The sequence below is a fragment of the Andrographis paniculata genome, unplaced genomic scaffold, assembly GCF_009805555.1.
Source record: "Andrographis paniculata isolate CXL003 unplaced genomic scaffold, ASM980555v1 Contig66END, whole genome shotgun sequence".
In the NCBI taxonomy this organism is placed as follows: domain Eukaryota; kingdom Viridiplantae; phylum Streptophyta; class Magnoliopsida; order Lamiales; family Acanthaceae; genus Andrographis; species Andrographis paniculata.
Genome location: NW_026137602.1, coordinates 1,120,426 through 1,192,514, shown reverse-complemented (window position 1 = coordinate 1,192,514; position 72,089 = coordinate 1,120,426). Strand labels below are relative to the sequence as shown.

Below are 72,089 nucleotides of genomic sequence, written 5' to 3'. Positions count from 1 at the left end.
ACATACTAAGGTATTTTATCTCAAATATATGCAATAGTATAATATAGTGTTCAACGCTTATATATTTGAAGTTAAAATTCTCAACATGAATACATGTCATTTGATGACTTATTTCAAAAGTCAAGATTCACAAGGATCGATTGTCGTCGAAAATATTGTCCTCGCCGTATGAAAAAGCACATGACTTCTCTGAATCTTTAAAGATTGATTCGGAGGAGGAAGGTGTTGTCAAGTGGGTCCTTTTTGGCAATGTTCTTAAACGAGATCTTGGCCCCGTTGTCTACAACGAAAACAACTAGATGTTGTTCAAATTTTTTGTGCAGACCTTAAAGTTTAGGAGCGACATCTCCAAAACTATAATAGACATGTGAGCTTCTTATATCAATTAGAAAGAATTCTAGGCCTATAAAAAAGAGAAGCGTCCAATATTGAATTACTGTTTTACCGCGACTATGACTGTGAGTTTCTCTTTTTTCATTATGCTAGGTACACCTCATTAGTTGATAGTTTGTGTATCTTAAAGAATGAGTAACTATAGTATTTGGTTTCCAAAGAGCTTTAGCACCAAATAACCGAAAAATATTAGGATGATCTTGTTGTGGACCGGAAATTTATACTCTGTCAATCTTATTTTGGGGATGACTAGATGGACGCCCTGAAGGCTGATTATGTTAGTGAATGCTAAAAATTATGATAGCAGGGACCATTTCCTTTGGAACAAATATTTTTGGTCATCACCCCCACTCCAATGAATGACATCAATTACGTATATTGTTTACATAATATCTCAATTCTACGAACCTCCTTCATCAATCTTGTTACATCACCTTGATGTTGTTTTATGATTGTTTGATTTATTCTTCCCTGATACCCTAACCGAATACTTTGTATATAATTGCAATATTTCTTCCCGTACTGCCATGCAAATTATTGGTAGTGATTGCAGTATCGGTGGTTAGGAAAAATATTTTCTATTCTAATAGCTTGAATTCAAGAGACACATGAGAGAGTGATTTGGTCTTGTTTTAAAGTTTGTTTCATACTTCAAATGCGCAGGAGATTCGATATATCCAGACTGGCAATGGACTGGTAAGTGTAGCATTGAACTTCCTCCTCACATACCGCGACCGGATGTCAATAGTTGTGGTGTCTTTACTATATTCTATATGGAGCAATGGCCATGCGACATCTCCCTGGCGGTTTATGAGCAAATATGCAGGGTCGATGTATTGGACATGAAGAGGAAACAAATGCTAGTATGCTTTTTACAGCCAGAGAACCTACTTGTCCAGTATGTTCGGGAGAAAAGAAAAACATTTACATCAAAAGAGCGTGTGCTGGCCAAGCAACAAAAGGTATTGTCGTGCGTGGTAGGGTAGGGGGAGAGGCAGGGTGGTTGATCTTGAACACATTTGGTTGCCATTTTGTTATTATTGCATTTTTTTTTTTTTATGGTGTTCACGCATAAATGTGCATTCTTGTTTAAATTTTTATGAAGAAATTATTTGCGTTGAATTTATGGTAGATGGAACTACTGTTTCTATGTATAACTCGAGTTTATATAGATATGCTTGTATGTTTTTATCTTATATTAGTATGATATATCAATATAGTCTATACGGTGTCCATAAAAAATATGTATGCTATATGGATGGTATGTTAACGAGAAATAAAGAATATGACACTAAAGGAAATAAATTGATACAATACTCACATCATAAAGAGAAAATTCGAGACATACCTTGTATAGCCTCTAAGACCGAATTATCTACTTCATCGTCACCATCCTCGTTATTTTGACTCCTCATTTCAATAATGGTATCTATAAACCTTTTTAGGACATTTGGACTAGGTCCAAAGAATAAATCCGCAGCCAAGGCAAATCACAACCTCTTAAATTCTAGAGATGAATCAGGCTCAAATCGGAAAGGGAGAAGTGGAATAGTAGTCATATCAGCAATAACATTCGCCAAAGCCGTGAAGGACCTTAGAACCCATTAGAAAATAAGCTTAGTTGAGGGGTTCATATTGAGGAATGACTTGAAGAAACCTAAACTTCCATGCATTAAATTGGGAAAAAAAAATTTCGACACTAGCCTTCAGAGACCTAGAAATTGGTTTGAGCCAAAGGCCAAATGCTCGGATGTCAGGACCCGATTCCAAAATGGGGCTAGCTATTTGGCCTCTAGCCACTTAATCATCGACATCTAAACTTTATCCAAATATATAAAACTATTATTAAGAAAATCTATCCAAAATGATTAGAAATGAGAAAAATACTTTATTAAAAACATTAAAAATATATATAATTATTGGAATCCACACCATCCTCCTAAAATATATCAAGATTATTAAGAAAATCTATCCAAAATAATTAAAAGTGAAAAAAATATTTTTATTAAAAACTTCAAAAAATTAAGAAAAAATATATAAGTATTGGGACCCACACCATCCTCCTGTATTACATATATGAATATAGATAATTTAATATATTATTGTAGGTTTGATTTTGGATTTAAACTCTGTATTTTTAATAAATATTGATGTGACATGTAATACTAGCGTATAACCGGTGCTATGCACGGGTGATTATAAAATGTGATATTTAATTTAATTTTATATTTTAAACAATAAATTTTTTGTTGACAAGAAAACTTAAATGTGAAAATAGCCAAAATTAATTCATAAAAGAAAAAAAATTATAGGCATAATTAATATTAAAATAAAAATAAGTTATATTGGATTAAAAATAAATAAATTTTTACAATCCATATTAAATAAAAAATTAAAATAAATTTAATAAAAAAAAGTTCATACTTATCGGTGAGAAAAAAGTAATGATCTTCATGTCATAGCTTTTATCCTGTTAACGTTGTTGGCAGATTATTAAGTAAGCGAATCAAAGTTTCATAAAAATATATATTTCAATTTAAACTCAAATATAATAGAGATGAAAATTAATTATCCATAATCACTATTAAATTTAAAATCAAAATACATTTGAAAAAAGTTTGTATCTATCAGTGAGAAAAAAGGGAAATTATATTATGTCGTTAGGGTGCAGGTGAATTTTTTTTTTCAAACAATATATATATATTAACAAAAAATAAAGTAAACAAATAATATTAAGTAAGCAAATCATAAATCAAACAAAACTTATATAACAATTTAAATTCAAACTTAAGTTAGATTAAAAATATTTAATTACAATCTTATTAAATAAAATATTAAAATAAATTTATATTTATTGATGAAAATAATCTTGATCTTTTTTCTCTTTTTTTTTTATCACATTTTCTCTTTTATTGTCTTCGGTAAGATAAAATTCAAATAATATAAAAGTATATACAAAAATACATAGTAACTAAATTTGAAAGGAATGGAAATTTATGATAAATGATTGACTATTTATTATTTTTTTCTCTCGTATCATTTGTTTGCAGTATGAAAATAAATTTCAAACAACAAGAAAAAATGCACTAAGCAAAATAAAAAAAAATATAACATATTATGATTTTCAAGATCGAATTTAATGCAGAAGTGGTCGGTCAAGCATATTGCAGCCTATATTGAAAATAATTGGTTATCGGTCCTGGTGAATGGTGAGCTTTGTGAATTGGGAGATACTGTTTCTCCTTCGTTTTTATGATTGCAGCTGAATATGTATTGAGGGGAATCAATCATGTTTTCTCTTCGGACCATCTTCTTTTCTATCATTGTCGGGGTAGAGTTGAGATCTCACCCCTTGCCTATGCCGATGATCTCATTATATTCACTAACACTTTTGGAAATGGCTTGGATAAGCTCTTGGATTTCTTCTCTCATTATGAATTGGTTTCCGTTCAAAAAATTAATCGCCACAAAAAGTTTACTGGTGGAAGCAAAAAAGTATGATTTCAAATATGCTGACTAAGACTGGCTTCACTCACAGTCATCTGCCAAGTTCATACCTTGGAGCCCAATTGTGGGTGGGCAACAAGAGATCACTTCTTTAGGAAAAATCTCTTGCTGATATCATCCTTGGCGATCATCCCTTCATCGAGGTGAATCCGTTATGGTCTAATGGAGAATAGGATAGCTGTGATTCCGAGGAATTTTGTAGAAAAGCTCGTTCGGATTCCAATTGAGCACGCACAAAAGGATACGCCTATATGGAAACTTACTCCTTTAAACAGATCTTCACTCAAATTTGTATGGCAGAATATTCTTATACCTTTTACTAGTTCTTTATTATTTCCTAGTATATGGTCTTCGTGGCTTTGACGTCTTCTCGTAGATAGGCTTTCTCTAGACTCTAAGTTACAAAAATGGGCATCTCTTTAGCTTCAAAATGTTTTTGTCGTCGTGGGGTGGCAAACCTATTCTTGACCAACGAGCAATCTCATAAGGTTTGACATTTCTTTTCACAAAATTTTCAGATTAAGATTCCTTTTTTATTACATCCACAAAATGTCATCACTCATTGGAGACTTAGACAACCTAAAGCTGATTTTTCACACATCCGCACTAGTATCCTTTAGTTCATTTGGACTGAAAGAAATGATGCAAGCATAGGAAACTAACTTTTTTTTTTGTAACAGAGTTATTATCTCTCACCTACAGGTGGTCTCGTACTGGGAGCTTCAAGTATACACATTAGAAAGGAGAGGTCATCCTGGCGAGTAAGTTTGGGATTAACTTCAAGAGGCACTAAAAACGTTATTTGGGAAAAATCTTTGAAGGGTTGGGTAAAACTTAACATGGATGGTGCCTCAAAAAGGGAATCCAGGTGAAGCGGCAATTGGGGGAGTTTTCAGAGATCATCAAGGATGGCGTTCCAAGAATTTTTAGGATTTACTTCTGTAAAGCTATTGAATTGGCCATCAAAAAAGGAATCACATACCTTTGGATTGAGGTGGATTCTTTGGTTTTCATTCGTATGATTAAAACATGAGCAACGCCTTGATGCTCCAAGATACTCTCACAAAGATCAAGCAAAATCTTCGATTGATTTGTTTGAAGATATCGCATATTTTTCTGTAAGGAAATAGAGTGGCTAAGTTTCTTGCATTTGGGAGCCTTCAAATTTATAAGGTAAAATAGTTTGTATAATTCACATGAAAAAAAGTGGTTTTTTCCGAATTTCCGTTTCCTTGGGAATGGAGGATTTCATTTTAACAGGGGATAGCTTGGGGACGGTAGTGGTCGCTACTGCATACCTCTTAAAGGTATGTGATTGAGATCTGATAATTTTTTTAATATATTATGGTGAGATTTAATTTAATATGTTGTGGATTTATTTGGGTTTTGTATGGGTCGAATAGGTGGGAAATGAGATAGTTTATAAGATGAATTGGATAGGTTTGCATATTGGTTAATAAATGGGTTTTGTTGATTAGGTGATTTGGGTTTTTGGAGAATGGGTTTAGGATAGGATTTGAGTTGGACGAAGGTGGGTAGACTATTGAGTTGGGTATTTTAGACTAAAAAAGGCCCATGGGTTTGGGCTAGATAATGTTTGGGCCGAATGACGGCTCAACTTGGGCCTTTACACCTATATATATTAATTTTTAGTGCTAAGTATTTATATATTTGTGTTTATGTATTGATTATTAGTTATTTCATAATTTAGTTTAATCTCTGGCTTGTAAAGAATGGTCCGTGTAATTCTCTGTTATGATAAGATGAATATATCAAATATATATATACATATAACATATTATTAAGTAATGAAAATAATAAATCACATAATTTATATCTTTATTTAAATTCAAACCTTAGTTAATATTTCTATTACCGTCGGTTTGAAAAGAAAGTTTAAACAATATATACCAATAAAAAAAAAAATACAGTAACAAAAGTAAAAACAAATATTACATAATATTAAGTTATGAAAATAATAAATTACAAAATTAAACTGAAATTCAAATCTAAATTATATTTAAAATATTTATTAACAATTCATATTAGATTGTAAAACAAATGACTCAAAATTTAACTACTATAATTTACAAATTTGAAAAATATCTATATTAAATAGTAATACTCAAACTAATCAATTAGAAAAAATACATATACAATAAGAATAAATAAAAATTGATTAGTAGAAAATAAAAATAACATAATAGACAACTAAAAAATTACATACATAATAAAAATGAAAATACTAAAATAAAAATTAAAGAAAATTATATAATACTAAAGTTTACCACAATTTTATGTATGAATTTTTCTAATATTTTTTCAAATAAAATGACTCAAAATTTAAATATAATCTATAAAATTAGAAACGATATTATAATATAATATTTAAAACCAAAACAATTAGAAAAAAAAATATATATTAGAAAGAACAAAAATTGATTAGTATAAAATAGAAGTAACACAATATATAATTTAAAAAAGATATACTAATGAAATTAATAAAATTAAATTAAATTTTACATATATTGAAACTTACTATAATTTATCTATGGATTTTTCAAATATTATTTTCAAATAAAAATATTTAAAATTTAGATATAATCTACAAAAAAAAAATTATAATATAATACTTGAAATCAAATCAATTAAAAAAAATATATACTCAGTAAGAATAAAAAATAATTGATTTGTAGAAAATAAAAATACAATAGATAATTTCAAAAAATACATATATAATAATAATGAAAGTACTAAATTTAAATTTTATATATTATAATTTATCGTAATTTCTGTATGGATTACCTAAATATTTATCTAAATCAAAAGGTACAAATTTAAAAATAATCTACAAAATTGAAAAAAATATTAGAATATTATACTTAAAAAAAAACATAATAAGAATGAAAAAGAATTAATTTATGGAAAATTAAATCAAATAAAATAGTGTTATTATTATACATAATATAATTAATGCATAATATTACTTATAAATAAATAAACAAACAAAAATTTTCATACTTGTTGGGCAAAAGAATATGAATTGTAGAAAAAATCTATGGAGACGAAAAGGTTTTGACAGAGGCTCAAAGAAAAGTTGAGCCCAAAAGTGGAGGAACAACCCACACATGAAAGTAACTCATTGAGAGAAAATGAAGTCCAGGTTGATCGAGCCTAACGAAAGTACGGCCTAGAGTGGATTTCAAGACCCATTTTGCAGTAGAGAAATCCACAACAAGCATATACCATAATGAAAGAAGGTGGCGTCGGCGGTTACGTGATTACGAAGAAGGGGAGATTGCATTCAAGAGTCTTAAAAGTTTATGGTTGTTACTTGGACATTAATGATGATTAAAAGTCAATAATTAAAGAGTTGAAAGTGATGGAAGCCTTCTTTAAGCAAGATTATTCAAGAGTTACGAGGGTTACAATTGTTAACAGAGCTAATTATTGGAAGAAGTTTGGTAGTTATGCGAGCAAGAAAATTAGAGTTACTAAATAGTGGTCAATTAAGAGATGGGACTTTCAGCGGTTATGCAATTAATCGAAGGTCTTCAATGATGGTAGAAGTAATGGGCAATCAAGACGAGTGAAGTTATCACATCTCATGAAGTTATATAAGCCAAAGTATAGAGACAAAAAAAAAAGGTCTCCGACCAACACAATATTTCCAGCATTTTATCTTTACTATTTCCAGCATTTTACAGTTTAGTATTTTACATTTTTCTTCATATTTGTCTTTTTTTTATTGTTTTCCTTTCGATTCCGCTTGTACTTTCTTTTCTAGTCTTAATGAGATTTCATTTTTAAGTTTTTTTTTCTCGTTCCTTCCTATCGGAAGATTTTTTGCCAAGTCCTATTTATGCAAATACAAAATGTCACCTTGGGGCTTTCTGAAGTGTCCTGAGGAACCCTTGGCCATTCTTCGACCGATTTCATCAAGTTGTCGTGAGATTTAGAATATATGAATTTCCGTATACAATAAATTGACACGCCTAGTGGGACCACAATTATTTTATGTCTCATTTTTCGTAAATGAAACTATGGAATCAAAAATTTCCATCCATCATGCCACCAAAAGTCAATGCTGCGAAAGTTGGAGGACAGGATTTGATACCTTATGACACCGATCCCATCACCGGAAACGCATCAGCTCCCGATGAAAATGAGGGTCAGACGCCAGCCTTATCTATGTCTGCCAACATTATCCAAAAGCAGATCAGGGAGGAAGTACGATCATCTCTGCATGATTCTACCTGGTCACTTTCAAAGTATTTAGCGGAGGTGATTCGGCCTACTATCCAAAATAAATGGCCTGGTTGAGAGATTAAGAGGCTAGAAAAGGTAAAGCACCAATGAATAACCACCAATGTAGTCTCGCCTTATCAGCCACCTCATGTAACAAATTCATATTCTCCTCAGTTTCAATATGAACATGTTTCTATCCTCCAGTGGGATGGAGCTTCATTAGGCACTTTGGCAAGTGTGACGCCCTCAGAAGGTGTTGGATTTTCCGCTGGCCTCACTCATTAGTCTAACCAATCCACTTGGGGGACAGCATGGTCTGTTGAGCCAACATCAAAGTTTTACGGGTTTGGAGGAAACACGGCCTCACCGTTTCTGCCAGGACCATAGAGGAGTTAGAATCCTTTGAATTAACCGTCTTACGTTCTCTCTTCATATTATGGAACTCCTTAGTATCCCTAGATCCCGACGATCTACCTGTCGGAAAGGGTAAGTAAATATGGATAAAATGACATCTATAGCAACTAGCTATGCACCACCACCAAATGCATCCAAGGATGTCCGTCCGAATCCACCCATGCGAGTCCCGATGAGTTAGAAAATTCCAGCTAATCGGCTAGTCAGAGTACCAGCAAAAGAATTGCCCAAAGGCCCACGACCACAACTATCAATAAAGAAATTAGTAAATCAAGTTCCGCCATTTTCAGTGAATAATCCACCGCATTGATCATGTGGCGGATATCATCTTTCAGGTGTTCTTTTTGCACGGGAGGATTGCTCCATTACAAAAGTGGTTCAACGAGTTCCATCACTGGTCATTCCTGATGGGCCACGACTGTGGTTGTCTTTTAAGGTGCCTTTGCATCAAATTATGTCATCTCCAGTGGAAAATCCGCCACATTCAATAGGTAAAGAATATGTTTTCAGGGTTTTCCACCCACGCATGAGGACCATCTGGTTGTGGATTTACCCCTAGTAGATTCCACCAAATCAAGTGCAACAGGGTAACATACAAAGAAATCCACCAGTAAATCCGGATGTTTTGGAGGAAGCGGTTCGGAAGGTATATGGTTATGATCCTCTTAGTATGCTTGCAAGACCATAGTATCAACAACCTTTTTCAGACCGGATTGCATAGGAACATCTAATTTCTCGTAATGTAAAGATATCGGAATTCACTCTATTTTTAGAGAGGATTACAAAATAAGCGTCAAGCACATAAGCCAATTTATAGCTTAATGTGGTGGAGAGTTTAGCACCAATGAGTGGTATAAACTGCAAATCTTTTCTCTATCACTAACTAGACCGACTGTTAGTTGGTAAACCTCATTGTATCTTAATTCATTGCAAAGTTGGAACGAGTTTAAGAGTGCATTTCATGAGTGTTTCCACAGTCCGCTGCCCAAGAAGACTATCAAAAACCTTTTTAGCTTACGGAAAAGGTGGATGAGCCTGTGGAAGATATTTTTGAGCGATTTAGGAGGATAGAGGGCTGATGCAAGTTTAAACTAGTCTTCCAAGGGTATGTTGATCTCCAGATGTTGGCTTCTAAGGCTATTAGAGTAGAATAAAACCTTCCGGTAGCTCAAGAAGCGGGGGGCAAAGTCATCCTACGGTTCCAAAAGAATTTTAAGATAAAGAGGATAACTCGAATCTAGAAGATGGCCAAGAGTAGAGCTGTTAATAAGGCGAGCCGAGCCGAATATTAAGTGTTTGTGTTCATTCGTTAAGCTTTCAAGCACGTTCGTAGTGTTCGAGCTCGGCTCGTTAAGGATTTTTATTGTTTGAGTTCCTGTTTATATTCGGCTAATTTAGGCTCGATTAAGCTCGTTTGAATTTGTTCGAGCTTGTTTGTCTCACTTTTTTATTAATTTATATATAAATTAAAAAGAAAATTTTAAATTATTATATTTATTTATTTTAAATTGATATTTTATTTATTTATAAATTATAATTTTCTATGTACATATAATATTTATAATAAATATATTATATCAACGAACGTTTGCGAACGTTCGCGAAAAAAGCCCGGGCTCGTTTGTTAACCAAACGAGTCTGTTTATGTTGTTCAACTCGCTTCATTAATATTCACAAATGAGCTTTAATCGAGCCGAATCGAATCAAACTGAGCCGAGTTCACGAACGGCTTGGTTCGTTTAACAACTCTATCCAAGAGGTCCACCTTCAACCGATATTTACTAATTTTTTCGGAATACATCTGAACCAAACTAAGACACCAGCCTTATCCTTAATAAAGGAAGTTTGGAAGCCACTTTGAAGGCTACATATACGTGGATCGGGTGGGCTATTAGGCCATCAAAGCGGGTTTCAGTTTGGGTAGTTGAGAAGCATAATGTGCAACATCAATTTCAGACATGGATCCGTCGGATCCAATTTGAACTCTCATATGGAATTCTCTTTTACTAAGGTATTAAAATGTGGGTCTAAAGTTGGGGCCTTGAATAATTATGAGGGATCCGAAGCTTGTTTGACTATTTGTGGCGGATGAGGACATGGAAAAAGTATTGGAGTACCACAATAGTTTTCCGATTAATATTATTGGATCCATACTGCAAGAATGCAGTGTAACATCAACTCAACCTCAATTCCGCCAAGGGGATGTGATGATCAAGCATCCTAGTCTAGTATTATGGGCTAAGGAGTTGGCTGATCAGCTGTAGAACATGTGGAGGACATGATCACTAAAAAATTCCCAGTGAGTCCACATGCGGCATATGAAACTAATTTGTCTTACAGTTTCTTTGGATGGCCGGGTTGTAGATAACTTTTTGATAGATGGAGGAGCTAGTGATATTTCGAAAGATTATGAATAATGATAAATTGAAGACTATTGAGGTGGAGGATTACAAAAATTGGGATAAATACCATTTTTTTTTTATCATTCAGAGATTTGATATTCACAAAAGACAATTTACGACTAGAGGATTGATGACATTCAGTTTGTCCAGAAATGGGAGATGACTAAAAGAGTTGTTCTATTAGGAGGAAGAAAAATTGTTAAATCCACTGAGTAGCAAGCAATTTTTAAATATTTTCTGCTTCCGACAGATGGTCCAGAGGAGAAAATATGGACGCGTAAATCCGTTGAAGGGCTAATGATAATTGTGGATTTTTCGCTCTTGAAAGGTGACCCTAAAGGTGGAAAATAAATATCACCCATCTATGGGAATATCATTTACCAAGCCTTCGACCACGACATCGGTAGCTTTTAAGGTCTTTCACTACAACTTGCTCTTAAGGAGGAAAAAACTTGGCCTCGTAAGAAGAGTGATCATCTTGTGGAAGCAATGACTTTAAAGCGGATTTAAAGAACCCTTTGAGCAAAAAAACAAGAAAGTGATGGGTTTAATCATTGGAAAAAGAAAATGATGGAAAATACAATTAAAAGTTAAAGCAGCAAACAGAATCAAGTGTAGGACACACAAAGCTACTTTCTAAGGCTAAAAAACGACGTAAACAATGCTAACATTAGTCTGAAATGATAAAGAAGAAATTTTGCCCTAAAAAAGGTTTATTGATCTTCCAATCTGCCGCTAAAAGTGATTTGACGAGAAACTCCTAGGAGAAAAAATTGCAAAAAATTTTGGATATTCTTGGATATCCAACCAATACAAATATTTTTTGTGGGGGGCAAAGTCTAAGAAGAAGAAGTGACTTGTTTTGGCAAAGGCCTAAATGAGGAGTTGAGCCCAAAAGTAGAGGAAGAGCCCACATCATAATAAGGAAATAAAGCCTAGGTTGATCAAGCCCAACGAAAGTACGGCCCAAAGTGAATTTCAAGGCCTATTTTTATAGTAAAAAAATCCCCCACCAGCGAAACCATGATAGAAGAAGGTGATAACAGCAGCTGCGGTGGTTATTAAGAAATAATGGAAGCTTTATATATATATTTTAAGAATTTCACTATATATTGATGAAAAAAATGCAATCCTCTTACAAGAATATGAGAAACGATAAAGTATTATGTCGTAAATAAAATATGAAAAAGATATGATATTTTTTTATGTGGAAATCCTTCACCCTCCTTACAAGAATATGAAGAACAATAACGAACTATATGAGCAAATAAAATATAAAAGAAATAAGACAATTTTTCATATGAAAGCTCTTTGAAGATAAAGGAAAAAAAAACTACCAGTTTCGAGACCAAAGAAGAAAATTCACTATAATCAAATTAGATATAATAGTTATTCAAAATGCATATAAATACACTTAATTGCCACATAATCAACCAACGGAAATTACAAATTTAAGAAAAATCATTATCAAGAAAACAATCCTAAAAATTCTATCACGTTCTTTAAAATTCTGATCGAATTATAGATATATCAAAAATCTCACCGTTGGATTGAAAAAACAACGAATTACGAACATCTTTTGAAAACTTCAGCTTAATCCGATCGTTAAGAAAACACGAATTTCCGTTTTTCAAACTTTCACAATGTTGGGCATAAATCTCATTTTTATTTTTGTTGTGGAAGGTTTTGACTTGATTATTTGGTTTAATCTCTCGTATTGTAGTTTATTCATGAAAGCCCAATCTAACTTAATCTTATTCTAACAAATTTTAATTCTATCATATTAAAAGGAAGATGGTTGTATAAATATATAAGTAACTCTATCAAAACTTAAATATTATCACACACTACGGATTTATCATTTTTCTGTCACTACATATAATATATCTATTACAATATTAAAACAGGTAAACATGAATATATATATATATACTTCTCCCTTCCACCAATTTTATGCCGACTTCTTTTGTAAAATTGAGCAGACGAAAAAAGTACATACTTTTGTAAAAATTTCAAATAAAATGGAATATGAAGAAAGATAAAATAAGATTGTTTATGTAATGATTTTAAGTTCATATTTTAGTACTATCTTTTATCGTCAAATTACATCATATCAATGCTAAAAGTTGTATAGGATATATAATTATGATGAAAACTAAAATATTGAGATACATATAATTTATTACCTTAAAATTATTTTGATTAAATCATTGCAATACATGCATATTATATTTGTGAAGTCTGGCGTGATACAACATTTTACAATTATTTATAATTTTTTTTTAGTTGTCCATCCAATGCATAATTTTATCTTTTTATTATATATTTTACTATATGATTATAAAAATACAAACATGCAAATACTTATTATAATTAGTTGGGTTTTGTTTATATATATATATATTTTTGTATTTTTTAAAAATATAATAGTTATTAATATGATATTTTGTATGCAAAATATATAGTTCTATATAAATGTATAGTAAAAAGAAAAAAATTCAGAGTGGCCTATCATTTTTTTTTCCACTCACCATTTGATTTACAGGGGTTTGACAAAGGGCATGATGCTTATATGCAATATAGACATTGCATTCTTAAGTGAGGGGGGTGGGGAATGTGATACTCCTAGAGTTTGGCAAGAGCTAGGTCAACTCTCATGTATGGATAAATCAGTGTTAAGCCATTCGAGATTGAATATACTACTTATGTCAATAATATGCACATTTCTTTTCAGCAGCCATACTAAAAGAACTTTAGAGTTAACTGTATTTGTCCTAGAGTTGCGCGTGAATAATGACAAAGTGCATTAGAAGAATTCGTGTTGATATACAATGCTAATAACATACAATGTAAATACAAACATCATACGATAGAAAAATAGACAACACATGAATTATGTTAATATAATAAAAATACAACATTGTTGATATGCTTTGAATTTAGTTTGTCACTTCGCTGAGTTTTTATGGAGGTCTCGCTGAGCCCGTTTGATGTATTCTCTTAGTTTATTTGAATAGACTTAGAGATATAAAATCTGTAATTTGTAACATATTTGTCTTCAACAAATTTGTTCTTTGTTCTCCATTTCTGCATGTGGATGTAGCTAACACGTTATTGGTAAACCACGTAAATCTGTATCTTCTTTAAATTTCTATTGTTATTCGACCATTAATCCTAACAACAAATATAATAATAATATTATTATTCAAAAAGTTGTGTTTTTTGGTATAATCATACTATATATATTTAATTTATTTATGTAAGCGAAATTACAATATTTTATGAAAATTGCATTAGTTAAATTTAATTTATTGGTGTTTTTTATACAAATAGTCACTGAAATATTTTTAAAATAATCATATTTAAGATGTTTAACTATATAAACATAGTTAACCAATTAAAGTAAATTATTCGTGAATTAATACATACTTTTAGTCTATCTACTTATAGTTTCTAACTCAAAAAATTTAATTTTTTATTAATATAATTTCCATGATAAATTTATATTTATCCGTGACATTAAATATATGAATTTGAAGTCGTGCAATGGCAAACACAAGTAGGGGCAAGGGTGGTTGCAACCCCCTCTCCCCTACCGTACCCCACCCCTTTATTTTTTTATATGTTAAGTTTAACATATATATATATATATATATATAAGATTTCATATGTTGTATAAAAAAATAAAATAACTAAAAATATATTAATTTTATATAAAGTATCTTCATTTGGATTTTGAACTTAGCTTTTGATTAATAAAAAGAATCTTAATTTGAATATTTTTTTATGTGATATAAATAAATGTTATTTGATTTTTTAATGTAAAATAAATTATTTAATAAAAGTAAAAAATATTAGAAAAAAACTCTAATCAAACACATAGGAGGAAGAAACAATCTTCGATATTTTTTTAAATAAATTTTTTTTAATAAAAAATACTTGTGGATTTTAGCCCATATCAAAGAAAATATTACAATATGTAGTTGATATTGTTGTAGTTCATTATTTTGCAGTTTTTAAATATGACATTCTCAAAGAATAAAATCATCTAATAATAAATAAATTGTGTGATTTTGAAATTTAAAAAAATGAGCCTCCTCTTTCATCAATTTCTGGTTCCGCGTTGGTACATATTTGAATGTCATATTTTTAATGTTATTCATATTCTTTTAGAAACGACATTGATAAAAATTTTACTATCTATCAATTGAGAAGTACAAATTTTTATATCACTTAATTTTTTTTTGTCATAAAATAAAAGTATGATTGAATATATATAAATGAAATAACCTATATGTATATACGGAAAGGCTAGGCCAATAATTAGAAGAGAACAATTTTTTACCTATATTTCACCGGTAAAGAGCAAATATAATAAAAAGATATATATATGTATTAATTTTTTGTTATATAATAATATTATAACATAATATTAGTAAGTATATTTATATATATATCAAGTATTTATAAGGCAATATGTATATATATAATAATAATATATGCAAATGTTTAAAGCAAGGATGAGAGAATTGAATGGAAATTATCAATTCATTAAATATTTCATCGTCGTATTTATAGGCAGGAAACTTCAATAGGAAGGAAAAGCAGACATATATGCTACGGTAGCGCCTTCGTAAATAAGTCTGTAAAATTTTCAGAAGATCGAATTTGTTGCACATCAATTTCACCATTTTTCTGAAGATCGTGAGTGAAAAAGAACTTCGGAGATATGTGTTTTGTCCGATCGCCTTTAATATATCCTCCCTTTAATTGAGCTATACAAGTTGTATTATCTTCAAATAATATTGTAGAAGGTAATACATCATCAGAAATCAAGCCACAATTTTTCTGAATATGGTGAGTCATAGACCTCAACCAAACACATTCACGACTGGCTTCGTGAATTGCTAAAACCTCAGCATGGTTTGAAGAAGTTGTTGTTATTGTCTGTTTAGCAGATCTTCAAGATATTGCAGTTCCACCACAGGTAAATAAATAGCCAGTTTGAAATTTTGTTTTGTGTGGATCAGACAAATAACCAGCATCAGCATAACCAATTAATTCATTTTGAGATTTACTCGAATAAAATAAACGGAGGTCATGAGTTCCCTGAAGATAACGAAAAATGTGCTTGATACCATTCCAATGGCGCTTTGTGGGGGATGCGCTAAACCTGGCCAGTAGATTTACTAAAAAATATATATCTGGTTTGGTACAATTTGTAAGGTACATTAATGTGCCAATAACGCTAAGATATAGTACCTCGGGGCCAAGTATTTCTTTATTTTCTTCTTTTGGCCTAAATGGATCTTTATTGGGATCAAGGGATCTGACCACCATTGGTGTACTCAAAGAGTGAGATTTATCCATATAAAATTGTTTTAATACCTTCTGGATATATGTAGATTAATGGATAAATATTCCATTGTTCACATGATCCACTTGTAATCCCAGACAATATTTTTTCTTTCCAAAATCTTTGATCTCAAATTCTTTCTTTAGATATTCAACTGCAGTTTGGATCTCTTCAGGAGTTCCAATTAAATTGAGATCATCAACATATATAGCAATAATGACAAAATTTGATCCATTTTTCTTTATAAAGACGTATGGGCATATTGGATCATTAGTATAACCTTCTTTTATTAAACATTGGCTCAGACGGTTATACCACATTCGCCCTGATTGTTTAAGTCCATACAATGACTTTTTCAATTTGATGGAATATGATTCCCTTGGGTTTAATTTGTATGCTTCAGGCATATTGAATCCTTCAAGAACCTTCTTTTAGACGTAGTTACTGCATATCTTTATAGAAAAAATTTGAGATATGCAGTAACTACATCTAAAAGACGCATATCGAGCTTTTCTCGCACTTCTAGGCTTACAAGGTATCTAAATGTTATTACATCGACAATTTGAGAGTATGTTTAATCAAAATCTACTCTAGGTCTTTGTGAGAATCCCTGAGCTACAAGACGGGCTTTATATCTCACAATTTCATTATGCTCATTTCTTTTTCGTACAAACACCCATTTGTATCCAACTGGTTTTATACCATCTGGTGTTTGAACAATTGGTCCGAAGACTTCTCTTTTGTTTAATGAGTCAACCTCTGATTGAATCGCATCTTCCCATTTTGGCCAACCATTTCTTTGCCGACATTCATGAACCGATTTTGGCTCTGCATCCTCATTTTCTTCCATTATATCATGTGCTAAACTGTATGCGAAGGCATTATCGATAATTGTCTCTTTACAGTTCCAACATTTTCTTGAAGTAACATAGTTGATTGAGTTTTCAATAATCTCATCATATTCTTCAAGATCGTGCTTTTCTGGAGCAATTATTTCAGGGTTGACTTCCTCATTAGATTGAGATTTATCAATGTCATTCCTGATATTTTTATGATTATCATCATTCATTCCTCTTTCCTTTCGAGGATGTTTGTCTTTAGAACCGAGTGGTCTACCACGCTTTAAGCGTGTCGCTGATTCATTAGCAACTGCAATTTGTCCATCAGGGACAATTATTTTAGCCGGAGCATTAGCAGCTTGGATATATGATCGAGTGACTTTGCTCTAGTCATTGAATGCATCCGGTAAGTGATTTGCAATATTTTGCAAATGTATAACGCGTTGAACTTCTTGTTCACACTGCTTTGTACGAGGATCATTAAAATTCAATGGGATTTTCCAATTAATATCCCTTTTGGTTCACTTTTGTCTCCCCCTAATGTCGGAAAATATGATTCATCAAAATGACAATCTGCAAATCTTGTAGTGAATAAATCACCCGTCATAGGCTCAAGATATTTTATAATTGACGGCGATTCATATCCGACATAAATGCCCAATCTACGTTGAGGACCAATTTTTGTACGTTTGGGGGGTGGAATAGGAATATAAACAATACACCCAAAAATACGTAGATGAGATATATTTGGTTCGTGACCAAATACTAACTGCATCGGGGAGTAGCTATAATAGCTTGTCGGCCTCATTCTTATGCGTGTTCCTGCGTGTAAGATTGCATGCCTCCAAGTTGAAACGGGCAACATAGACCTCATCAACAATGGTCTAGAAATCAATTGCAATTTTTTAATAAGTGATTTTGCCAGACCATTTTGTATATGAACATGAGCAACTGATTGCTCTACATTAATTCCAATCGACATGCAATAATCATCAAATGCATTCGATGTATATTCACCAGCATTATCCAGACGTATAGTCTTAATTGGATTATCGGGGAATTGTGCCCGTAATTTAATAATTTGGGCAAGAAATCTCACAAATGCCACATTGCGAGTAGATAATAAACATACATAAGACCATCTCATAGATGCGTCAATAAGCACCATTAAATATTTAAATGGCCCACACGGTGGGTCTATTGGTCCACATATATCCCCGTGTATTCTTTCCAAAAATGTAGGTGATTCAATACCTACTTTAGCTGGCGATGGCCTGGTTATCAATTTTCCCTGAGTGCAGGCAACACAGGTTAACTCATTTGAGTTTAACACTTTTTGACCTTTTAATGAATGGTCATGTGAATTCTCAATTATTCGCCTCATCATTATACTGCCAGGATGCCCAAGACGATCATGCTATATTTGAAAATCGGTAGTCTTTTGATCTACCGTGAGGTATGTTTCAACAACACCTAATCTGGCATAATATAAGCCAGTAGAGAGTGAGGGTAATATCTCAATGATGCATTTCTTTTTATCAATAATATTATTGATCAATAGATATTCACCATCGGTATCACTCATAACCATTTTTCTGAATGTCCTGAAAGCTTAGTAAATTTCTTCGAGCTTTAGTGGCCAATAGTGCATACTGTATCACAATTTTCATCCCCACGGGGAGAAATATAATGGCTTCTCCAGAGCTTTCAATTAATTTTGCACTGCCACTAATTGTATTGACATTCATCTTTTCCCTTTTCAAATGGGAGAAATATTTTTCGTGTTTCAATATAGTATGTGTCGTTGCACTATCAATGAAACACATATTTGCATCATTTTGTTTGGCATCCATTTAACCTTCAAATATAAATAAACGCATTATTAATAAAGACAGATATAAGTATTACAAAATGCATTACAAAAAGATAATATGTGATAATTTAAATATTACAAAATATAAAATGACATAATATGTCTATCACTGGGGGTTTGCTGGATCTACGACAAAATCCGCTATATCAAGATGCGTTGTGTCGTAATCCAAAAGAACATTATCGGGGTCGTCATTATTATCAACGTGATTAGTCTTGACCCTCTTCCCCTTTTTCTGCAGTGAGGCTTGATAAAGATCGGCTAGGTGTTTGGCTGTTTTGCAGGTATTGGCCCAATGGCCTTCAATGCCACACCGATTACAAATGCCGATTTGCCTCTTTCCCTGTTTAGCCTTTTCGGCTATATCCCCATATTGGGGTTTACTCTGCTTCATGTTAATGTCAATACTGCGGTGATTGTAAGGGGTATATCGACTGCATTGACTCTCACGACCGCGACCACGTCCACGGCCTCTACCACATCCTCAGCCTCGTTCATAAAATGTCACGTTCGCTTCAGGGAACGGACTGGAACCAGTGGGCCGGGACTGATGATTTTTCATTAATAACTCATTATTTTGCTCAGCTAATAAAAGACATGCAATGAGCTGTGAGTACTTTTGAAAAATTTTCTCGCGATACTTTTGTTGCAGCACAACATTAGAAGCATGAAAGGTAGAGAGAGTCTTCTCCAATTTATCATTCTCAGTAACAATTTCTCCGTAGAGTTTCAACTGAGATTTAATTTGATGGATAGCAGAGTTGTACTCTGTAACAGTTTTAAAATCCTGCAATCGCAGGTTAAGCCAATCATGTCGGGCTTTGGGGAGAGTGATATATTTCAAGTGCCCAAATCTCTCCCTTAATTCATTCAACAAATTTAGTGGATCTTTCACCGTAAAAAATTCAGACTGTAAGGAATGTCCAAATGATGACGAATGAAAATAATAGCCTTAGCCCAATCATGGCTTGTAGCCGTACTTTCACTGGCAATTGTATGAACAAGGTCCATAGAAACCAGATGCATTTCTACATACAGGGACCAAGTCAGAAAATTATTGCCAGTTTAAAAGAAAATTTTGTAAGGTTTTCCATAGTTTAGAAAATAGATAATATAGATAATATGAAAATAAAACTTATCAAAAATAAAATGGGTAAGAGCCTTCGTATTGATAACGTGTTATATAATAATAATATAATATAATATTAGTAAGTATATTTATATATAAATCAAGTATTAATATGGAAATATGTATATATATAATAATATATGCAAATGTTTAAAGCGAGGATGAGAGAATTGAATGCAAATTATCAATTCATTAAACATTTCATCATTGTATTTATAGGCAGGAAACTTCAATAAAAACTTCAATAGGAAAAAAAAGCAGACATATATGCTACGTAGTTATTTCGTGTAACTACGTATGTATTTCGTAACATTTTGATATATTTAGAGAAGTTATTTTTGTATTGCAAAATATAAAATAGTAAAACAAATTAGATCTTATTTAGTTTCGATGGCGTAGATCAAAATAATTTTATATTACTTTCTAAAATTATCTTATTTGATTTTATCCATACATATAAAGCTATTATGAATAAACTTTATCCAAATTAATTAAGAGAAAATTATTTTTATTAAAGAATTTAAAAATATAAGGAAAAAAATATAAGTATTGGTACCCATACCACCCTCATATATATATATTATATATAATATATACTTCCTCAATCTATTTTTTTTTCCTAAATCATATATGCACGGTATTTTAAATAATTAATTTTTTTAGTATGAATTGACAAGTTTGCATTTTTGTAGTAAGATAAAGATAATGCATGCTCAAATAAAAATAGTAAATAAATAAAGGATAAAAAAATAAAATTTGTGTATAAAAAAAAAGACAATATTTATTGGACGTTCTAAACGAAAAAAATAGGACATTAATTTTTGAATGAAGAGAGTATTAGTTTTGATTATAAATATATTATTATAAAAATAAAACTATAATATGCGGCTTAATACCAACCACATCTACCACGGTGCCTTAACTTTTTCGTTTCCACTTCTTAAATCTCAAGCTCGCCGCGCCCCATCTCTTCTTCCTTTTCTCGTATGAGATCTCATAATACCCTACTACACCTTTGTAGCCCCTCTCCTCCCAATCTTCTTCCTCTATTAAAATTATAATATAAATATACATATCTAGAATAAATTGGTCTTGAGTAAAAATCGAAAACTTCGTATAAATTATTATATGCACTCAAATATGACCACTTTGTCAGCTTCTAACCTAAAATACTTGAAAATTTTAAAAAACATATTGAAAAATACCTAAATTCAGATCCACGATAGATAGGGACTAAAACAAGGGGCTACAATAGTTTTTAATAGTATGATCAATGTCAATGGTCTTCACATAGGAGGCTTTTATGCTACAATGAATGTTTAAAGCTTTTGAAAAAATCTAATACAATGGCTTTTAAGATAATGGAAAAAATGGAAGGACTTAAGTAAAGCTCGGTGCAGGTTGATGCTCTTTTGTGACTTTCTTCACTCTTTTAGTTTTCTTTCTTTTCTCTTCCTCTCCTTTAATGGTATAGAGATTTATTGCTCTATAATTTACACATATGCGCCACTTACTATCCTTCTTTAGAACGAAGAGTACCGGTACAGAACAAAGACTAAAGCTCTCACGCACCCAACCTTTATCTAACAAGTCTTAGACTTGCCTTTGGATCTCTGGGTTGGCTCTATATGCCGGCCTATTAGGCAATTGAGCGCTAGGTATGAAATTAATCTGATGTTCAATACCACGGAATGTGGGCAACTCGCTTGGTAGTTCCTTGGGTAATACATAGAAAATTTCTGAAAAATATGATAGAACTCTAGAGGTAGTTTAGATTGCAAATCATGAGTTGTAAGACAATTAAATTTACAAAGAAAAATGTAAATCCTATCACTCTCATCCTCTCCAATGGATCTAATATCCTTTCGAGTGAGAAATATGGCTTGGTCAATGTTCCTTCCCATTTGGAAAAGGGTATATTTAGTAGGTACTCCTTTACTTTTCTCTCGTTTTTCTGAGGAGATCACTCTTGGCACTTGCAATGGGGCGGTCGTAAACAAATTTGCCATGGAATTTATGTCTGCCTCTTGTACGAGGCTTTGAGTTCCCGCTGATTTTGAGAGGTTCTTCATAGTCATCATTTCTTGAATATGGTTCCTTTGTATCACTTCCTGATCCGTATGGGCTTCTTGTGGGGTGAGCGGAGTCAAAGTGATCTTTTTTCCCTCATGTGTGAGCGTAAAAGTATTCTCCTGCCCAAAGTAAGTGACATTGCAATCGAATTGCAAAGGCTGTCCAAGTAGTATGTGGCAAGCCTCCATTGGCACAACATCGCATACAACCTGGTCCATATAACCACGAGTTTGGAAGGTTATCTCAACTTGTTTATTTACCCATAGTTCCTCATTATTGGTCAGCCACTGCAATCGATAGGATCGCGGATGGGGCTTGGTGACAAGGTTAAACTTTATGACCAATTTCTCACTAACCACATTGGTGCAGCTTTTGTTATCAATTATCATGCTGCAAATTTTGCCTCCGATATTGCAATGACAGTGGAAGATGTTCTCCCTTTGCATTTGGGTTGGTTCCTCCTTTTGAAATGTACTAAGGGACCTCAGAGTTACCACCGTGATTTTGGAATATTCATCATCTTTTGCAGCAGTCCTTTCCTAACATTCAAGCATTTGCTCACCGTCTACATCTCCTTCATCATCACCACTTCACCAGCATCCGTCAAGATCATGGCCTTCTTGTTCGAACACTCAGAGGCATAGTGTCCTTTCCCTTGACACCGAAAATAGGTAATTTCACAATTTTGGGGATTATTGCCATGGACATATTCCTTTTCGGTGTTTCGAGTTGTGCCAGCATGCACAACACCTTTTCCTTTGTCAACATTAGAAAATTATTGACGTTAGTAGTGAGAATATCTCCAGGCTCTAGGATAGTTTGAATGGACCAGGGTAGTGGTTGGTTGAAAGAATCATCTCGCCCCTTTCGCTTGCATTGTTTCTCTAATAAAATCGCACGTTTGAGCAATTCCGACAAGTCAACATACAGGTGTAGCTCTAGAGTATCCCTCAATTCTTGGTTGATTCCACTCATGAATCGAGCCATGGTTGCTTCAAGGTCCTCCACAATATCAGCCCGCATCATGGCTGTTTCAAGCTCTTTGTAATACTCCTCTACATTTCTATTACCTTGAGACATTTGTTGAACTTGTTCGTGTAGCTCCCTCCTATACCAGGATAGTACGAATCGTTTCCTCATAGCCTTCTTGAGCCTATCCCATATGGTGATCCGGGCATTCCATTCTCGCCTTCGTTTCGTACACAGTTGTTTCCACCAATTAAGGGCATAATCGGTGAACTCCATTAAAGCAATCCTCGTCCATTTCTCATCATCATATGAAGAGTAATCTCGAATCAACTTCATCTTCCTCTCCCAATCAAGATAAACATCCGGGTCAGAACTTCCCTTGAAAGAAGGGATGCTAATCTTGAAGTTCCTCACAGGATCTTGATTTTGGTTGTCTCTATTTGGAGGGGTTGGCTCCCATTCTTCATCAAAATTTTCAGAAGAGTCTTCCTTACCTCGGTATATAGGATTCCGCCTTGCAAATCGACTGGCGTCGGGGGTGGGTCGGACTTGCTGACGCTCAACTATCAATTCCCGAATAGATTGATCAAGATCAACCAACATCGAGTGTAAGGTGTCCATCTTGTCAGTAGGTTGCTTCGTGAATCATGATTCCAATGCTTTGGATAGCGCTGCGATTTGAGGATTAAGGCACTCGTTTGGGTGTCCTTCACCTGGCATCAAAGAAAAATGTAAAAATAAAAAGGGTAATATCCTCACAAGGTTTCTCCTCTCTTGAATCGTATTCTCCGCTATGTAATGATCTCGCCACAAATACTCTTTCACTCCGCTCGTGTTTCACTCACTTAAATAAAACTGACAACGACCCAATGCAATTCCCAAATCAAGAAATTTCAAGTAAAAATCACAAGTAATAAGACCTTTAGATAATCGAATAGAAAAATGAGAAAGATTATGTACATTTTTTTCGGATTTTTTTTTCAGAATTTTCTTTTTGGAACTTTTTTTCTTTTTTATTTTTTTTTTAAAATAAGAACCGTGATATCAATCAGGAAATTGTATCAACTAGCTCTGATACCAGATGATGCGAATTTTCCAAGGATCACTACAAGAAAAAATCATTTTTGTAACAAAACTTTTTTTGTCTCTAAATCTACTTTTTCCGTTACTAATGACATTAGAGACGGAATTAGGAATAAAATTACGTTAGCTACGTGAACTTTAGGGACGGAATTCCGTTACAAATATATTATTTTTTTGTAGTGGATGACAATTCGGATCGAATTCTACACGAATAAGTGATAATAAAATTGGAAAGATTTGGATAGAACAAATGATGAATGGATATATATATATATATTAATGGAGATAACCTGGACTCTCTTGAATTGAGAGGTATTCGGGAAGGCAACACGAAAGATCAAGCTCACGTCTCACAATCCTCTAAACAAACCAACAATACAAGCTAAGGCAAGAATAGTTCCAGTACTATTCGAGAGGCCACAACTTGTTTCAAATCACTCAAAACAACTCAATTTGAGGATATGAAAATGTAACCAAATCACTCAAGATTACACTTCAAATAATGCACAAGACTCGTTCTTGAAATAAAAACTAGTTTATAAAATATTTTTGTTAAATGAATATCCTTACAATGATAATCATGAGACCTTTTATAGAGAACCCATGAAAATTAAAACAAGAAAGTGTACTCCTAAAGAAAATAAAATCATATAGATTATAATCAGTCTTATTTAATATTATTGACATATAATTGATGGCAATCCGTAATAATTCGTAATCCCTTGATCTATGAAATTCTTTCAATTATGAAATATTGATTCATGGAATCCCTTCAATTAGGGATAGTAATTTAGGGGAGGTCCTTGGCAGAGACGAACGTAACATTGGGCAAGGGGAGCCCCCACTTGCCCAAAAATATATATATAATATATTTATATTTTATTAATATATATTAATCGTAATAATTTAACCTAAATTTCATTCTAATAATATTCAACAGCCGCCACCGTTCTTGTTTTGCTTTTTTCTTTATTTTTAAATATATAATATATATAGTATTTTATTAATAATACTATATTATATATATATATATATATATTATTGTGTTAAAAATCAAATCAAATTTAACCTAAACTTCAAAATTAGTCTCTACCTCCGTTGCGCTCAAATTTCGAATCTTCTTTATTTCTTCGTTGTTTTCATTTTCTTTTATTTTCTCTCATCTGTTGTTTTTGTTCTTCGAAATCTTTTTTCTTTTCAATCCTTGTTTTGGTGTTGGATTCAAATCTGATCGGGTGGAACCAACTAGCAAGAATCAGTATTATTCTTTTTTTGTTTTTATATTTATAGTGTGTTTGATTAATAATTTAATTTGAATTATTTTTTTTATGTGAAACATGAGAAATTGTGTCATAATAAAAATCATAATATTTCGTGTTAAATTTTGATTTTCGGTAAGGAAATAGAATATATATTATTTTTATGTAAAAATTTTATGTTAGATAATTAATATTTGATTTATTTGTTTAATTATTTGTTAGGTGTGTAGTTATGGATAAATTTATTATCAAATAAAAAAGGTTTGCTTCAAGTTCATCTTTGCACCTACCAAATAATATGATTGCTAGTCAAATTGGTATTGATGATAGAGAAAGTGTTAAAAGAAATCGAGTACAAATAGAATTATCCGAGAACAACATTGTTGGTAATCCAGGATTACGTAAACTGATTGATAGCTATCATATTGATGTTAGAGATGAATTAAGAAGACGATATTTGGCTAAAGGGCCTTGTCAACCGTATGATCATGATTTTCCGAGGTCTTCATTTGGTAAGATTATGAGAAAATTTCAGTCAACATGGTTTGATCAATTTGAATGACTTGAATATAGTGCACAAAAAGATGTTGCCTTTTGTTTTGTATGCTATTTGTTCAATAAAGGCCACAAGCATGGTGGAGATACCATTTTTACAGAAGTTGGTTTTAGAGATTGGAAAACAGCCTTAGAAAAAATTAAGGAACATGAAGGTCCTTCAACAAGTGCACATCGTTATGCTAAGATTCAGTGTTCGTCATTTCAAGATCAGCGACATAATGTTGATTATATGTTGGCACAAATAAGCAAGAAGGTAGAAGTTGATTACCGTATTCGGTTAACAACAGTTGTGGATGCAATCAGAGTTCTTTTACAACAAGGTTTGGCTTTCCATGGACATGACGAGTCAAAAAAGTCAATGCAGAGAGGTAACTTTCTTGCACTTTTGAAATGATATTGTGATCGAAATGAAGAAGTAAATAAATTAATGAATTCAAATGCTCCGGAAAATAAATAATTGACATCTCCTAGAATTCAAAAAGAAATCATCAATGCATGTGCAATAGAGGTGAGAAAAATTATTTTAAACGAGATTTGAGACAAGTACTTTTTTTTTATTGATGAAGCTCGAGATAACTCGGTAAAAGAACAAATGCCCATAGTTTTGAGATTTGTGAAAAACAAGAGAGAAGTGATTGAGCGATTTCTTAGAGTTGTGCATGTTAAGGATACTCCTTCAAAATATTTAAAAGAATCCATTAATGATTTATTTGCAAAATATGGCCTATCATTTTAAAAAATTAGAGGTCAAGGTTACGACGGAGCTTCTAACATGCGTGGTGAGTTTAATAGTTTGAAAGCACTTATTTTAAATGAAAATTGTCAAGCACATTATGTTCATTGTTTTGTTCATCGACTTCAGTTAGTAATTGTGACAACTTCAAAGGATCATGCATTGGTGTGTAGCTTTTTCGATCATTTATTTATGATTGTGAATCTTGTTGGAGCTTCATGTAAAAGCAGAGATGCTCTCGTCAAAAGTATCATGATGATCTTGTACAACGCATAGAATATGGTGTAATTGATACTGGAAAAGGAAAAAAAATCAAGAAATAGGCTTAGCGCAGCCAGGTGATACTCGTTGGGGTTCTCATTATAAGACAATTAGTCGGATTTTAGTTATGTTGGATGCAATTATAAATGTTCTTGAAGTTATAATTGAGGATGGAATTGATAAAAAAAAATAGAGGTTCTGCTGCAGGTTTTGTTGAAAAAGTATTGACTTTTGAATTTGTTTTCATTGCTCATTTGATGTTTTCACATTATTGGTGAAAAAAAATGCATTATCAGCTTCTTTGCAATGAAAATCTCAGAATATTGGTAATGCCGTATCTTTGATTATAGCGTTGAAGGATGATTTGAAGGAATTTCGGGATGAGGATAATTAGGAGAAATTCTTGGGAATTGTCTTCAAATTTTGTTCTGAAAAAGATATTTTTTTGCCGAATATGGAAGATCCTATGCTTGGTTGAGTTAGATCTCAAAGAAAAGTTGATGGTCAACCAAAGACTTATTTTTATTATTTTTGTCGGGATATTTTTCTTCAGGTACTTGTCTACTTTAATTTCATAGTAGAAATATTGATTATTTTATTTCAACTTTAATTTCATAGTAGAAGTATTGATTATTTTATTTCATTTACAAATCATTTGTTTAATTTATTATTATATTAGGTTATTGATCATATCATACAACAAATGAATAATCGTTTTACGGAGACAAGATCAGTTGTTCTCTTAGGCATTGCATGTCTTGATCCTAGAGATTCATTTTCCAATTTTGATATTGATAAACTACTTGTCTTGCTAAGTTATATCCAGATGATTTTGACGATGAGGTTATGCTAGCTGCAGAACTAAAACAATATATCACTATTATTAAAAAAGTTGAGTCTGTATTTTTTTCTGATCTTGAGAGTATTGAAGATGTTTCTAGAAGGATGGTTGAAAGAAGATGGCATACTCCTTTGAAGTTAGTGTATCGACTAATCGAGTTGGTCTTAGTTCTGCCTGGTGCAATAACTACCGTTGAAAGATCTTTTTCTACGATGAAGATTATCAAAACTGATTTGCGGAGTAAGATGGGAGATGATTTTTGACAGATTCTTTGGTATGTTATATTGAAATATAAATATTTGAACAGGTTGAAACTGAAGTTTTTTTGCAATATTTTCAAAATATGGCAACTCGAAGAATACACTTGCCCGACAACAAATAAACTGTAAGTCTTCTTACATATATGATATATATAATATTATTTTTAAAATTTTAGCCCCCCTTTTTATGTAATGCTAGTTCCGCCCCTGGTCCTTGGAACTTGTGGTCCAATTCCAAAAGAATGCATAACTCATTTTCATCCCGGAGGTTGCTCATGCTGCTGTCCTTGTTCAGAGTGTGCAGCCAAGATTTGACGTTACCATCTCCTCCGTTGGGTCCTAGTCAATGGTGGGACCATTTTTCGATTATCCGTCCACTTCCCATCGCTAGGCGGCCTTTTTGGCCGTCGCATAGCATGAGAAGTTATCACCACTTGGTCGATTGAAGTAACCCGCCATACTTTCCATTTTTCTCAAAGCTAACCTCGGCAACAGTATTATGCGGTGAAGACAATCCCCAACCATTCGAATACATCTCTTTTTGGTGCGGCCTATCCATAATTTGGCCTGCTACCTGATACTGGTCGGTTCCTCCTACTAGGCCAAACCCTACCCACAAAATTAATTTGTGCGGGGAAGGGCTCTGTATCGATCTTCATCTCAGGTTTTTCAGCCAGCTGTAGGCGGCCTTCCTTAATAGCCTTTGTACCGCATTTCTGAAAGCGATACAACTCCCAACCTGGTGTACGAACAAGCCATGCCATTTACAATAGGCTTTTCCACTCAATTCCTTGTCGGACGGCATTTTATGGACTTCTTTAAACCGGAGTTGATTATCCTTCAACAAAAAGTCAAAGACTTGCTCAGTTTTAGATATATTGAAAGCGTATTGTACCTTTGGGTTGGCTTTCTTCCTCCATGGTACTTTGAGCGCCGGGAAAGTATACGTATTTTCTTGTGATATTTTTTCCAGGAACGTCTCATCTGGCTCCTCCGGGCGGTTTGTTTCATCCTCTTGGACTTGGACAAGATGTGTTTTGATTCTGAATTACTGCCTAGCTGTTTGAGAATCGCGGAGGAGTTGTTCTGCCTTAATTGCTTTTCCGGCAAGCTTCCGGAGGTCATTATATTCCTTTAGGGCCAGTTTTTCCAGAGTTGGTGCGTTATATTATCGATAGCCATATTCACCACTTGATTTTCAGGTATCCGAACTTGGCACCGCCCTTCGGCCCTGCGTAACCTCTCTAAAAAATGTTCTATCAGTTCGTCGTGCTTTTGCCATGGATTGGTCAGATCTGAGACCGTCACCTCCAGCAGCGGGTAATAAAAACGTTCGTGGAAGCCCTTTCAAGGTCCGCCTACGTGTTACACGAATTTGGCGGCAAAGACGCATACTACGTAAATGTCGGCTCTGTAAGGGACATCGAGAATAGTTGAAGTTTGAACCAATCATTGGTCCCGAACTCTTCTCTGCACTATGCTGTGAACCGGCCGATGTGTTCAATAGTGGACCGTGAATCCTCGCCTGAGAACAATGTGAATTTTGAGACCCGTGCATTCTGGAGGAGCGGGTGATCAATGGCAATCTAATCCGGGAACAGCCGTTGATAGTGCGGCCGAGCAGGAAGCCGGATAGGATCGCCATACAGGCTCTGAATCGCTTCCTTGATAACCTGTGGGTTGATAATCGACCGTGTCGGAGGAGCCACTTCAACGTATCCACTAGGCTGCCCCAGGCCTAGCTGGATGTGAAGAAAATATTTTTGATGGCCCTATGGGGGTTTAGCCAGGGGTGGACATCCTCGATTCCCCTCGACTGGCGCTCGCGGAGATGCTGCCCATTGAGGGACAAAATTTTTGAAATTGATCGGAGAACCCTGCTGTACAGGTCCGTACCCCTGTTGTGCAGCTGGTCCAGCAGGGGGGATTTCTGGTATGTTGCCTGTCCCCTAGGAGAAGGCAGAAAGGTCGGAGCTTGTGCACCCGAGCCCCAAGCCATTGCTACAGCCGACGGAGCTGAGCCCCATGGACCCGGAGGAGCAGAAGTTGCCCCCCAAGACAGATTCGGAGGTGGGACGGACGCCCCCCAAGTCATCTTCGGAGCCGGATGAGAGGCCGGAGGTGTTGAGGCCGTGCTCGGCCGTGCCCCCTAAGGGTCAGCCTTGTCTTCTCTGGCAGGGACATTTCCTTGACCGTTCGCCCTTACGGGCGATGTGAGCGCACTCACGCCACCAAACAAATGATTGTTTTGCCATTGGGCGGCTGGTGGCATGTACCCTTTGTTCCCCGAATGTCTTTAATGTGGAGGCGGCCTTAATATGGCCTGACCCGAGGACCGCCAAGGTCCTTCAGCCACTGTCTCATCCGAAAGGTTATTTTTTTCATTTTCTTTTACTTAGTATGGTGACGTTGCTATACTGGAGTGTCGTTGGAGGGTATCCAAATGTGCCTCCATGTGTTGCCTTCATTGGAAGTGCATTTTTATCATCTCTGGGACCGGCCGCCGGTGCTTTCGTTTTGCGCAACTTCTCCTCTCAAGCCTATGCGATCTTGTTTCGGATAGTAGGTTTCAGAACGTCTGCGAGATATTGAGAGAGATTCAAGGCCGATTCATGGAAGGCTGTTTGGATCTCCCCACATATATGATTTTGGAGGACATTTCCAGGAATGGACAACATCCTTTCACCACTCCCCGGAGCAACAGATGACTCATCCTGCGTGAGTTGTTTATGTGCACGCGACGCCGAAGTTTCACCGGTAGCTTCTTTATCTTTTGATATTGCAGATTTTTCCGGTGATGGTAACTTGCGACTCCTCGGTTGCTTAAAAGGTGCAAGACTCGTCGGAGTCCCACTGGGCGTGCTAATCTGTTGTCGCTGAAATTCATCGATGATGGCCTACTAAGATTAGGCCTGTCAAAATCGAAAATAATAAGGTTCCCCGGCCTACTCGAGAAAGTATTCGAGCTAAGTCTTGCTATCAAAATGAACTGATGAAAAAATTATGTGTTGCTTTTCTGAATTACGAAGAAGACAAAGAAGCAAAAACACATAAGGAAATAATTAAGGAAGAACTTGAATTAAATAAATTATTTAAGCAAGAATTTAGGAATAATAATCTTAAATGAAAAAATAAAATGTAGGAATTAGGGATTGAATTATGCAGGTTTTGATCGGATGATGTTGGATGTCTTGTTCCCCTTTTTCTTTTGCTTTATATAGGCCTCTTCCTAAATTTTCTCCAACCCCCCCCTCATTTTAGGAACAAATTTTCTCCCATTTCTCAACTTTCTTTCATCCGTAATTGTCCATTTCTAGACTGGTTCCAACCCCAATTATTGGGCTTACTTCTAGGGCCTCAACTTTTCCCTTGGGTTGGTCCGTTTGGGCTGCCAGTTAAGATGGTTGTTCTTCATTTGGGCCGGTCCAATCTCCAGCAGCTGAATCTTCTTGGTGGGCCTCTGGATTGGCTTAAAATTATTTTTGTAGGATAACAGTATTGCAGCATGATTATCGCAATACAATGGAATAAGTGTGATCACTTCCACTTTTAATGTCTTGAGTAAATACGATAGCCACAATAGCTCACACGTAGCAGAACACATGCTGGGGTACTTCATTTCTACAATAGAGATGTTTATTGTAGCCTATTTGTCTTCCTTGACACTAAATTACTCTCATAAAAAATACATTTGCCGATGATTGATTTTTAGAAGTCAAGATAGGTCCCTAATTAACATCACCATATACTTATAAGTAAATAGAAGACTATGTCTTCAAATATAGATCATAGTGTTGTGTCCTTTTCAAATATCTTAGCACATGCAAGGCAGATTTCCAATGTGTTTGGGTTGTATATAAAATAAGTTATTGTGTTGTGAAAAAAAAAAAAGACTAGGTTTGACGAAGTTCAAATACAAAATTTTTCAATAAATCTTTTGTAGCAAAATGCATCATCAACGAACTTATTTTCTATTGCAAAAAGCCTAACTCTAGCTGGAAGTGTGTAAGTTGTTGAAGCTTCTAGTATTTTCATATCCTCTAATATTTCATAGATGTTATGTCATAAATGTATCTACCTAGTGATAGAAAATATGCATTATGGGTTTGTTTGATTTCAATCCCAAAGAAGAAATTGGATCTCCCATATCCTTCATTGTGAACATTTCATTCAAGTACTTCTTCACCTCTTGCACCAATTTACATGATGATCCTATAAATAATATATCATCAACATACACATAAAATTTCATAAATTTTCATTTTTATTTTTGATAAATATGCAGTGATCATATCATCATTAATATAAGCCAAACTGAACCACTTTTTTAGTGAGTGTCTTGTACAACACTCTAGGTGTCTAATTGATGCCATATAGGGACTTCTTCAACTGACTTACTTGATTTAGAGCAATAGAATAACCTGGTGGTGGATGCAAATAGATATTTTCATTTATCTTACCATGTAGAAATGCATTAGTAATATTCACATGTTGAATATGTCAATCCTTTGTCACAACTATGACTAGCATTAATTTTATAGTTGTGCATTTGGTAACTGAAGCAAAACACTCATTATAATCCCTGACTTGCTTTTATTAATAACCTTTAGCCACCAACCTAACTTTCTAATGAGTGATTGAACTATCTTTGTCACTTTTTATTTTGTATATCCATTTCCATTGGATTTCTTTCTTTTTAATAGCAGCTCCACAACCTCCCATATTTTACTATTCTATAGTGCTGCAATCTCTTTTTTCATTGTTTGTATCCAATAAGGATTTTTGTCTGCTTCGTGAAATTTATATACCTCATCTGATGTCTAATCACTAATGCATATATAATCTGTTAACTACACAAGCTTTTAACCATTTCATGATGTCTTTGTTGTACATCAGACGAATGCCTATGGCTTATGCTATTGTAAATTCCTTATTCTCTATGTTGACAACTCTTGTGATGTATGATGGGTTGAGATATATTGTAGGAAGATTCTCATCTGTCAAGCATTGTGGCGAGTTCTCAACACTTCAATAACTTCTGGAGCAAATGATTTATCTTGATTTCTAGTAATCAAATTGTCTTGGAAGCTTGTTAGCTCAACAAGAATCATTAGGGTTATATTATGAGTATTATTACTCTCAGTTTTTATTCCTAAAAATATATCCTCATATAATACCACATTCCTAGTTACCACAAACTTATTTGTGGTAGGAACAAGCACTTTGTACTCCTTACTCCATTTTTATAAACAACAAAGATTGCCTTTACACCCTCTTGGTAAAACTTTTTTTAAGAGGACCATAGTTATATATATAGCATAAATATCCAAAGACTTTCAAGTGATCTATTACTAGCTTACCATTGTGGAGCATTTCATATGGTGTTTTCCATTTTAGTATCTCTTCAGTCATCATCAATGATTATAAAAAAATACTCATTTCGTTATAATTCAAAGTACTATTTTTATTATTTATATTTGTCTCATTTTAAATATATTTTCCTATTTTAGAAAATGTAATCATATAATAATACCAAAATACGGTTAACTTTTACTTAAATTACAAATATAACATTATGCATACAATTATTATATATATAAACTCAAATGACAAAAATGACAAAACCTCTTACACAATTCAACTGACTAATAAAATACAATTAATCTACTACAAAATTTCAAAGGACCCTTCGAAATGAACATAATGGAGTATTTCAAATAAAGAAAATATTATAAATTAATTTTATATTTAAAGTATTATATCAATATTTATTTATAATCATATTATTCAAATTATATAAAAAAAATTATCATTCAAAACTCAAATCTAAACTTTGAATTTTCAATCAAATACATGAATTATTAATAATAAATATATTTCTTAAAATATTAATATTATTTTTATTGTTAAAAAAAAAATCAAAGTTCCACACAGTATTAATCCAATATATTTAAAAATAATTATGTGTATAAAAATTAAATTAATTAATTAAATTTTAAATGTTAATAGTATTAAAAAAGAGAAAATTTTAATGGCGGTTAAGAATATTTATAAAAGAATAGTTTTTACTTAAAAAAAAAAGAAAAAAAAAGGGAGAGAGAGAGAGAGAGGGGGGGGGGGGGGGGGGGGAGAGAGAGAGAGAGACTCATCTAATAAAACCCTAATTATCAGTTGACCGCATTTTATTCCCGCCATCACCATGGCCGATAGAAAAAAGCGCCGCCGAGCAGCCGCCGAGTCCAACTCCGATTCCGAATCCGGCGAAGCGCTTCCCTTCAAATCCAAGCTCAAATCCGATCCCACCATCCTTCAAACTCTGAGAACCCTCAAATCAGCCGCCGCCGCCGCCTCCTCCGCCCCAAGGCCCGTCGCGCTCGCCGATCTCAACCTCTCCGCCGCCTGCCGCGAAGTCACCGACCTCCCCCTGTCCTCCGTCCAATCCACCATCGAATCGCTCGCTCTCTCGCTGGCGCACTCCATCCTCTCCGGCAACGGCTTCTCGTTCGGCGTGCCGTCCCGCGCCGCCGCGAACCAGCTGTACGTCCCCGAGCTGGACCGCATCGTCCTCAAGGACAAATCCTCCAGCCGCCCCTTCGCCAACGTCTCCTCCGTCCGGAAGGCCACCATAACCACCCGCATCCTGCAGCTCATCCACCAGCTCTGCCTGAAGAACATCCACGTCACCAAGCGCGACCTCTTCTACACCGACGTCAAGCTCTTCCAGGACCAGACTCAATCCGACGCCATCCTCGACGACGTCTCCTGCATCCTCGGCTGCACTCGCTCCAGCCTGAACGTCGTCGCCGCCGAGAAAGGCGTCGTCGTCGGCCGCCTGATGTTCAGCGACAACGGCGACATGATCGATTGCACCAAAATGGGGATGGGCGGGAAGGCCATTCCTCCAAACATCGATCGTGTGGGCGATATGCAGAGCGACGCTCTATTCATCCTCCTCGTAGAAAAGGATGCTGCCTATATGCGGTTAGCCGAGGATCGATTCTACAATCGATTCCCCTGCATTATCGTCACCGCCAAAGGGCAGCCGGACGTCGCCACTCGCCTCTTCTTACGGAAGATGAAGATGGAGCTGAAGCTGCCCGTTCTGGCCCTCGTCGACAGCGATCCGTACGGGCTCAAGATCTTGTCGGTTTACGGCTGCGGTTCCAAGAACATGTCGTACGACAGTGCCAATCTTACGACGCCAGAAATCAAGTGGCTTGGGGTCAGACCGAGTGATCTTGATAAGTACAGGATTCCGGAGCAGTGCCGGCTGCCAATGACGGATCAGGATATCAAGACGGGGAAGGATTTGTTGGAGGAGGATTTCGTGAAGAAGAATCCCGGGTGGGTGGAGGAGTTGAATTTGATGGTCAAGTCCAAGCACAAGGCCGAAATTCAGGCCTTGAGCTCCTTCGGCTTTCAGTATCTAACCGAGGTCTATTTGCCATTGAAGCTGCAGGAGAAAGATTGGCTCTGATCTCATCTCAAATGCCTTTGCTTGCCTTGCCTCTGTAATTTCTTTTTTATGCTCTAGGGATGGACTTGGTTGCAGATTATTATATACATCTTGCTTGCTTGCTTCATTGATTGATTATATGATGTGCTCCTTGAAATTAAGTTTGAGGTTTTTGAGAATCAATGAGTGAGTCCTTGTCTTGAAACTTGGTATCATACTTGTTGATTTTCGTTTATAAAAGTTTTTAATAGAGGAATAGGAACAGAGGTTTTTTGTTTATGTGTGTTCTAGTTGCACTTGTGAATAGGATAGGAGGGAGACTATTTGTCTTGAGGATGTTGAATATCAAGAATGTTTGAATCATTGTTATTATTACTACTACTGTGAAGGAAAAGATGATTAGAAAGTGCTTCCTTCTTATTTTTGATGTGGTGATTGGTTGCCCTGTTCTTTTTGTTGTTCAACTTTCGACTGATCAGATTCATCTATCTGTTATTCCTTTTTCGACTTGACTTGACGCTTTCTGAAAACTATTTTCCTATTTAGCATTTTTTTTATTTGTGTGTGTTGTCTTGATTTCCACTTAATTGAATTCCAGTTTTGGTATGGAAGGATACGATGAATGAGCAAATAGGTCAGTAAAATTTTACTCGCTTTCGAAGAAGGTTTATTGTTGTTTCGTTTTGATTTATAGATCCATTAAAATGCGAATTAAACGAATCGACTTCCGTTTGGGTGTATGTGCTCCATTGGAGTGGGTTGGCCTGTGGTTCTGGCCACTATTTATAATAATTAGCATTATTCATGTCCCGTAAGGGATGGCCTGATGGTGTAGGGGTTGGACGTGTGACCGTGAGGTAATGGATTCAAACCGTCGACGCCTCAGGTCACTTGCCACACATAGTTCGCCTAGTGTGACTTGTCTGTCGGGCCTAATTTGCAGGGTATTAAGTTCGATTGGGGGTTTATCCAGTGCCCACTTTTTGGTAGCTGCTGCGAATTCCTACATCATAAATCATAATAATAATAATAATAATAATAATTAGCATTATTCATTCATTTGTATTTTAATTATATATATATATTTATGTGTAATATTTTGGTGTATTACTCGGATATGATATTGATCACGATGGTGGTGGAGGTTGTTATTAGAATCCAATAATGAAAATCGACATGAGAATTTGATCGAATAACATATTTGAATCATGGATTAAAGAATATATTGGAGTTGTTTGTTGTACACGATCTTCTTGAAGTAATTTAAGCCCCCGATGAGTTGCTTCTTCCAAGATAGAACAAATCACTTGAGATCAACCAAGATAGAACAAATCAACTTAGAGATCAATTATTTCATTATGAATCCAACCATGAAATTCAAACAACTTTGCTAGGATCTTGTTAAGATTTAAAATAATATAAATATAGTATGAAAATAATAATAATTTTGGTCTCAATATAATTAGAATTAATCAATTTTGATTACAATATAAAAAATTTAAATTAATTTTAGTTCCACCGTTACAAATCCAACGGAAAATAATAACATGAACTTAACGGAGATGAGGTGACGTCTGACCTGGACGATATACGACTGTGTAGAATTATTCACGGCCTTGTACTGTGACAACACGACCATGGACATACTTTTCTTCTTCTTCTTCCCTATTACGTCCAACGGTAGTACTGCTCCGACGCCTGCATCTCCACTGAAAGCCTTCAATTCAATATTTTCCGGCAACAACAACTTCCTGGAGGCAGAAAACTTCCTAGGGTTTTGGCGGTCTCCCCGGCGGGCATGAGAAAGTCAATGGAGCCGTCTTTAGGTCGGTTTCCAATGAGAGGATGGGTTACGGCAGGCAGCGTGGGAGCCGCCGGAGCAAGGCTTTGCAGTGTTGTTTGGCTTGCGTGCTTTTTTGCGGAGCCCTAGATTTGTTCTGGGTCATCCATGTACGAATCCGTCAACGAGCTCACGGGTTGGGTCACCTCCGGCGACGTTCTAGCCAACCACCCCAATCACCTTTTCACAAAGCCTTGCTCCGTTGTATCCTCATCCTTTCACCGAAAATTGACCTAAAGAGTGGTTCTATTTATTTCTTCATACCCGCTTCCTCCTTATCCACCAAGAAGACCGCCAAAATCCTCATGAAGTTTTCCTCTGCCAGGAAGTCACGGTCACCAGAAAATATTGAATTGAAGGTTTCCAATTCGAGACGCAAGTGTCAGAGTAGTACTATCGTCGGACGTAATGGGGAAGAAAAAGAAGAGAGGTATGTACACAGTCGTGTACAATAAAGCATAGTTGTGTATCATCCAAGTTAGACGTCACGTTATTTTCGTTAAGTCCATGTCAATATTTTCTGTTGGATTTGTAAGAGTGTGACAAAAATTGATTAAAATGATTTATATTGGAACCAAAATTGATAATTTTTTTTATATTGAGATCAAAATTGATTAATTTGAATTATATTCAGACTAAAATTGATATTTTTTTCCCAAATCATAATCATCCTCACTTTGTTATGCATGTTGCATTCGGTTTCAATTATTTTATTATATTCAATATATCAAACATTTTAATCAACCAAAAATATTTAAATCAAATAAAATATAAAATTGAATTACTTGAATTTCAATGTTATTGAGTTCGGCCCACAAGCCCCCACCGCCCAAGACCCAAGTCTTGATTTATAATTATGAGTTAGCCCAAGCCAAGCTCAAACCAAGCCCACTCCAAGTCCAACCCAATTCATATCCCAATCGACCAATTTATTATTATTGGGATCAAAACATTACTAAATAGGGGTGAGTTTGTTTATTTTTCTAACGTGGGACACAACTTTTCATATTATCATATTCTTCCTCTTTCACATACATACCTCCAAAAATCCCCACATAAAAGAGGAAAACACGATGACTTGATGAAAAAAAATGATGAATTCTGCATAGGATAAGTAGTTTTTTCTTTGACCATTTCTTTGAACAATATGTTTCTTTACCAACTATCCAGTAGAAATATTGTCCTTGAACTCTTCAATTTCCTAGTAATTGTCTTATAGGTAAGTTGTTGCATTGAACCTACTAATTCTTGGATATCCAATATTTCTAGGTTGGATTTTCTTTTTATAAAACTTATTTCTCATGAGATTTGAATGACATTCCTCTAGTCAATTTGCAATTTGCATTATGGTTTAATCTCATTGTTAGAGGATCCGCTAGGTTATCATTTGACGCAACAAGGTCTATAGCAATTGTAGGCATTAAAAAATAAATACCTAATTTCAATTAAATATCATGTATTTTGAAAAAAAAATTCCAATAATATAAATATGTGATATTTAATTATGCATATATGTTAATTTTTGTACAGTAAATATGAACAATTAATGCAAAATCTACTTAAAATGGAAGATATCATACAAATATTATGTGCACATATAGAGTCATAATAAATTTGACAATAAATTAAATAAATCTTGTCAATAAAGGAAATATTATAATTAATATCTTCCGAGAAAGGAAATAATATAAAGATATTGACGACAAAAGAAGACACATAATCAAATTTTTTAAGAATAGAAAACGGCATCTGATGAAAAATGAAATATTATAAAATCTTCCTATTGACCATTCAGAATGTGTCATGTGACACCATCCGAAAAGGAAGCCAAGACTATCCTCCCTTATAAATAAGAGTCCTAGCCAATTCATTTGATATACCCAAGTTCATTTGAAGACTCGAGCAAGGGTAAGTCTCTCTAGACTTTCTGCATTGTTCTTCGTGTCCTTTGAAGCGTTCTTTGTTGAAAAGTCTCTGATTTGGACATATGATCCAATATTGGTTGACGAATCGATGAATTGACGTTTTTCGTCGTATGTCCAAGCCAGAGGAAAGATCAAAGCTTCAAAAGCCGTAGAAGAACCCGTCAAAGCCAAGGGAAAGCCTACAAAGTTCCTCTCAAAACTTCAAGATGTTCATCGTGTTCATCACCAAATCAGCAAATCCAGCCCTCTTCATCCAAAAGTCAAAGGGACACGCTGCCAAAAGCGTTATGGAGTACTAAATCCTCATCCTTAAAGATCAAACCCCCAAATCCATCAAATCCAAAGTTAACGATCAAATCGTCCGCACGGAGACAAAAGCTTTCCAAAGTCTGGCAAAGCCAATCAAAGACCAAATTCCTTCGAATCGTCCAAAAAAGGCATCAAATTCAAAGTTGACAATCAAATTCGCCCATATATAGAAAAATCACTCCAAAGTCCAGAAAAGCCAACCGAAGACCAAATTCCTTCAGATCGTCCAAAAAAGACATCAAATCCAAAGTCGACAATCAAATTGGTTGCGCGGAAACCAAAGCCCTCCAAAGTCCGGCAAAGCCAACCGAAAACCAAATTCCTTCGGATTATCCATCAAAAGAAGTCTTCAAATTCAAAGTCGACAATCAAATTTGCCCGCACGGAGACCAAAGCCGTCCAAAGTCCCGAAAAACCAAACCAAACACCAAATCTCTTCCGATCAAAGAAGTCATCCAAATCTAAGTTGGAAAAACACATCGACCGGGAAAGAGAATCAAATGACCCATTTAGAAAATAAGACCTGCTTTAAATTAAAATTAAATATAATTTGTACAAAATTTTGTCTTTATAGAAATATCACAATTTTTCGTATACAACAATAATCTTAGTTGTGATCAATTTTTCTATGGAGTTGTCTCCGACGAATGTACCGACTTTTGCCATTAATACATTATGTTCTCTGCTCTGTCTATAGCATATTTACTGTCACAATAGAGGGTAATGATGAAGATGGGTTTATCCCATTTTTGAATAGTCCCAAGGATATGGTGAATCCATTCCTCCTCTTCTCTAACTTTATCCAGCACAATGACCTCATTCCATTGTGGGTTTAGCAATCACTGTTTGTTTTGAGAATTTTCATGAGATTGTTGCCTACCTAGTGTGAACACATATCCATAGTTAATCTCAAATTAAAAGTACTAGATATCCAGTTTGTGTCTGAGTAGTCTTCTATTATAGATGGATGTCTGCTACAGTGCAACCTGTAATCTCAAGTGTAATGTAAGTACCTAAGTACGTGAATGATGGCTTACCATTGCTCGCAACTTGGATAGCTCATTAACATACTCAATTTACTTATAGTATAAGTTGTGTCAGGTCTGGTACAACTCATCAGGTACATCAAGCTTCCAACTATCCGAGCGTATTTGATTTGGGATACACACTCTCTATAGTTCCTGGATAAATGGATACTTGTGTCCGATGGGGTTTTTGCTATTCTTGTGTCATCTTTGCTAAAGTTTTCAAGAATTTTGTCTACATAATGAGTTTGACTTAGTATTAGACCATCTTTGGTTCTTTTGATCTTAATTCCTAAGATCACATCAGCAAGACCTATATATTTCATTTTGAATTTAAACTTTAACATATCTTTGGTAGACTTGACGATTTTGTCGTTGCTACCTATGATGAGTATATCGTCTTTGTAAAGGCATAAAATTACATAACCCGACTCAGTGTTCTTTACGTTATACACTAATTGCATTCATTGATTTTGAAACCACTATCCATTATAGTATGATTGAATTTCTTATGACATTTTTTTGGAGCTTGTTTGAGTCTATACATTCAGTTCACGAGTTTACAAACTTTGTTTTCTTTTCATAGAATAGTAAGCCTTCCGGTTGTTCTATATAAATGCCATGTTTACATTCACTTAATGTAATTTAAAATTCTACAGAGTGGTTATTTCCAAGATCATCCTAATAGATGTTATTCTCATGACAAGAGAATAGTTGTCAAAGTAATCTAAGCCTTCTCACTGGTTGTAACCTTTTATTACAAGTCTGGCCTTGTATTTGTCTATTGTGCCATCTGATTTTAATTTCCTATTGAAGATCCACCTTGATCCAAGAGGTTTCGAGCCAAGTGGGAAATTTACAAGTTTTCAAGTGTAATTCTGGATAATATAATCTATTTCACTTTTACGACTTCTTTTCAAAGCGGCGCTTTAGAAGACCTCATCACCTCAACATATATTTGAGACTCATCTTCAGATAGATAAGTGAAATAGTCATTTCAAAATGACTTTTCAACTCGTGCTTGTTTCTTTCTTCGAAGCTTAGGTTCTTGACCTGGTTCAGATTCAGATTCATCTATTTCCATTCGAACTTGATCCACGGTTTCATGTTCTCAGTTGGCCAAACTAAATTTAGCGCCTACCTTTGCAGGGAACACGTTGTCAAAGAACAATGCATTTTTTTTATTTTGTATCGTGTTCTTTGAGATATCCGAAATATTTCAATCGAATACCAAGAATCGATAAGTTGTATTATTATGTACATATCCGAAGAAAATGCATTTCACTATTTTAGGACTGATTCTCACTCGTTTGGGATGTAACACAACTACCGTAGCAAGACACCCCTAGACTCGAAGGTGTTTGTAAGATAGTTTCTGATCTTTTCACAGTTCATATAAGAGGTCTTGTCCATTCCTTTTTGAGGAATTAAGTTAAGCAGATAATTACTACTGAAAATAGCCTCTCAACATGTTTTGGGGTAGTCCACAACTTAACAACATAACATTCATCATTTTCTTTAATGTGCAATTCTTGCGTTTAGCAACTCCATTTGATTGAGTTGAGTAAGGTGGAGTTACTTCATGATTATTCCATTTTATAAAAATAATTCACCAATTGGAGTCTCATATTCTCCATCCCTGCCACTTTTAATTCATTTGTTAAGTTGATTTTCTATTTTTTTTTATAACGTGGGAATCCGCAACCGCTATTCGAAAGTGCGCACTGGATAAGTTGATTTTCTATTTTATTTATGTATAAAATAAATGTACTTAATGTCTTGTCTTTACTTTGAACTAAATACACAAAACATATTTTTTTACAATCGTCAATGAATGTAATAAAATATTTATTACCACTATGTGTTTGTACAATTTTTAAATCACATACGTCACTGTAAATCAATTTGAGTGGTTCATTTTCATGTTTAATTATTTGGAATGACGATCGAGTTTGGTTTTCCTCAACACAAATTGCACATTTATGCTTATTTAATTTGAATTTTGAAATGTGTTTCATGTTAATTAATCAACTTATTGAATCTTAATTAACATCACTCAATCGATTATGCCATTAAGTAGAGGACTCAACAATATAAACAATAAACTTATTATTATTATTATTATTATTATTATTATTATTATTATTATTATTATTATTATTATTATTATTATTAATTGTCATAATAGAGCATTTCATAAATTCATCATCTACATATCCTTTACCCATACACACTCCCGATTTACGCAAAACAAAGTTATTTCAATTCATATTATATTAAAGTTGTGCTTATCAAGAGCATCCTCGAGACCAGGTTCTTCGTCATCCCTGGAACGTACAGAATGTTCGTCAGCATCACAATTCTTCCAGATGTCATCTTCAGAAGCATCTTTCCTCTCCATTTAACTTCAAAAGGAGCTACAATACCTATGTATATTGTTTCTCCTTCAACAAGCTCGAGCGAGAAGAATTGGTCTTGTCCATGCAGATGTATCGTGTTGCTACCGTGTCGAGCCACAGCTATTTTTTGTTCGATCCTACCAAGTTTGCCTCTTTAGTAATAATATTTTCATGGTTCGCTTCTTTCTTTTTCTTTTTTTTTTTTGGCATTTTTCAATCTATTGAATGGTGTCCCAGCTTTCAGGAATTGAAAGAATTGCCCACAAAGCTACTCATTTTGCCTTTGCTTTATCAACGCTGCCAGATGGTTTCAGCTTCTTATTTCCCTTGTCCGCGAGCTTCCAATACTTTCTAGGATGTTCGTTGTTCCTTGAAGCAGTCTTAAAACGAAAGTCTTGGCCTTTATATCCGATCAAATTGGCTTTGCTTCTAAGCATCAGATGTTTCTTACTTGCCCGATTTTATCTATGCTCCTCTTCAGTTTGGAGACAATTGATCAGTTTTGTCATGTTCATTTTCTTCTGTTTGTATTTCAAGTAAATCTTGAAATCACCCCAATTAGGTGGTAGTTTTCAATTATCATCTTCACTTGGAAAGCTTTTAGCTCTATCTCCTCGGCCTGAATTTTATGCAAAATCGGCTGAAACTCATCAAGTTGTTTCGTAACACTATTTTTATTCACAATCTTGAAATTTAGAAAACATCCCACAATGAATTTCTTGGCACCAACATCCCCAGTTATGTCATTCTTCTCCAATGTCTTACACGACTGCTTAGACGTTAGGGAATGCCAGTAAAGGCCGTACAATGAGTTGCTCAAGCGGTTCAGTACAATATTTTTGCAAATAAAATCTTAACGTTTCCAGACTTTCAGATTTGTGCTTTCTATTCTTAAGGACCTTTCAGGCATAATAGGTGCATCCTCCATCAACCAGTCCGCCATATTCAGTGTGATCAGACAAAACAACATATTTTGCTGCCACATTTTAAGGTTATGCCTGTTGAATTTTTCTTATTTTTTTCTGCCGATGCAGCGACATGATGCCTATATATGGCAGCAACAGGTTGCATCATTTGGTCTGCAACAACAACAGACTATAGACCATCCACTTCGTCTAGCTATTGTCCGCGGATACAGCGAGACCTGCGCAAGTCCTATAGCCATCCACTTATATTAGTGTAGTTTATTAAATTATATAATTGATATAATTATATATAATACCATTTAAACTATCAGCATGGTCCTGATTAAAAAATAACATTCAATTTCATCCCATAAAAAATACATTCACCCACAAATACAGAGTGAACAAGCCTTTTGTTTTGACAGCTGAAGCTTAGCTGTGTATTCTTAGTATTTTTATTTTTATTAGTTTTTTTTTTTGTTTAAGTTCACCTAAAAGTAATTAGTGAGCTTGTTTGTTTGAAGTTTGATTTGAGTTTTGAGATTATAGTTTAAATAACAGTATGAATTTGATTTATTATTTTTTGTATGAAAAGAAAGTGTATTTTGTTTTATCATAATAAAGAAATTAAAATAAAATTTCAGGAAATTTAGACATATCTTTAATTTATAATTAAAGGATACTCTCACTGTTCTACTCTAATGATCTCATTTACTTTTTGTGTCATTGTACTTAATATTAAAATATCATTATATTTTTATAATTTTTTGCACAAATGTTATTATAATATTATTCTAAAACACTAATAGAAATATTTTTGTTCTTTTCCTTTAATTTGTACTACATTCTTATATAATAATTAATATTCAAATATCAACACACAAAAAGTAAATAAGATCCTTAAAGCCGGACGGAGCTAATACTTTATATTTTTTTATGTTTGTACTATTTAATTATCACAATTTATTATAAAAATAAGTATTATAGAGTTTGTTTGGTTTTGGTCTATAGAAAAATCATTATTATTCAATTTTAACCGTTTTCAATATAAAATGCGTTATTTTACTTATAAAATATCATATCAAAATACCATTTATTTTTTATTTTTTAAAAAGACCTCAAATTCAAACAAAAATCAAACAAATTAACGTGAGTTTATAAAGTAATTAAATATTTTAATTATAAATTAAATTTAAATAACCGGAAAGGAAAAAACAAACAAACCAATCATTAGACGAAACGTAAAAATAAATTTCAATTTTATAGATTTCAATTTCAGCTATGATTTACATAGGAAAATAAATTGAAGAAAATAAGTCAGGCTAGCTATTAAAAGAAATAGTTGACTTGTATGTATTATTCTTTGTATATATTATTCTCTACATTGTTCATATCTTTTATTTTATTGGATTTTCATAATTTACGGAACCTATTGATTGTAATCAACTATATATAAAAATGTATTCCTCTTATCACAAATCAGTGATGATCGCATATCAATTCTTACATGATATTAGCCTCCCATCCTAAAATCTAATTTCTTTGTTTTCTCTCCCTCATCACCTCTCAGGGCTGCAGTTGTCTTCTTTTTCCTTTTACATCCAAAATCCTTTACCCTTTGATCCATGGCTGCTCCCGTCGCTACTCATTCATTGCACACGACAACAATGATCAATCTTGTCTAGATCAAGTTGTCCACTTCCACACATCTAATGTGGAAACATCAGTTTCTTTGCATGGCTACCACCTTCGAACTCATGGATTTTGTTGATGGTTCGTCCACCGCCCCTGCCAAGACTTTCACTTCTGATGACGGTGAGAAATCTCCGAATTCGGCATACTTTACTTGGTTTCTACATGAATAGAAACTACTTGGCGTTCTCTACGCAACCCTCGAACCAGAAGCAATGGTTGAAGTCCTTGATTGCACGATGTTTTGCTCGGCATGGCTCGCCCTTGAATCTGCCTATGCCAATGCTTCGACCTCGCGTGCAAAACAACTCCAGAAAGAGCTGTTGTCCTTGGGCTGCGATACTCAATCCGCTGCAAAGGATGGTAAACGTTTCAAATCCCTGTGTGATCAACTTTCTGCCATCCAGAAACCGGTAGATGAAAGTGACAAGAGTCATTGGTTTCTTCGAGGGCTTGGTCAGTCCTTCTCCAACTTTGCCGATACTCGGGTGGCTATGCAACCTGTTCCACCATTTCGCGATCTCCTTTATCAAGCTGTCCAATTTGACCTGATGACTAAATCAATGGAAAGGGCTGCTCCATCTCCAGCCGCATTTGTAGGATCTGCATTGGGTATTGAGGATATTTGCTCATCTGGGTAGAACTGGTTTCGCGGTGAGGGACCTACTGGTCAGCGTCGCCCTGGTGGTGGGTGTGGTGGTGGACGTCGTCCTTTCATACCCCGTTGTCAACTCTGTCGGGGAGAACACTATGTGGACAAGTGTCCGCATTTTCTGTAGCTGCAGAATCAAGCCACTTCTCGCCTATTCCAGTCATCTTCCTTAGCAAATCTTGCTCAAGCATTCAGGGCTGCTTGTAATATTTTTTAAACCAATCTATCTTCTTATTGGTATGTTGATTCCGGCGCTTCGGCTTACATGACCCCTCACAGCACTCATTTGGATTCCTTCGAACCATATTCTGGTAATGGTTCAATTATTGTTGGTAACGGAAATTCTCTTAATATTTCTCACATTGGTTCCAGTCGGCTTTCTACTGGTGTCAATTTATTGGATGTTTTGGTGGTTCCGTATATTACTAAAAATCTCATCTCTATTAGCAAGTTGACATCGGATTATAATGTTGATGTTGTATTTTTTGACAAGTCTTTTGATATTCAAAATCGGTTGACAAAGGCAATTTTGGCCCAGGGAAGTGTGAGAAGGGACTTTATATACTGGAAAAATATTGCTCGGCTTTTGTTGCGGCTTTACATTCTAAAGACTTAAGAGCTAGCTTTAATTTATGGCACTTGCGCCTAGGACATGTTTCTTTTGGTGTTATTTCATTGTTGAATAAATTAGGCCATTTATCTGTTACGTCCTTACTGCCAGATCCCACTATTTGTTCGCCTTGCCAATTACCTAAGAGCAAATAATTACCTTTTTCATTGGATGAAAAACGTGCTTCTTTTGTGCTTGATTTGGTGCATTGTGAATTATGGGCGCCTGCTCCTATTATTTCATCTGCCGGTTATCATTATTATGCCATGTCTGTGGATGATTTTTCTCGGTTTTCGTGGCTCTATCCATTGCGTGCTAAATCTGAATTTTCTAAGGTGTTGGTTCGATTTCATACCTTTGTTTGTACACAATTTTCTCAGTCTCTGAAAGTCTTTCAATCTGATGGGGGAGCAGAGTTTGTGAACAAACGTGTTGATGAGTTTATGATTCATCATGAAATCTTCCATCGAATATCATGTCCATATACTCCGCAACAAAATGGTAGAGCTGAACGAAAGCACAGACATATCACTTAAACAAGTATTTTTATGTTGTTTCATGTTTCGACCCCTACATCATTATGGTTTGAAGCCTTTGCCACTTATGTCTATGTTATTAATCGTCTTCCATCGTCCATATTGGATAATAAATCACCATATGAATTATTATTTCACTCTGATCCAAATTATGCTATCTTTAAACCCTTTGGTTGTCGGGTTTTTCCTTTTCGTCGTGATTTTGCAATGAATAAGCTATCACCTCGCAGTCATCCATGCATTTTTCTGGGTTACAGCAGTGTTCATAAAGGTTTTCGATGTTTTGATCCTTCTTCCGCCCGCATCTATGTTACTCGTCATGCTCAGTTTGACAAACAGATCTTTCCTTTTTCTGGTAGTACTACATTTTCGACGCATGATTTTCCTATATAAAGTTTTTTGGATCTTATCATGCCTTGCTCGGCATCGACCGAACCTGCACCAGAAAATGGTCGATATTCAGATTTTGCACCATATTTTCTTCATACAGAACCGGAGTTGACCTATGATCCCCTCTCAAAACCTCTTCCAGATACCACAACTCCAACTCCAGAAGTTGAACCTAATGAACCACCTTCAACAGGACCACCCATCCCTTCGATTTCTCCTCCTCCAGCGCCGCCCTTGCCCACACATCCAATGGTTACTCAAGCGTGGGCTGGTGTTTTCAAACCCAGGTATCCCGTTGACATTGCTTCAACTGCTTTACTTTCTTCTCTTGCAGCTATTTCTGAGCCCCGTGGTTTCAAATCTGCTTGCAAATTTCCTCATTGGATAAATGCTATGCAAAAGGAAATTGATGCTTTGATGAACAATCAGACATGGGAGTTAGTTCCTTCTCCTGCCAACACTAATATTGTTGGTTCTAAATGGGTATTTAGGACTAAATATCGCTCAGATGGTTCTATTGAGCATCAAAAAGTTCGTCTTATTGCTCAGGGTTTCACTCAAGTTCATGGTGTCGATTTTTATTACACTTTCAGTTCTGTCGTCAAGGCTGCTACTGTTCGTACAATACTAGCCCTTTATGTTCATCACTAATGGTCCCTTTATTAATTAGATGTGAAAAACGCCTTTTTGAATGGTGTGCTCACTTAACCCGTCTACATGGCACAACTACCTGACTTTGTTGATCCGCGTCGACCTCATCATGTGTGTCGACTTCAGAAGGCATTATATGGTCTTCGCCAGGCACCTTTAGCTTGTTTTCAGAGATTCAGTTCATATCTATTGTCATTAGGATTTCAAAAAACTCAATCTGATTTCTCCATGTTTTGTCTTTATAGAGGTTCTTCAGTTCTATATCTTCTCTTTCATGTGGATGATATTATAATTACTAGCGATGATCAGGGTATGCTACAAAGTTTTATCAAGAGCACTCATGCGGAGTTTGCTATCAAGGATCTTGGTAAATTAAATTACTTCTTTACTTCGGATGGTCTCTTCGTCGGTCAGGCAAAATATGCCCATGATATTTTGGAGCGGGCTAATTTGTTGAATTGCAAGTCTGTTTCCACACCTCTTGCTGCTGGTGAATCATTATTGAGTATCGGCTCTTCTTTCAATAATCAGACATTATACCGCTCTTTGGTGGGAGCCTTGCAGTATCTGATCATTACTCGGTCTGATTTGTCGTTTGCAGTCAACTCTGTAAGTCAGTTTTCTCCATTCCCATACGGGCATTCATTTCTTAGTTGTGAAGTGAATTCTCCGTTACGTGAAAGGTACAAACTTCACTCATCGTCCCGAGAAGTCCATACTTGGTTATTATGATGCCGACTGGGCTCGATGTATAGAAACACAACGCTCAACCTACGGCTATTCCATCTTTTTAGGTGATAATCTTTTCTCATGGAGTGCCAAGAAGCAACCCACAATTGCTCGTTGAAGTTGTGAATCTAAATACAGGACATTGGTTAGTGCTGCTTCAGAGATGGTTTGGCTCACAAATTTACTGCGAGAGCTTCGTCAGTTGCCTACGAGTCGCCCAGTACTCTTATGTGATAACAAGAGTGCTATTTTTCTTAGCCAGAATCCTGCAGCTCACAAACGAGCCAAACATATTGACATCGACTGTCAGTTCATTTGAGAACTTGTTTCTTCTGGGAAGTTGCACACTCAGTTTGTTTCGACTTATCTTCAACTAGCCGACATATTTACCAAGAGCCTACCTCTACCAGCCTTTGAATTTTTGCAATACGTTTGCTTGCATCCCACACAACGCTTGACGGGGGGTATTAAGAGAAATAGTTGATTTGTATATATTATTCTCTTATCGTTCATATCTTTTATTTTATTGGATTTCCATAATTTACGGAACCTACTGATTGTAATCAACTGTATATAAGAATGTATTCCTCTCATCACAGATTAGTGATGATCGCATATCAATTCTTACACTAGCAGAATTGTTTGGGCAAGTTTACTAATAGGGCCACCCTATAAACTTCAAAACTTGTATATGTTTAAAATTTCATCTGAAGTTTTCTGCAATCCAACTTACATCACGAAAGTAACTAGTTTAAATTTGACTACTGTGTGTTCATGGTGTGGCATCCGGGGCTTTGAACAGAGAGGTTTTATACACCCAACCGATATGATTCTACTAAAAAAATACACAATGTTTTCTAAAATAAATACTTCTTCCGTTCGCCTATAAAGGTTACATCTATTTTTTGCGTCATTGTACTTACCATTAAAAATATCCTTATATTTATATAATTTTTTGTACAAATATTATTATATTAGTATTATAAGATAGTACTTCAAGTATTTTTGTCATTTTCCTTTAATTTATACTATGTCTTGATATAATAATTAATATTCAAATATCAATACGTAAAAAGTAAATATGATCTTTAGAGCTGAACAGAGGTAATAATATTACATTAAATTATAATTTAAACACAAACTCAAAGGGTGTGTTCTTTTTAGAAGAGTTTCGAAAGCATTTGTTAAGTTTGAATTAGATTTGAATTTTAAGATAGATTTGATAAGTATTATTTCTTTGTATTAGTAGATTTGGTATGAATTTTAGGAGTTTTGAAGTGTATTAATTTGATAAGTAATAAATGTTTTTGATGTAAATATGTAATGTAATAAATAAAATATATTTTCAAATAAAAATAGAAGTATGAAATGATAAGTAGTATGTTGTATAGAATTTTTTTTAATTAAAAAAGTATATGAAATAAAAAAGTGGTATGTATTGATTGTATAGAATTTTTCTTTTTTATTTATTTACATTATGGAGTTAAATAACGAAACGATTTCGAAATGTGTTACGATGTTTGTCGATTGATAAAAATAAATAAAATTATGTAACTGAAACAAAACGACATAGCATATTCAACAATATAATAAGAAATTGTTTGATCAAATGATTAACCGCAACAAAAACATCGTACGATAATTTTAAAAGGCAATACATAACGTCTATTCAAGAAGATGTGTTTAAGTATATTTTAACATGCAGATAATAACACAAACTATGTAATAATAAAGAAACACGGATAATTGGACAATGCTTGCATATTTCATTTATAACTTTTGAAAACATACACAACCATACTTATATAAGTCAAATAATTACTATTTGATAAAATAATAATAATATAATAAATCAAAAACAGAGAATGTTCTATTGTTTTGTTTCATCATATCATAGGAACAATGTTTAAAATTTAATTGACATATGGCACTTATAGGGGAGAAATTATCTCTATATGGGAATTCTAAAACTTAAAAGCTTTGTTTGTTTGGAGGTTTGGATTTTAAGTTGGGATTTGAATAATAAAAATTTTGAATTTGAATAGTTGTATGATGTGATATAAATAGGTGTTGATGTGATATTTTGAATGTAAAATTTATTTTTTAGTATAATATAAAAAATAAAAAATAAGTATTTGATTTGATGTTTTTGGGGAAAAAATAGGATGAATAGTGAAAATCTAATCTAATCCCCCAAACAAACGCACAGACACTTTTGAATAGTAAATTCTGAAAACCTTTCGCCAAATAAAAATATTCATTTTGAAAACCTTACGCCAAATAAAAATATTCAAAAAGTTAGCGTTCTTTAATATTTTAGAATTTATAAATTTTTTATTATTAGTTATCAAGAATTGTGAAAATATTTTGAAGAATTATGATGATTTTTGAATGAGGTTTTATTATTTCTTTAAATACTTAATTAGAAAAAAAATTAATACTCTAAAGTCTCATTTATTTTTTTGCACAAATATTATTATAATAATAAAAATATTTTTGTCATTTTTCCTTGTACTACGTGTTCATATAATAATTAATATTCAAATATCAACACGCAAAAAATAAATAAAATCTTTAAAGTAGGACGAAGATAACATATTATTGTTTAAAGATATGAATACTTTTTTTTTGTTGAAAATAATGAAAAAAACTAAAAACAACATACTTAACTAAGCACACTAGAATTCTAAAGGAAAAAAGAAAAAATATATAGTGACAATATAAATTTGTTTATCAATATATTTTGAGTTTATTTGAAATACAATATTTTGGTTCTTCACGGTGATTTTCAAATATAAATGTTTACTAGTATTTTGATTTTTAACATAGATAAAATTATTCATGTACTCCCTTTGGTTGGTAAATTATGTAAGTTTGATTAGACACGACCACTAAAAAATAATAATATTTTAATATCAATATGCAAAAATTAAAAGGTAAAATAGGATATTATAAAAAAAATTTATCAGATAATTAACAAAAAAGTGGTGGAACAAGTAGGAAAATAGTAATAAATTAGTTATTATTGTTACAACAAGAGTAATAAAATTGTGAATAAATAAAATTGTCAGTATAAATATGAATTATACATATGTATGACCAAAAAAAGAATAGTTATATACTTTTTACTAGCTGAAAGAGTAATATTTTGAGTAAAAATTAATAATTAAAATAACAAAATTGATTGTGGAAAAACAACGTTACAACCATAAATAAGTAGACTAAAAAAATATTGAACTAAGTGGAAAAATAAAAGCCATATTGAATTTAGAATAATATTAATTGAACATAATTTTGTTCGGGGGATTGGATTGGATTTACACTATTCATCCTACATTCAAAACATCAAATCAACGCCTATTTATATCACATCATACAACTATTCAAATTCAAAATTTTTACTATTCAAATCTCAACTCAAAATCCAAACCTCCAAACAAACACACCCTTATCTTTCAAAAAAAAAAAAAAAAAAAAAAAATTCAACAAAACCGGAATCTAGAATACCAAAGCACTCGAAACCATACACTACTGAGTTCCACTTTGAGTTTGAGATTTCGATTTTGCAAAATTTTTTTTAAAATTTATATTATATTTTTCTAATTCTAAGAGTTTCATTTATTTTTTTCATGTTAGATTTTTGAATATTAATTATTATATCAAAACGTAGTACAAATTAAAAAAAAATTGCAAAAAATACTTTAATTAGTGTCTTATAATACTAATAGAAGAACATTTGTTCGAAAAATTATACAAATAAAAGAATATTTTTAATGTTAAATACAATGAGGCAAAAGATAAATCTGTATTATTTAATCTTATTAAATGTTACGAATTTGTTTGTTTTGTGTTTTGGTCTAAAGTTCAACAGAAAGGACACTCGGTTGTAATTTATAGTAATATCAATATTAATTTATTTATTTTTGGAAATTCGAAGTAAGCAAGGTTAAGGAATTCTTAGAGTAGAGTAGAGCAGCAGCTAGTTTGTTTTGTTGGTCTAAATAACAAGTATATTTATTATGACCATAACCAGAGCTTTTGCCTCTTTTTGGTGCAACAAACAGAGGCCCTCATTGAATAGACAGAGAGAGAGAGAGAGAGAGCATTTATGGGGTTGGGTTAGTGAAGAGAGTAGTAGTACATTCTTCATGGCTCACTTGTTTGAGTTTTAAATAATCTTACTCCTTTATTTATTGCCATCACATCCCACGCCACGCTCTTCTTCTTCTACTTCTTCTTCATGCTTCAATTCACTATCAATGCTTCAGCAGCAGCACCACCACCACACACCACCCCTACCATGATTACCAACAACACAACTTCCGCCATTGCCATTGCCATTGCCATCCTCTTCATGGCAACCGCCACTACGGTTAATTGTTTCAGCCCAAGGGCTCCTCCAACCAACTTTCCTAACCATCAAATCCACCCCCCAAATCTCCTCCACCAGCCCCGGAGCGACGACATTGATCCCCGGTATGGGGTTTCTAAACGGCTGGTTCCTAGCGGCCCCAACCCTCTACACAATTGACGACAACCACTACTACTACGACTATTCATACTACTATTGCCGATTCTAATTCTACTTAGTGTTCTTCACCTTCACCTTCACCATCCACTTCCTTGGAGGAGCTTTTGTGTTTGTGGTGATGGGTGAGGTACATATAGATTATAGATGGATATACATAGATAAAGCAAGATGATCATCTAGTTTTGCTTACTTCTTGTTATGGTTATTGTATTGTTATTATTATTGTTCTTGTTGTTGTTGTTATTATATGAATGTTTTGCAAAAAGCAAAGATTTGCTAAGAGTTAGTTAGATTTTTCTCACCTAGTGTTAATGGGTGGGGTGTGTGTAGTGTAGTGTAAGAGCAATTAATATTTGCTTCAGCAGCATGCATTGGACAAGTAACAGAATTTACTCATACCTGCATGCCTGCCTGCTTCAGCTTTAAGACAGTAGGAGGTTTTGCAGGTGTTGTAATAGTAGTGTCTCAGTGACCTCCTCCTGACCTTGTCATAATGAACTCATCACAATTGACAATCCATTGCAAAAGCATTCTGTCGAAACAACACATTGGGGTGCCATAACATTTATAATTAAGAAAAAAAAAAAAGGGGTCATTTTCATAATCAGATCAAACTACTACCCCCATGCCATCCAATGCCATGTTGATATAGCAAATAATCTGAATCAGATCTCACCTGATTGGTACAAGAATTGAAGCCAGGGTACATTGCCATGCCTCACCACTTGAATTATCAACCTGCAAAGTCATGCAACGTTTTACCAACCTGTACTTGTATTTAACTTTGTTGAATCTAGGCCAACATTGACATTGCAATACTCCAACTCAATAGGCCAGGCCGGATTGGACTGCTCTTGCCTGTGTTGATTCAGTTAGCATGTTTCAAAGAAGCAGTAATTATTTTGAACACGCGCAAATTAAACTAACCTTGAATGACATATCTTATACACTATGAGCAGTAGTAAAAATTTCAAACTAAGAGGAGACTGAACCAAGACAACTTCAAGAAAAGAAAGTTAAAAAATTCATATGCAGTGGCATTAACTTTAGCAAAACAAGTAAACTTCAGTAGTCATCAAGGAGAAGGACATTGTCAAAGAGAGTTTTACAGTTAGTTTCAGAAACAAGGCACTGGTAGCGTGCAAATTGCCACACCCATGGTCGCTAACAACTCAATTCTATCTGGCCTAAACATCTCTTCTTTTACCATAATCTAACCATGTAAGTAATCATACTTTTTAGTCGTTTCAGCACCCCTTAAGGCAACTGGCCATTAAACTATTAGGAATGCTTGTTCTTTCCTAGTGGAGAACGACAATCAATCCATGAAAGTATCTTGCTCCGCCGCAACTCACACAACTAATCAATAAGTTGTCTAGAAAAAAAAAAAAGTAATCAAACCATGATTTGCATTCATTCACTCAACCTTGGACGGCCAATATACTCTTAAGCACTTCCGTTCAGCATCCTCTGCTTGCTTCCCAATATACAGAATCTATCTACTCCTAAAGCTTAACTATCTATGAACAAAATACTCGAGCTAGCAGGAAGTATACCAATACATAACACCTCAATGCTAAAGCCTATCCCCAAAATATTCCCACGCATCTCCATCATCAAACTAAAGCTTCAAATCTGAACGATAAGCATCAATCTTTCAATTGCAATGTTATTCTTAACATACCATAGCTAGAATGTAAAGGACACCTAATCTACAACATATTCGGCAGATCTTTCATGAAAAAGAAGTCTGGAACTAATAAGGCATACCATACCATGAACAAAAAATTCTAACAATTCGGCCAGTCTAGTTTCATCAATAACTAAACTCCGTGTACACTGAAAACTCTGTCCTTGGAGCAGAACCACTGCCTTTATCCGAATACAGATGCAATTTAATGAATCCCAAAGCAAATTGTACTTATATAGAAACAAGAAAAAACATGGCACAAACCAAAGGGTAAATAGACTTCTGTGTACTTTGGATAGTTTTTGCTACGGTCATAGAATTTCATGGGACTTTAAATTCATATGCTCACTAGAACCGACAACATAGATCAATAGGCACATTTGTGGGCAGCAATAAGCAAGCTTCATCAGTATTGAATTGACCAGAAAAATTACTCCCAATGGAAGTCCAAACAAGAAGAATGTTATACTGAATACAACTGTTCTCCCAATAATTCCAAGGATTAATAATCATTACCAGTCTCGCAGATTAATCAGATCGACAAAAACGATAAGTTCAACAGCCAAGGAAGGAATTCAGAACATAAAAAGAAACACTACGAAATCACCTAAATATATGTTCTCCTAGTCATCCTAATCATACAGTAAGCAAGCAATCTGCGTAGACGATCACGCGCTCTTGATCTCCATGACGCTTTTGACGCTGGGCGCGTAAAGCGAGTAGACGATAGCTTGCCGTTTCGCGACGCCGAGCTGCGACTTTCCATCGGCGAAGGCGGCGGCAACCTCCGTCGGTTCGGAGAGGCTGCGATTGTGGCGGAAGGCGTGGACGGTGCGACGCTTGACGTACTCCCTTATATTGTAGTCTGTGAATTCACGAGCCGCCCGCAGAAGCGAGCGGAAGAGTGAAAGCACTTCGGAACGCGTTGGCGACGCCATTTTCTGCCGCACTAGTTGAGTTTTCCTTTGCCCTCTTTCGTGGATAGGATGTATATCCTTAAACATATATATATATATATATAATCCTGTTTTTACTAAATTGTCCTAATAATGTAATATTTGAAATTTACAGTTGTACTTACTAATAATATTGTTAGCAACTATGGCTACTTTCGTCAATTAACACCCGTGTTATTAGTTATACTTGATCTATTGGGTGATGTTCATGGTTGTGTTATTCCATTTTTATTTGGTATTTTGTTGTGATTTAATTGTACAAAATATATTGATATGGATATTATTGTAATACTTTTTTAATACAATAACTTAGTTAATAATATTGTTGTGAATTTATTCCCGAATTCTTTTGAATTTATTGAACAAATTTTGTATACAAAATACGAATAAAACCCAAATTAAACTAAACCGAAGTCGAAACTAAAATTAAATAATTAATATTAAGGCTAAATGCATATTGGAATAAGGAAAAACAAAACCCAAACAAACATTCTTGGAACTGCATTATATTAAAAGAAAGTGAATTGAAATGAAACCTCCCTATTTCAATTCTTGTAAATCAGATTGCGTTTGTTTGCTTCAAATCAAATTTTGATTCTAGTCGACGAATTCCCCGGCGGACTAACGGACAACGAAGGCGGCCGTTTGAACTCCAATAATCTTATGTGGAAATGCGCGACCCTCTCCAGAACAGACCCGCGGCGTCTGCACCATCTCCGGCAGTGCCGAACAGCAGCTCCGGCCAGCTGCCCTCCGGTGACCCGAACAGCATTGACCCGCTCTGATTAGAACCGATCTTCTTTGAACTTTCACCAGCGGCGAAGGGACGGAGAACTAAGGCTCAGTCCATGGTGCGAGAATGGCCCGAGGTAACCACAACTAAAAGTGGAGGTCGGCGCGTCACTCTAAACCTCGACGCCACCGGAATCGGCCATCGGAAAGGGTTCGACACTCACCGGAATCACTCGTCGGAACCTATCGACTTCTCTCCCTCTCCCTCATGATCTCACCCTCTCTATCTCTAACTCTCGATCTCACATACTTAATTCACCCCTAAACCCACTTTTTTATATCTATCAAAAACTAACTCACCAACAAAATTAACAACCTAACTAAGTTTGTTTAGGGTAAGGTGGGTTTGGGTAAATAGATTTGGTTTAACGAGTTTGGACCGATCTGGTGGGTTGGGCTATGGAATGGGCCAACTAATTATTTATCGGAGGACTTGTTGGGTTAGGCCTCTAACGGCCAAAATTTCCAATAAATATTCTAATCCTAAGAAATGCATTTGAAACTAATGCAGAAATTTTCGAATTTGTTGGACATGCAAAAAAAAAATATTTGAGTCCGACTGGACAGTTGAACTTGCAAAAAAAAAAAAAAACATCCAAATTTGGACTTGAATACAGTCTCATAGTAGTAACTGACCAATTCTGTCAACCACGTCGTTTATTTAAATTTATATATGTATATACATATAATATAATTTTTAATAGTAACCGACCAATTCTGTAAAACCACTTTCATTTCTGTTTCAAAATATATATATTTATGTTCTTTATTTATTTGAATTTATATTTTCATATTCCTATAATGAAATTTTAAAAATTTAAAATATATCAAATTCGGATAAATTTAATTTGAAATATATAGAGAAAAAATAAGCTAAAAATATATAATATCAAAAAATATTTTAAAAGAGAATAAATTTTTAATAATATAAAAAAAATTAACTAAAAAAAAATATAATATAAAAAATATTTTGAAAAATTAAAAATAAACTCTTTTAAAGAGTTGAGTGCACAATTATAAAAAAATATATATATATATTTATATAATTTATTATAATTTTTTTTTTCTCCATTTTCACCTGAAACTGGACGGTTCACCTTATTTTCATCCTCCGACCAACCCATTCCATTGCAGAGAAATGTTAATGCTACATAATGTAGGCTTATGTTCTTCTGGCGGAATAATTTTTGTATGATGAGAAGTAGATGTATATGTTGAGTATCTTGCTATCTACACTTACGATGAACCATTGACTATTGATTATTTTGCTGAATTCAAGGGAGCCTTTTAATTGCAACTTGGGTGTCCACAAAATATCATTGGCGTTGCTGGTGATCCACAACCGGATTGGAGTTTCCATAACTTATTACATGAACTTGACTCGAATTAATTAAAGAAAAAAGGCAAAATGTAAATATAGAATATCCTTGACGTTTTGCCAGAACACAGCCTAGGTATTTATGCAACATATCTTTTGTCTTAATATTGCATGCATGCAGACGTATTTGTCTTAACTCCCAACACTTCCCCCTTCCTTGGTCGACATAAAAAATAATTAAGAATTGTTGTTTGTGTGTAAGATGCAGAAGTAGTTCATTTCTATTGATTAATATTTGAACTTTCATAATTTTTACTAACTAAAATTGTTGTTTGACTACCCCTTTCATTTTTATTTGAGGAAGTAGTTGCATTTGATTCCATAAACAAAAATTTGCAAATTTGATATTTTTCTTTCCTAAATAACTGAGCAGATTTTGTTGCCACTAAGCTTTACGAGAATTTAGGTAAAGTATAATTAGTAAGTAATTAAGAAGTGTATCAGTAAAAATAATTATTATTTAGTAAAAATAATTATAGATTAAGATTAAAATAAGTAAATAGTTTAATTAAAATTAAGAAAATTATAAAATTTAAAATTTAAAATGCGATTAAAGTGCATAATTATATTTCCAAAAATAGAAATGATAAGTTATGTGAGAGAAACGAAAATAGAAAATAGAGACAAATTATGTGGAACGGGGGAGTAGTATTTGGTTATGCTTTACGAATCATAATTATGCATTCAATTTTGTTCATGTACTCATTATTCTATTATATTTGACCTCTTTTCATTGTACATGTGTTTGCATTAAACAATAGATCTATTGACAGCTTTGTTGGCTGGTTGGGGCAACGTAGTTTCCTAGATAACCCTCAAAGACACTCCAACAATCATTTCATGTTATATTATATGTCATTCTTTGTCCTAATTATGCCTTGGTCTTTAGAAATACCCCGACAACTTTGACAGAGCAGCCAAACTTTCTGCATCAAGCTTGCAGCTATACTTGTTGCTATTCATTGGTGTTACAACTTTCAGATTTGATGCCTCTTTAGCTCCTCATCTAGCAAAGGAAGTGCTATTGTTGGACATTGGGGATGGACAGGTGTTTCTCAAGGCAGTCTGTGCCTTAATCATGTTTTTCCGCTACAATAGGTAGATTTCCACTGTCATAAATCAACGTTACGAAACTAAAGGTGTGTTTGTTTGGGGGTTTGGATTTTGGATTTGAATTTTTTAAGATTTGTATGTATGGATTTTTAAGTTGTGTTTGTTTGAAGGTTTGAATTTTGTAATGATTAAGTTGGAAAAATTATTATTATATTAAAAAAAAGTGATGTATTGATGTGATAGTTTGAAATGAATGATATTTAAATATTGTTAAAATAAATAAAAGTGAAAAAGTAAAGTGATGTTGGAATTGATATTTTTAAAATATATATATATATATTTAAATTTTTTTGGAGATATTATTATTATTTTTATTATTTTTATTTTACGAGATGTCGTAATAAGAATGGTGATTATTTATTGCATCACCTACCGTCCAGTCCGTTAATCAAATCAGAGGAGAGGTGGAGTAGACAGGTGATTCTAGCGACAACTTCTGCTTACAGGGAAGACGAAAGGAAACCTACGGTCTAGGAACGTGCCTAGGTTATAGGGGTAGGATTTTTAATTTAAATTTTGTACAGTATTTCAACAGTAAAGTCTGGTAAAAATTTGTCAAACGAACACAGCCTAAGTCTCTTTAAATACACAAACATAGATTCTAGGAGCAATTTGGTGTATACTTGTAATATTGAAAGCAATGATAGTGATATATTCTTGCTTATAATTCCTGAACATCTAAAATGTGTCGAATTTAATATTTTGAATGAAACACCTAAAATGTATCGAGTTTTAGGTGATTTGAAATTGAAAATACAACCAAATTGAGTTATGATGAACTTCTTATGTAAGCTCATATGAGTGCATTGGATTTTACTTGTCATTAGTTTATGTAACCCATTTTTATTCAGGACTTTGTGGTGCATTTGGTTGTGTTTGTGTTTTGGATATTTGTTTAAAAATGTATATAGTTGTTGTATGTGATATTTTGAAAGAAAAATATGGATCGAATTTAATATATAGAATGAAAATTAGTAGATGGATGTAATTGTTTTCTACCGGATAAAAATTTAAAATATATTAATATATATCATTTTGTAGAAAATAATTTTTTAATAATAAAAAAAACTAAGTAAAGAAAAGTATAATATAAAAATATATTTTGAAACAAAGTTATTTTTTTTTAAAGTGGTTGGTTCCATAGTTATAAATATATAAATATATATTTCATTATATATTTTTCTCTAGACAATTTTCCTCCTTTCTTATCCAACCAATTTAACTACTTCTTTTCTCATATTTTCATCCCAACCGATTGTATGGTTCTATTCATTTAATCCAACCAGTTCAGCCACTTTATCTTCTCTTTTCATCCCAACCGACTGGACGGTTTTCCTCATTTCATTCGACCAATTTGGTTACATATTTCTTTCTTTCTTCTTTTTTTTTTTTTTTTTCATTTTATGTCTTCTCTATTCTCTCATTTAAGGATTTATCTATTTAAATCTATATATTCATATTCATATTATGTAATTTTTTAAAATTTATTTAAAAATTTAAAATATATCAATATATATCATTTTGTATAGAATAATATTTTTAATAATACAAAAAAAACTCATCAACAATTAATACAGCCGTCGTTCAATTAATAATCATTGTACACGGATTTTTTGCACTAATTAATACAAAATTGACATTTATTAAAATTTACACAATGAATATTTAATAAAATAAAATATATTATTTATTTAAAAATATTTATTATGCCAACCTTAAATATTTAAATTATATTTTCTTATAATATTTCATTTAGCTAAATTAAATATTTAAATAACACATAAATAATGCCTAAAAATATAATTTAAAAAACACATCAATTAATTTAATTTATACACTAAAATAATTATAAAATATACTTAAAAATTAATAAATTAATATTTTACACACAAAATACAATAAATACAATTCTTGAATTAAATTAATATAAATTATACCAATGATATAAATAATGAAGTAATTAATTATTTAATAAGCTATAAAATATGTAGTTATCACTAACTGACTTCGCGCTAGACGGCAGCTGTATTCAATTCTTCCCACGTGAAGCCAATCAATTCTTCCCACGTGAAGCCAACCGACTTCTCCCAGTGTTAGCTTTCTAAAATATATTTATATAATTTATTCCTTTCTTTCTCTCATCGTTCCATCCTATCAATTCGGTCGGCCACTTTTTCATTATTTTATTTTTTTTTTCTCATCTTTTCATCCGATCAATTCGGTCATCCACTTCATTTTTTTCTTTTTTTTTTCTCTCTCTTCCATTCTCTCTCATTCGGTCTACGCTTATTCTTTTTCTCATTTTCTCCCTAAAATATATTTATATAATTCATTCTCTTTATTTCTTTCATCATCCCATCAATTGGATTTGTCACTTCTTTTTTATGACCATGACAACCTTCTTGGAGGGAATATAAAAAAGTATTTTGAAAAAAGAAAATTAAATTTTTTAAAATTGGTTGGTTGCATATTTCTCTCTTCTTTTCATCCGACCAATTCGGTTTGTCACTTCCTTTTTTTTTCAAAATATCTATATTCATATTATTTATTTATTTAAATTTATATATCTGAATATAATATAATTTTTAAAATTTAATTAAAAATTTGAAACATATTAATATATATATATCATTTTGTAAAGAATAATTTAACTCATACAACACATTAATATCAAGAAAAAATAAACTACAAAAAACATTCAATTCTAACAAAAAAGTATATATATATATATATATATATATGTTTACACTTTTGTAAACACGATTTTTAATTAACTTACCTATATATTGTCATTAAATCATCAAATTCACTCCAAACTTTTTATTTTATTTATTTATTTTAACTTCTTATTTTATTCAGTTGGTAAATAAATAAAATCGTAATGATCTAATTCTTCAGTCCTTTAAATTTATTTCCACTTTCTATTTTTAACTCTATTCTGTAAATTTACACGATCGTTGTTCATAATTGTAAATGTAAACAACCGATAACAAAGAAAATGAAAACTGGCTATATATATAGTCTTACAAATGTTTATCCAGAAGAGAAAAAAAATAAATAAGTAAAAAATTAAACGTGAAAGACTCCTGAACTAATAAATAAATTCCGACTTATTAAAACAGACAAGCAATTAACCATAACAGACAATGACCTTTTCATAAACTAGCTCCAAGTCTTCACTGCTTTTAATTTGTCATCAAGTCTGCAACCTGTTCCCGTGTTCCACAATGTACCAACTCAACTTCTCCATCACGAGCAACATCTCTTAAGATTACTGGATTTTTTAATTTGAAAGCTTAATTGTGGAACTGTTGCCACACATGATAATAGTGCTGTGCTACCCTTTTGAGAGTGACCTAACTTCTTCAAAACTTGACAGACACAGACAGCAGCAGCACCTACAAATTCTGCTGCTGCACTTAATAAGAACAAATAACCAGATGTACTCTTAGAATCAGTTTCATCTCCTCCATATATGGTCAGAGTCTGTGAAAGCAAGTAACTCTTCAGCCCCTCCCCTCTTGTAGAAAATCCCATAATACCTCATGATCCTTTTTGCAGCTTGCAAGTGTGTCTTGACATATATCTGCTAATCAAGCTTACACTAAACATGATGTCTGGTCTTGTAGCTGTGAGATATATTAAAGTTCCAACAATTTGTTTAAAAAACCTATCCTCAATAGCTGCTCTACCTTCATCTTAAAGCCTGGAACAATTGGACTTTTGACTGGTTTACTTTCATACATTGAAAATCTCTTCACAACATCAGTAGCATATTTTCTTTGGCACACAAAAAATTCCTTGTGATTTTTACACAACTTCAATTCCAAGGAAGAAACTCATTTTTCCCATATCAGTCATGTCAAAGGTTTGCATCGTGGACCTTTTAAACTCAACCATCATATCCTCATCATCACTAATACCTAGCAAAACACAAGGAAAACTCTTATCATCCAATTTCTTCCTTTTTGCTTTTGGTATATGGACATGTGCAATACTCCGATGGTTTGATTCCACTCCATGCTTCTTGAGGAGTGACGTTCTTAACTGCTAATGTTGGACACCTATTCAGTAGATAAAATGTCCAATTGAAAGCTTCTGCCCAAAAAGTTTTAGGAACCCTTTGGAGATGAGTAGGCAGCGGACCATATTCATGACAGCTCTGTTTTTCCTCTCGGCAACTCCATTTTGGTGAGGTGTGTAAGCATTTGTAAGTTGTCTTTTAATTCCTTGCTATTGACAAAAGGCTTTGAAGCTGTGAGAAGTAAACTCGGCTCCTCTATCTGTTCTCAAGCATTTTATAGATGCTTTTGTTTCATTTTCCACTTTCTTCTTAAAGATTTTGAACTTTTCCAGAGCCTCTGACTTCTCCACTAACAGATATACCCAAGCTTTACGACTCTAATCATCAATGAAGCATAATACATACCTCTTTCCACCATGTGATGTTGGTTCAATAGGCCCACAGATGTCTGCATGAACAAGCTCAAGTAACTTAGTTGCACACCACTCGCTCCTTTTGGGTATCACATTCCGATGTTGTTTTCCAAGAAAGCAATCAGGGCATGTAATACTTGAATTTCCAAATTGAGGCAGTCCATGAACCATTCCTTTAGATTGCAAAGTCTTCAAGCCTTTTAAATTCAGGTGTCCATATTGTTGATGCCATAAATGAGCGGAAGTAGAGTCTGGTATGCAAACATTCTTCTGTGGAACTTGGGATGACTTTGGATCGTTCATTAATCAAGGTAAACATACGATTAGTGCTCATATTAGTGTGAGCAATGAGTCCCCTGTGCGGATGATAGATGTTACAAGTTCCATTCTTAATCACAAGACCGGACCATAACTTTTTGATAAGTATTCTTTTGTAAAATCATCATTACACAATTGAGTCTTTAAAGGAAAAATCTTGAGTCAATTTCATTTCTTGAGTGGTCTTTACACCCTTTTGTTTATCTCGTTTAAGATTCTATTTGGATTCTAGTCATTTCTCCTGTAATTGTCCCACACTCAACAAATTTTTTCTAAGATCAGGAACATAATATACATCACTCACCATGAACTGAATGCCATTAAACACTAGTTTGACATTGCCTTTTCCAGCTACCTGCATTGTAGTGTTGTTTCCACATCTGAGAGAGTGTATAATGTCATCGACAAAGCTCGAGAATACACTTCTATCACTACACATATGATTGGAACACCCAGTGTCAAGAAACCATGCATCACTCGTTTTAGTTTCATGATCATCTGCATAGGCCATCAAAACCAATTCTTCTTCCACATCTACTCGTTTTAGTTGGCTTCCTTTTTCCAATTTGGACATTCATATTGAAAATGTCTCGTGTTGTGGCATTTGAAACATTCTACATAGGATTTATTGAAACTTGGATTGCCTCTACCACGTCCTCTACCTCGTCTACGAGATGAATTTCGACCACGACCTCTTCCATTAACTTTTTCTTTATGAGATACTTTTAACACCTGCTCTTCACCTTTCTGCCTTTGAAATTTCTGCTCATGAACAATTAAGGAGCTTTGCAGTTCATCAATTGACAAATTGTCAATATCTTTCGATTCATCAATGGAGCAGACAACATAGTTGAATTTTTCGCTCAATGATCGAAGTATCTTCTCCACCACGGCAATATCACTCATACCGTATACTCGCATTTTATTAGCGATAGTCATCACTCTTGAAGAGTAGTCATAGACCTGTTCGCCAGATTTCATTTCAAGATTTTCAAACTCTTTGCAAAGAGATTGAAGAATGGGTCGTATAACCCTATTGTTTCCTTCATACTTCTTCTTCATGGAATCCCATATCTGCTTGGATGTGTTCTTTTATAGAATGGTTTCTAGAATAGTTCTATCAATAGCTTGAAACAAGTAATTTTTTACCTTCAAATCTCTAAGTTTCATCTCATCAAGTTTTTTCCGGTGCTCTTTTGGCAGCGTCACTCCAGTATCCGGCTCATTGTAGCCCGTTTCTACAAGACTCCAGTATTCTTTAGATCTTAGGAAGTTCTACATTAGCATACTCCAATGATTGTAATGGCCATCAAACCGGGGAATGGCTGGTTGCACAAAGCTTCCTCTAGTAGCCATTTCTATCACAACTGGAAATCACAAAGTCTGTTGCTTGTTTTTTTAATCCGGTGAGTGGCTCTGATACCAGTTTGAAAAGTGCAAGAATAATAATTGATAACAAAAGACGCTGCTTTCTTATGAAAAGTGGCTATATATACCCTAACAAATGTTCATCAAGAACATAAGAAAATAAATAAGTAAAAAACATGAAAGACTCCAAACTGAAATAAAAAAATAAATTCCTCAAAACTAGGACTTATTAAAACAGACTAAAAACAAGAAATTAACCATAACAGACAATGACCTTTTCAATATTTCCATTGTTATTTCGAAATTCAATGTCAAATTGTCCTATACTTTAAAAATTATATGACGTTCATTTATACTTTAAAAAAAATTGGATGAAACTCTATCACCATGAAACTTACGTTTTGTGCGAAGAGAAAATGATTTTCTATATATATATATATATATATTTTTTTAGATTTCATGCAATATTTTTTAAAATATAAAGGGACGCTATTCAATTTTTGAAATAAAGTGGAAATTTACGCTATGTTTCAAAACTACAGAGGGTTTCGTGCAATACTTTTGGAAGTATGAGGGGTGTAATTTTTAAAGTAAATAGTGATTTAGCGATAACAATTTTATCTTTATTTTGACAAAGTCAACAAATCAAAACTTAGTTATTACCTTCAATCGAACACTTGTTTACAACAAATATCACTAATTTTATTACGTTGTCTCTTTATTTATTTTAATTTCTAACTAAATTTTGAAAATACTCTCAACTACTTTTTTACTTTTATCATTTTTTTCAATAAAATATTTCTTATTCTTAATCTTCATGCTATACACAAGTGGACTAATTTTAATAGATGGATAAAGTATTTATGCCCCATCTGGATTGGCTTCTAGAAAGTATTTTTGGCTTCTGCTTCGAAAAAAAATATTTATTCTTGTTTGTGTTGGCTTCTCCTCTAAAAAAAAAAGCATTTATTGGTGTTCGTATTGTCTTCTCCTCAGAATAAGCAGCTTTTAGGCTGCAAATGTGATTTTATGAGAAGCACCTTAAGGGGTACTTCTGGATTACAATTTTAACTATAACAATAATGATAATAATAATAATTAATAAAATAAATTAAAATAATTCATTTATATAAAATTTAAATATAATTTTATAGTAATTATTAAATTATATTTTTTATTTTAATTAAATTTAAAATATATAATTTAAAATATCAAATTTTAAAAAACTAAATTCTAATTATACAGTAGATATTTAATATTTTTAATTTTAATTTTTATGTAAAATAAAAAAATACAAATATAATTAATACATCAAATTTAATAAATATATTTTCAAATAGTTTAGATAATTTAAAATTTTTAAATATAATTTATAAAATTCTAAATAAATTAGAAAATTTTAATAAAAAATATATTATTTACATTACTATATCATTTTTTTAATAAAAAGCTACTTTTATAATTATTCATCAAAATATAAAATTTAACTGCTTTTACTTTTGCCTTCTACTTTTACTTTTTGTTTTTGGCTTCTGCTTTTGGCTTTTGGCTTATGCTTATTTTTTAAGTCAATCCAAACGGGCATAAATATCCCGTTTATTGTTACAAGCTTTAAATTGAAATAAACAATATTTACCTTACACAATTTTTAATAAATATATATTATTTTCTCCCACAAAATATTAAATCAAAATATTATTAAAAATATAAATTAATCTAACACCTCATTTCAAATCAATTTCAAAACTGTGAAGTCATACAAACCCTTTAATTCATTGTTTTCCTTCCACGATTTTGGGTAACCTTTATTCACATTGACTTAAATAATATTTTGATATTATATTATACTCCCTACATTCGTCAAATTTATTCTCATTTTCTTTTTTAGTCCGTCCACTAATTTATCCCATTACTAATTTTGGCAAAGTCAACAAATGAACATTTAATAATTACCCTCTATTCAACACTTATTTATAACAAATACCACTAACTTTATTACATTCTTTCTCCTTATTTACTTTACTTTTTCACTAAATTTTCAAAAATACCCTAAACTATCTATCATTTTTTCGATAAAATATTCATTTTTCTTAATTCTTGTGCCGAACCCAAATAGACTAATTTTAATGGATGGATTGAGTATATATATAAAATAATATGGAGGTAGATCCAGTGTTGATAATGCACTATCAACACCATGGTGATAGAATATGAACCGTCCATCATAATAAATAAATTTGGATGGTTTAGATTGAAGAGGAGTAGGATTGTTTTTCTAAATCTAAAAAAGTTAAAGGGTGGGTTGGTATGTACGTAAATCTCTTTGTTTCTTTACTCCCTATTTCTCTCATTCCTTTCCTTTTCTCTCTCGCGATCGACCAAATCGCATCGACAATCGCCACTGCCCAGCCGCGGCAGCGCCTCCCTAGCCCTAGTAGCCGTCTCTTTCTTCTTCTTCTCTATGTATCTCTTCCTCCCTCTTTTCTTTTTCTTTCGAACAGTTGATCACCAGTTGTCCAGATCGCTGCCGAAAGCCGCCATTCTTCCACCAACCCAGGACCCGCCGCAAACCACCACCATCGCCCAATTGACCCGCCGTGAACCACCACCGTCGCCCAATTGACCCGCCGCGAACCCAATTTTATTTCGGCATTTTCTAATATGGTATTTTAATGCTTCTTTTCTGTTTGGATATTAGTTTAAATCAATAGTATTTATGAAAACATGCTATAGTGTGTTTTTGTGATAATTTCTGGATAACACTCATAATATTTGATAATACAGTAACATGTTAAACACAATACAGGGAGATACTTGTTCGTATTAAATAAAATGTTGGGTACAAAATATCTAAATGCTTATTCATCATTTTTCTATTTGTGTTAATAGATTTTCGAAAGTATGTTTAGAATTTATTTTTTTGTTGCATTTTCTGGATAACATTTATAGTATTTGATAATACAGTAACATGTTAAATACAATAAACAAATATGCTTATTGGTATTCAGTTACATGCTTAGTTTAGTATATATAAATACTTATTATATGATGTTCATAATATTTTGCAATTAAATCATGTGCACAAAGACTGATATGTTGTTGGCATTGTTTCATTTAGTTCTGGAGCATTAGCCAAATCTTGATCCGTAAAAATAGTTTTTGGTGCACGACCACTCATGTACTTAAAAAAGATATTGAAAACCCACTTGAATGAATCTTGTGTTTCTTCATACAACAACATTGCCTCAAATATAGATGTTTGGCTGTAATTATTAAATCACACGAAAACACCTAATATTGCAGTATTGTTACAATCTAATGTATGAAAACAACTTACCAGATGTTGTGTACATTGTATCAAGATACTAATTTGTAGGAGATGCAATGCTGAATAATGGAAGATGAAATGTTGACTACCGAAGTATTGTATTTGGTGCAAATCGTTTTTGAATAATGGATAATTGATTTTGCTTGTCTCCATGAATTTCATCAATTAATTTTGTTGGAAGAGTCTTAGTCATTTTCTACGTGAGGAGGCGAAGGAAAATGTAGGTCTAAGTTAGTTAAACGTTAGGAAAATTTGAAAAGTAATATTAAACTCCTAAATTAATACAAGCCTTATGATTAAAATTGTGATCCAATGGTTAATATTGAATCAACATCATGCTGAACTTTATAGTTCAACACTAGTTTAAGATATAGGTGTCAAAATCAGTAAGGATCAAATGCTCATGCTAATTAATTCAGCAGAAGTGCTAATGTATAATTAATTATATTAGTATATGATATAATTAATAATTAATTATCTAATAACATAATTATCCTTTGAAATAGTTCATCAGCATATGTGCTGAATTCATAATTCAGCACATGATGCACTTTGGTGTGGAAATATTGTATAGTCATGTAATCTCATTTAATGACTAATTACCTCATGTAAGTTCTATAAATAGAACTCTGGTTATTCAAATGAATACACAAATTTTATTTCCAATAGTTACTCTCTCTAACTCTGATCTCTTTAAAACAAATACACATTTATATGTCCATATATATATAGATGTATTCTAATACATATTCTATACTTATACATGCCTATACATATATATTTATGTTATGTATTTATTATATATATTTTTTTAATCTATTTTATAACACATTATCAACACAAGACTTTGTTTAGAAAGTTCTAATATAATGATGACGTGTTTTACTATAGTTTTTACGTTAGTCAAAACAGGTTGCGAAAATTTTATTCAAAAATATATATATATATATTTCATTCCCGAAAAGTTCTACCCAAATACTACAGAAGTTTTTGTTTCAAAATTTCTGCTGAGTATATATATATATATAATTTTCAATTATGACTAATATAGCAAAACTTTGAATTCCTTCATTAGCAATTACCGAAAATAATTATATATCGTGGATAATGGATGTCGAGATGTACCTCGAATCCATAGGGTTTTCAAAAAGAATAATTAGTGGAAATGAATGCACAAGCCAAGAACGTACAAGGGCAATGACTTTTCTCTGTCATCATATTTTTTAAGCTCCAAAAATGAAATACCTCATGATGAAATATCCATTTGAATTATGGAAAAATTTAAAAGATTGGTTTGACCACATGAAGTCGGTCATATTGCCAAAAGTAAAATACGCATGGAAACACTTGTGTTTGTAAGATTTTAAAACAGTTGCCGATTATAATCTGTGATGTTTAAAATCACGTTCCAATTAAAATTTATGGAGAAAATATCACTGATAAGGTTATGCTGGAAAAAATATTCACTACGGTTCATGCCTCTAATATAGTTTTGCAACAACAATAAATATTGTGATCTTATTACTTTTCTCCTTTTTGTTGAGCAAAATAACAAATTATTATTAAAAAAATCATTATCGGGCCAACTCGTACAAGTCCATCCCTTGAAGTGAATGCGACTAAGTTTTTTAACAATATGCCTAGATACAACCATGGACGATGTCGCGGACAAGGCCGTGGACATGGAGCCGACCGTGAGCGTGGTCGTGACAGGTTTGTTTCTCATTATTATCTTGAGGGATATTTTGATGAATAGGAACCAAATAGACCCCTGAAGCGGTCTTAAAATGATGTTGGTCAAAGTTCGAAGAAAGTCGAGAATAAGTGTTATCATTGTGGGATGACAAGACATTGGTCCAGAACTTGTCGCTCAAACTCCCATTTTGTTGAGTTGTACCAAAACTCCCTGAAGCAGAAAAATAAAGCACCTGAAGATGCTAAAGCTCTGGAAAATGCTAATGCTCTGAAAATTAATTTTTTGGAAAATATTGCTAATGGTAGTGGTAGTGATAAATATACTTATAATACACTGTTAGACGTATTTGACTTTTTGATACATTTTGAAGGTATATACTATGAAAACTCAGAAGGTGAAATGTAATAGTATACATATAGATATGTGTATACATCTTTGTAACTTCTATACTTTTTACTCCCATTATTTGTAATAATATACAACTATGTATTTTTTTTCAAATTTATTGATATATTTATTCTTATTTTTGTTGAAAAAGAAGAAATATGACTGTTGAACATGCTATAATATATAATACGGAAGACAATTTATGTCTCATTGATAGAGCATCAATACACACCACTCTAAAATATAATAAATATTTCACCAACATGAAGTTGGAAAAAATTCACGTGACTACTATAGGTGAATGTGCAAAATTGATTGGAGGCTTTGGAAGAGCGATAATATTTCTCCATGAAGGAGTAAAGTTTGGCATCCCAAATGCACTATAAGTTTCAATGATATTCGTAGACATGGATATCACGTTGAGATATCAAATTAGACAAATAATGAATTTTCGTTAATTAAAAAATTTATTGATGAACATAAATGTATATTAGAAAAATTGCTTTCATTGTCTTCTGAATTAGATTATATAAGATTGATTATATGTGCTATATGTGATGATATTTTGTTGTTTTTGGGCGACTTTTGGAGGGAGAATTGTGTATATATATGCTCATAATAGTGAGTTTTTGAATTATCCATTAGGTTTCATGGAATTGGCAAAGTTTGGGACATGCTTGGGAGAAAAGGAGCATAATGTAGGAATCAAACCTAGTACAAAACAGAGTGGGAAGAGTGAAAATTACCAAGAAGTCATCCGGAGTAGATTTAATTTAGA

General features: G+C 33.4%; 4 protein-coding genes across 4 annotated transcripts; 2 read left to right on the top strand and 2 right to left on the bottom strand.

Moving 5' to 3' along the window:
* Positions 1-25,843: 25,843 nt before the first annotated feature.
* On the top strand, positions 25,844-26,497 carry LOC127262759 (uncharacterized). The gene is made up of 2 exons (XM_051291571.1): positions 25,844-26,057; positions 26,169-26,497. Exons 1-2 carry the CDS (start codon positions 25,844-25,846, stop codon positions 26,495-26,497), a joined length of 543 nt encoding a protein of 180 aa, XP_051147528.1.
* A 7,828-nt stretch (positions 26,498-34,325) lies between these two features.
* On the top strand, positions 34,326-36,084 carry LOC127262941 (DNA topoisomerase 6 subunit A). Its single transcript, XM_051291812.1, has one exon. The coding sequence runs from the start codon at positions 34,398-34,400 to the stop codon at positions 35,673-35,675; it is 1,278 nt and encodes a 425-aa protein (XP_051147769.1). The 5' UTR covers positions 34,326-34,397; the 3' UTR covers positions 35,676-36,084.
* Positions 36,085-55,980: 19,896 nt separating this feature from the next.
* Positions 55,981-56,535, bottom strand: LOC127262943 (uncharacterized). The gene has a single exon (XM_051291813.1). The coding sequence runs from the start codon at positions 56,474-56,476 to the stop codon at positions 56,207-56,209; it is 270 nt and encodes an 89-aa protein (XP_051147770.1). The 5' UTR covers positions 56,477-56,535; the 3' UTR covers positions 55,981-56,206.
* Positions 56,536-63,726: 7,191 nt separating this feature from the next.
* Positions 63,727-65,594, bottom strand: LOC127262758 (uncharacterized). Its single transcript, XM_051291570.1, has 4 exons — positions 65,177-65,594; positions 64,837-65,087; positions 64,207-64,502; positions 63,727-63,841 (listed from the first exon to the last, which is right to left on the bottom strand). Exons 1-4 carry the CDS (start codon positions 65,592-65,594, stop codon positions 63,727-63,729), a joined length of 1,080 nt encoding a protein of 359 aa, XP_051147527.1.
* Positions 65,595-72,089: the final 6,495 nt, after the last annotated feature.

What these genes read in the sequence shown, in the direction of transcription:
- LOC127262759 (XM_051291571.1), top strand. Translation starts at nt 25,844, where the DNA reads ATGATTGCTAGTCAAATTGGTATTGATGATAGAGAAAGTGTTAAAAGA. An exon ending in TTTTCCGAGGTCTTCATTTG is followed by an intron (nt 26,058 to 26,168) that starts GTAAGATTATGA and finishes TGTTCAATAAAG; the next exon opens with GCCACAAGCATGGTGGAGAT.
- LOC127262941 (XM_051291812.1), top strand. Translation starts at nt 34,398, where the DNA reads ATGGCCGATAGAAAAAAGCGCCGCCGAGCAGCCGCCGAGTCCAACTCC.
- LOC127262943 (XM_051291813.1), bottom strand. Translation starts at nt 56,476, where the DNA reads ATGGCGTCGCCAACGCGTTCCGAAGTGCTTTCACTCTTCCGCTCGCTT.
- LOC127262758 (XM_051291570.1), bottom strand. Translation starts at nt 65,594, where the DNA reads ATGAAGAAGAAGTATGAAGGAAACAATAGGGTTATACGACCCATTCTT. An exon ending in TTAATGGCATTCAGTTCATG is followed by an intron (nt 64,503 to 64,836) that starts GTGAGTGATGTA and finishes AACGATCCAAAG; the next exon opens with TCATCCCAAGTTCCACAGAA. An exon ending in ACATCACATGGTGGAAAGAG is followed by an intron (nt 63,842 to 64,206) that starts GTATGTATTATG and finishes TCTACTGAATAG; the next exon opens with GTGTCCAACATTAGCAGTTA.